General features: G+C 37.1%; 2 protein-coding genes across 5 annotated transcripts; one reads left to right on the forward strand and one right to left on the reverse strand.

The window, feature by feature from the left end:
* Positions 1–4,740: 4,740 nt before the first annotated feature.
* On the reverse strand, positions 4,741–33,512 carry LOC121418228 (DDB1- and CUL4-associated factor 4-like). Of its 4 annotated transcripts, none has more exons than XM_041611968.1 (14): positions 33,366–33,512; positions 20,524–21,180; positions 19,538–19,713; positions 17,786–17,871; positions 16,781–16,892; positions 15,154–15,209; positions 13,750–13,861; positions 12,766–12,818; positions 11,422–11,483; positions 10,597–10,698; positions 9,063–9,163; positions 6,610–6,783; positions 5,719–5,836; positions 4,741–5,428 (listed from the first exon to the last, which is right to left on the reverse strand). In XM_041611968.1, exons 2-14 carry the CDS (start codon positions 21,158–21,160, stop codon positions 5,208–5,210), a joined length of 2,010 nt encoding a protein of 669 aa, XP_041467902.1. In that variant the 5' UTR covers positions 21,161–21,180; positions 33,366–33,512; the 3' UTR covers positions 4,741–5,207. The 4 variants fall into 4 exon arrangements, with proteins under 4 accessions (XP_041467902.1, XP_041467903.1, XP_041467901.1 ...); XM_041611969.1 differs by lacking the exon at positions 33,366–33,512 and adding an exon at positions 26,520–26,878; XM_041611967.1 differs by lacking the exon at positions 33,366–33,512 and adding an exon at positions 23,403–23,672.
* Positions 33,513–50,485: 16,973 nt separating this feature from the next.
* Positions 50,486–51,613, forward strand: LOC121417944 (E3 ubiquitin-protein ligase TRIM9-like). Its single transcript, XM_041611656.1, has one exon. It carries the CDS (start codon positions 50,622–50,624, stop codon positions 51,459–51,461), a length of 840 nt encoding a protein of 279 aa, XP_041467590.1. The 5' UTR covers positions 50,486–50,621; the 3' UTR covers positions 51,462–51,613.
* The last annotated feature ends 10,403 nt before the right edge of the window (positions 51,614–62,016 follow it).

Below are 62,016 nucleotides of genomic sequence, written 5' to 3' on the forward strand. Positions count from 1 at the left end.
TTTCCTTGCTTGACCAATAGCTCCATTCTCCATGTTACAGACGGGCGTATTATGTGCTCACCTCAGCGACACGCTTGCTTTCAAAAAGTTTATGGTTGTATATATCTACTACTTTGTTGAGAAAAAAGCCCCCGTGGAGTTGATCTTATTACCTGACATTTCAAAATGCCTAAAAATTTACTTTGCAATAAACTTATGATTTTTATCATAAATCACCCTATCATTTATTCCGTGTTTCCTCCATAACAAAGTGGTGAAAGTTTGAACGATATCAGACAAGGAATATAGAAGTAATGGCTGTTTTAAATCGGATATCTGATTCTCTTCAACTGTGTAAATCGCCGTTTCGCATTATGCTGAGCAAGTTGTGACAAGTGTTAGGAAATTCTTTGCCATTTGTAATGTACTTGATTATGAGGAATTTGTGGTTTTCTCATCTATAAGCAACCCTTCCCCCATACCCTATATTGTAATGGCATCATCTAATGACCAATGAGATAGCCCCATAGGCAGTGGCGGACCTTGACCCGGAGGAGACAAAGCGGTAGAGGGGCACTTTGTTTGTGAACAATGCTGTGCTCCTCCAATGCTTTGTTTCCTCCGGGTCATGGTCTGCCACTGCCTATAGATGTGGTTACTTTATTATTTTTATATTTACAAATTTCATGACTTTCTGATTTGTCTGACTTAGCTCAAACTATCAACAACTTACAAACTATCATTTAAGTGTGGGTTCCTTCCGATGACAAGATATCAATATATTTCAGAATGGAATCTTATCATATATCCTAAATATATACATTACACTGCAAAAACTTTGGTGTTGATTCAACACCAGCCGGAATATATATATGTATATATATATGTCCACACATGAGAAGTGTTAAACAACACCAGTTTTGGTATGAGTCTAACACCAGATAGGTGTTTATACAACATCAATTAGTATTAAAGCAGCATCGGTTGGATTCCAAACTGGTGTTGTTTCAATACATCTTTGGTGTGGACATACATAAATTCAGAGCTCAATACTGCAGTTTTTACAGTGTACAAGTGTTTAATGTTTCTAGAATTTCATTGTCAATGACTATGCTGTGTGTTGTCATATTTACTATTTGCATTTTAATTTTCAACTTGAGCAGACCATGCCTTTTAAAAACTAAAATGGATATTACCTATATCCATGATATTGAAATTATCCTTATACAGAATGCAAGAGTTTTTGATAAAAAAAATATAAAGGTATCTGTATATCATATAGTAAGAGAGAATATGACATACTGCTTTATGTTACTCAAAAACAGTTAGTTCCTGAAAGTATCCTTTCTGAACCAGGGTAAAACGATACTATATTTTATTTATTAATCCTCTTGAATTTCCAATATCTATATCACAGATTATACAGGATATACCGTAGCAAATATTAAAGTCGTTCAAGAAAGTCCATTTCCAATAGGGTAATACATTGTTTGATATAAATATTGTAATGTGACATTTCCAGGGTAAAACACTCTTCCTTGATCCACTTTTTTAAACACAGGATAACCCCACTCGGGGGTGGGGGGGCACTTACATTGACGAGTGGATACCATGGGCAACCAAAGTGTCAAAAACACCAAAATAATGAAAAATAGGTTATCTATTTTGCTAGGAAAGATACTTGTTTAGGGTAAAATATGCAAGGTATAAAAAAGACTAAAATGTTTTATAATGGATGTACTTTTTGCCTGGTCAAAACTACCTGTTGACCAATTTGCGCGAGGGTTTGGAGGTTGAGCCGTACTATACCCAATGATGTAGGTAATGGTAAAATCGAAGACCGTAACATAAGTTAAATATCACTGTACTTGTTTAGGGGTTCAATACAGGGTATACTTGCCAAGGGTATTGTTTTGTTTCCAAATTCCAATACTTGTTAAGGGTAGGGTTTCACAAGCAAATAACACTACCTGTTGACCAATTTTTGCGAGGGTTTGGAGGTTGAGCCGTACTATACCCAATGATGTAGGTAATGGTAAAATCGTAACATAAGTTAAATATCACTGTACTTGTGTAGGGGTTCAATACAGGGTATACTTGCCAAGGGTATTGTTTTGTTTCCAATGCTTGTTAAGGGTAGGGTTTCACAAGCAAATACTTGTTAACGGGTGCATTTCAGAATATTGTTTAGGGTGCTTTTCGAGACCCCACGGTCGGGCGTGGCATCCACTCGTCAATGGAAGTCCCTCCCCGGGCCCCATTTACTACACAATTCATTGTTACCATACTCTCATAATGTAACGAATATCATTTTTCTTACAAGGGTCATCATATGCAGTATAAGGGTATAAGGGTGAAGACAATATGTTTAAATGATTATAAAAGCTCTGCACTTTCAGAGTTCATATTTGTAAACCAATTTTATTAAGCATTTTCATTGCATGTAAAGATTGATGCCACACAGCTTACAGTACCCACTCTATATTGATATGTTACTTGGTGCTTAAAATATATTTCGTTCTCATTTCCATACTAGCCATAGTATTTTTACATTGTTGAGTAAAGGCAAACAAAAAGAAACATTGTGTCATTCATGTTTTCATCTTCAACATGCTTCATAATAAAGGATGTTATAAATGTGTGCATCCAAAACGTGCATATATCACATTAAATTGAAATATACAAGGCCATTTATAATGAAATTTGTCATGGTGAACATAACATGTCCAAGCTTTTGAGGTAAAATTCATTTATTCATTTTTTTTGTGACTTTAGAGAGCAAATTTGAGCTTTTTAATGGCATTCATAAATGAATGCCGCAAAACTTTCACCCTTTTTATTGACTTCAGTTATTTTGGTGCTACATCATTACATGTATATGAGTTATGATTTCTTTCTTGTTATTTCTCTACTATCTGTGGTATTTTTACATCATTGTAAAAAGGCCAAAAAAATTACATTGTGGCATTCATGTTTACATCTTTAAAAATGTTTATGATAAAGATATTATGCAAATTGAATTACAATCTCACAAACTGCATTGATGCCAAATTATTTTTTTTATACTAAAAATCTATATTATAAGAAATCTATGTATATTTGAAGGTGCAATTGAAATAAATTGATGGGATGGATCACTTAAAATTTATTGAATTAGTTTTGTTGTCCATATTAATTGATTTGCAATATTATTATTGATGTGTTCGTTTTTTCTCTCTATATTCATATCCCCCCCTCTCTTTCTCTCCCTCTCTATCTATTTCTCTCTCCCTCACTTTCTATTTCTCTCTTCCTTTTTCTCTTTTGCTATTTCTACCTTTCAGCTATGTTTCCAAAATCTTTGTTTTGGGGTCTATTGCAGCCTAAAGTCTGTGTTATAAAGTGATAATGAATAACAATTCAATAGGATGTTGGTGTTCTTGTATTATGAAAAAAGTTTGCAAGTGGTGGTGCTGATATGTTTCATCAGTGGCAGTGCACTTTCTAAATTGATGAAGAAAATGTAATTCCAGTAGATATACTTGTAGTTTTTTAATTAGCTGTTCACTAAACTCTTGAACAATCATATTTTTACTTTTATCTTGAATAAGGATCATTCTTCTTACAATAACCATAGCAACAAAATAAAGACTTGGTCTGTTATGTCAACAAAAAATATCTTTATTCATCTTTGACAAAAAAAACAATGCTTAATTGCACAAGAACAATGAAGTACATGCTTCTTTTGATGTAGCACATAAAAAGAAATTGGAGATGAATTAAGGCAGAGTATGAATTATCTTTCTATAAAAGACTCTTCCTTTACACACGTATATATCTATAATATAATTGCATTCTTATCTTGAGTTACAAAGTACTAGTTCACTAAATGCAAGTCATCTTGTCAAACATTATGAAACTCAATAAATGAACGTATTATGTTTATCATCATTATCATTTAATCTTCCACCGTTTGGTATCTCTAGATCAACTATTATAGAAATGCATGCAAGTTTTCATAGTCATTTATATTGTTACCTGCCTGACAGCTGGATGGGATTATTAGAATGTTGCAGACTTTAATAGACCTCATTTGCACATACGAGTGAAGGTGGTGGAAGGCCGGCCTCATGACGTCTTGAACGTATATGTAAACACACTAGTGGACTGACACTGCCTTGAAGCTGCCCCGATTTCGGCCAACCTCTTGAGGTGGTTTGAGGTCGCCTTTGAGGCGACGTGAAGCCGCCTTTTCGTACGTGTAAACGCAAAGAAAACTGAGTTCGGCTTGTGGGAGTCACCTGGGGGGCATTTTATGAAAGGACTTGTCGGACGTTTTATCCGACAAGTCCCATTTTATCCGACAGTTACCATAGGAACATTGCCTCTCAGCTAATCAAAATCATGGAAAGATGTCAGATCTGACAACTTGTTGGATGAAAATATTGATGAAACACTCCCCTGTTCAGTGCCTTACACAATAGTTGTGTACAATGTTGATCCAGTGAACTATTCCAAATTAAAATCAAAAGTGATGCAAAGGTTCGAGCCCTGGTCACATCTTTTGGGTGGTGACGTTAAAGGTTGGTCCCAGACGTAAATAATCATATCTGATTGCTACATGTCTGGCAAAACTCAAATACACACACACACCAGTTTATAGTAAACTTTGATGCAGATGAGCCCAAACTATTCACAGACAGGGTCTCCTGTGGATTAGTGACTACCAACCTATTATTCTTTCTTTGAGCTCTTGCCAAAACAGCCTTCAATCAATCAGTATTCCATAGAATAGTCTGCATTTTCTTGATGGGTTTTTGGTTCATAGGACATTTACTGTCCATGTGCAGATTATACTGGCTTATTACCAAAGGAAAAAGGCTGTCAGGAAAACATAGGAAAATCAAAAAGAAGAACAGTCTTGCACTCTGAAATCATGATCATTATAATAATGCAAACTATAAAGTAATCATATCCACTCTTTAGAGTTCTCAAGGCACTTAATTGTCATTATTACCCTGCCCGTAGCTGGCTACCTTCAAGGTGCATAGGCATACAGGCAAGAATGACTACTTCCTGCAAGGTATCCACATTTACCTCACCTGGGTCGTGTGCGGCAGAGTGTGGTGGATAAATCCCTAATTGAAGGAACTTAACTCCATGGCTGGGATTGGAACCCACGACCCTCTGATTGAAAGGCAAGAGTCGGCAGAACCACTAGACCATTAAGCTCCTCCTCCATCGCTCCTTCATCCGATCTCGGTAATAAGGGATTCTGGAGTCCTCATTGGATACCAATGTATCTGCCTCTCCTGACCGAGGAAGAAGCCCGGTTGGGCATGGCAACTGAACTCTTGGGAGTAGATGGCCACGGGGGTGCTGTCCCTTTGGCAGGCCGATGGACAGGGTATGGTGTGGAGACGGTCACCGGATTTCAGGCTCCAGACCCGGGTGTATTTATCCTCACCAACTGTAAAAAGGTAAGGAAAAAAAGGGAGATTTCATAGTTAGCAATATGAGGGTCTGTATGGGTATCGCCCAGGAGTGGTACAGGGGGGGGAGATTTTTCAAGTCATGAAAAAAAAAGGAAAAAGGGGAGAAACTAAAGGAAAAGGAAGAGGGAAAGAAAATAGAAATGAGATGTATAGGTCATATAACTCTGATTTACCCCTGGAATTCAATTGAAAAAAAAAGGTCTTCTTGCCACCCCCAGCCCCCCCCCCCCACTTCAAAATACCCTGGTGCTGTCCCTGCTCTCACCTGCATACACGATGGTCTCTGTAGAGTCCAGCTTGACGGGAAGATGGTGGCTCCCATTGCCGTGACCATCGAACTCTTGCACGATTGAACTCTGCTTCCTGAGGTCCCAAAGTTTGATCTGCAGAAGATGATCAATTAATAAGCTTAAAGCCAGTACAAGCCGGCTGCCGTGTATAGCACCACATCAAGCCCTCAACTACTCAAATCTGGCCAAGTTCGTAACCCACAATGCAACATTCTCAGCAGTATAGTCTTGTAATATAGGCACATTTGAATGAAGACTCACCAATTCACTTCTTTAATACATTTGTATTGCGATATTAGTTTCCAAGTAGAAAACAAATAATTTTTCTCTCAAAATATTTAAGGTTTTTTTTGTAATTTCTTCTCTAAATCATGTAGCACTCAGCACATACCTTTCAGTTACAAGCACCTCAAGTTATTCTATTCCCCAAGCTTTTTATCATCATGGGTGATTTCAAGTTCAGTGATGGGCTTTTGGGGTTGGTGTTGGGCCAATTTTTACATGATTTTTTTTGCATTGCACCAAAACATAAAATTAAGTTGGTTCTGAAAAGTCACTCACTAGGTTTAGAGCCGTCAATATTCTAATCTGGATCATGTTGGGTAATCTCATACTAGTTTTTGGAGCTGGGAAATGCAATCCAAATTGTCCTTCTAAAACCAGCACCGGACTTGCAATCACACACTGAGGCTTGATATTTGGAATATCTAGTAGCATGAATTGAGTTCTGCTATGTCAGGTAATCCTCTATTCATGTCAGTTGACATTTTTCTTCAAGATTTGGGTACAAATGACCAATATCTGCACATGCCCAGAATGTAACTGAACTGGCATTTTGAACGACACAATCACCCACAACCTCTTACCTCTGCGCCAATACTACGGACCAGGACATAGTTTTCATCTTTGAGTAGTTTAAGGCTACATACAGAGACCCAATGCTTCAGCTGAGTTGTCATGTTACCATGGCGATCAGATGGTAGTCTCAGATCAGCCCCAAGAACCTCACCAGAACGGGTTCCATTATACAGAATAGGACTCTTTCGGGAGAAGAAATAGAAAGATAAATGCAGTTTTTAGTGAAAATTACAGATAAATTTGCCTCAGGCAAATCCTCTAAGACCACAGAAATCTGTTCAACTTAAACAAATAAAGTTATTGAATTTTAAAGATTTGCATTATTCCGGAAAAACAGTTCTAGTAATGTCTTTATGAGTATTCATTAGGTGTACTGATGATGTCATATCCCCAATATCCTTTTTCATATGTTATTATATGAAAAATATAATTGCTTCACTTTTTTCACAAATGTGTAAATGATGTATCTCCATTATTATGCAGTAAGTCACAGCGAGAAATAACCAATGCACTTAGTCAGTTGTCAATCCAATGTTTTAGTTATTGGTAATTTTTTTTTATAAACCTAATTCCATATAAAAAATTAAAGATCAAGTAAGAATATGACATCATTAGCTCACCTGATCTGATCAAATTTTTTTTCATTTTGCTCTGTGAATTTTACTTTTTATTGAGATAAATATCTTCAGCCTGGAGCATCCCTTTAAAAGAGGTACATATATGATCATACATAGGATTTATTAAATGCTCAAGGCATTTAGAAAACAGCAAAACAAAGTAAAAGTTCAAGCACATTACAAATAGAGGAAAAATGTCTTTCTTCTAACCCCTGCTGGTAGCAAATGCAATTTTGGGTTGCCCTTAACCCTTTGAACCCGAAAGGCCGGAATACCGGCCTACCAGTGAACGCGCATATACCCGATACCGGCCTACAGCCACACAACTTCAAAATGTCAGGTGATCTTTTACAATGACGTCATCTCTCTAGTACGTGTATGTAGCAAAACGTGTAGGAATATTTAGTCAATAATTTCAGTCAAGGGCGGCAATGGTTTCGGAAGGTTTCGCATCAAAAATGGCCAAAATATGCCACTTTTTTGTGGTTGCTCGTGTCGTATGTGCGGTAACACATGGTGTAATACGCGGCGAGTCACATGCTTACTATGGGGAAGCAACTGATATATCTGACTTTGGTAAAAACAGTGATTTTGAGCCCAAAACAGACACTAAAGTTGATATTTGTTTGTAGACTCCAGTCGGCTTGGTCCGGGTACTAGCAGGGGGAAGATGCCGTTGGGTCTCATATCATGGGAATTTGTGAATGTTGTCAATATGTGCAAATAATTCAGGGTAAAGGTCACCACCGCCCCTTATAATTTAGGGTTCAAAGGGTTAAAGGATGTTGCAGAGTTAGAGTTCTTCAGCTCCTGTGGTATTGAATTCAAAAGGGCTGAACCGCCATGAGCAATTTTAGGCTCGATCAACCGAGGATATTTTGAATAGTGGAATATATAAAAGATCTGATTGATTTGGATGATTGCAGTGTGTGAACCATATTAAGGCCACCGCACACCTTACCACCTGCCTGGTCGGTGACTGGCTTGCGACTGAGTGAGGGGATATGTGACGTCACAGCTCTTGTCAGCTTGTGCATCGCAGACGGGTCAGAGACAAGTCGCAAGGAAAATCGGAATGATTTGACATGTTGAATCCTTATGACTGGATTGCAAGCTCAATCCAACTTCCAGCCAGACAGCAGAGTTGCACGACGCGTATATGATGAACACTGCACATACGCAGTAGTAAGCGCACTTTGCTATATCAAAAAGCAAAAAGCGCATGCCTGAGTCGCAGACTGGATCGTAAGGTGTGCGTCGTCAGGGCGTATGACTACCTTGCGATTCATTTCCCCTCACTCAATCGAAGCCAGTCGCAGACCAGTCAGGTCGTAAGGTGTGCGGTGGCCTTTAGAGACTTGTTGTAATCGGGTTCAGATCCATCAAACCAGAAGTAGAATCCTTTATGGGCAACCAATCGAGTTCTTCGAGAACAGGAGTGATGTAATTGTGTTCATTGATACGTATTATGCATTATAGGGTAAAATATATAAAATATGAAATAAAATATGATCGTGTAGAATATGAACCTGTTCGAAATCTTAGATCACTCCATAAGAACTTATTTAATGTACCTGATGCTAAAACAAAGTGAACAGGGGTTTACGCATGCAGCACTGGACTCTGGAATACTATCCCACACAATTTAAGGCAAGTTGATACAATTGGGAAATTCAAATCTGCTTTGAAAATATTTATTTCACTGATAATACCATAATACCATCACCAGCAGCTTTTCATCATCTTACTTTTCTATTGCTATAAGGGAGTTCTTGCACCTACACAAAGAATTATTGATACCAGGCAGGAAGACCCCGCTGAACACAACACAGACATGGAAATACCTTTCTGGAAAATGCTTGAGCAAAGACATCACTTCGACCTGTATAAACAGACTGTTCCCTTGATGAAAGGGTGTCAATTACTAGTGCCTTCTTATCAGAACCTAGGAGAAAAATAAAATAAAAATAAATGATAATAATAATGATGATGATGATTATGATGATAAAAACTTCGATAATGATAATAATAATACGCCTAACCATCATCACCATCATAATCCTCTTTTCTTTTTTAAGCATACATAGACAACTTTGGGCGCGTCGTGGTCTAGTGGTTCTGACTCTCGCCTTTTTAACAGAGGGTCGTGGGTTCGAATCCTAGCCGTGGCGTGTTTTCCTTCAGCAAGAAATTTATCCACACTGTGCTGCACTCAACCCAGGTGAGGTAAATGGCTACCGGCAGGAATAATTCCTCAAACAGCTGTATGCACCTGAATCGGTAGCCTAGCTTAGCTGGGTAATAATAATGGCAGGGCCCGCTGGGAGAACAGTTTTTGGAATTGAAGTGGCTACCCTGGGTAAATATTCAGTTATTATTAATATTATTATTATCATTCATATACTTTAATCACTTTAATAAAAAGTTTTGATTTATCAATGATTTTGTTTATTGTATATTTTTTGTATTGTTATTACCAATTTGAAAGTGTAAGCTTGATTGATTTGTATTGATTTATGTATCTATGTTTCTTTGAATTGTATGTTTACAAAAGTGAATATAGAAATGGAATAGACCGAACAAATTAAACTTTAAAACATTCAATAATAATAATAAAAATATTGATGCTTCATGATAATAATGACAGCTCTCTTGGGCATGATAACCAAACTAATAAGAAAATCTATCTGGCATTAATAGCACAAAGTTCATAGTTGCTCTTGAAATTACCTTGTGCTTTTTGTAAGAGCAGGTAATTCAAAGAAAATGTGTGGACTTGATCCTGATCAGAGAAATAAGAATGATAATAATAAAAATAAAAATAATAATAGGCATTTACATAATACCATATGCGGCGAAAGTGGGGGGGGGCCTGTCCCCCCTAAATTTGAGGTGGGGGGATGGTCCCCCCTAAACTTTTTGGTCATAACCCTTTTTTTTTGCTTGTCAAAAAATTTGGGTGATCCCCCACCCAATAAAATTTAGGTTGACTTTTGCTTGTCAAATTTTGATTTTGTACCAAAGTCCATCCCAAAATTTCAGTTGGCCCCCCCCCCCTAAATTTTTTGCCTTCCACCAACAATGTATTATACCATAATGTATTTAAAGGCACACAAATATTACTATTATCACAGTTTTAGCTCAAGCTGCCATTTCCAGTGCTCATTGCATTAAAAAACTCCATCCTGTCGGGGTATCCATTAACAAAGTGAGGATTCTATCCCGCGACCTTATGATTGAAAGATGCAAGTCAGAGCCACTAGACCACGACTCCTCATGTAGTATGCAATATCTCTGATCATCCTACCTTGAAGACAACTACAAAATGGCATACATGAAGGTATGTCAACAGAAGCATAATTCTATCGAATTACTTACCTATAGCTAGATGAGCAGGAAGGGTAGTGCTATTACTCCAGGCACATGTCCATGCAGATTTGGAGATACATTTATAGCTGTAACTTATATGTGCAAGACCACCTAACAAAACAAAACAACAAGATAGCATTAATGAAAGACATCAGACCAGTACATCGTCAAGGTGATAACAAAAATAAAATGCAACGTTTATATTTTGCTTAATACAATGATTCTATGTACTGACTTTTCTTACCCCAGCTTAGGCACGATTACCCTGATCGCACACTCAAGCATTCAAGATATTTGTTTACACCAGATAACCTGGTGGATTTGCCAAAGTACATGACTGCTGCAGTGGGATTTGAATCCCAGACACTAGGGTTCAAAGTCCAGAGACTTATCCACTCAGCCACGATACCTCTATTGTGTGATTAACTTGAGCATGCCCTTGACCATATTATGACAATGTTAACTTTATTAGGACAAATGTACCGGTATATAAGAAACCCACGTAACAATTCTCTCAGATCTTAGCTCACCCAGAGGATACCTCCCCCCCCCATAAAAAACCCCTCCCACATTATCCTTTATTTTTTCTTCAAGTATTGATTTTTTTTTTTGATTTGGGGATATTTCTGTATGATCTACACAATGCCTGAAAAAGAAGGAATTACATAGCCACATTTTCAAAAGCAAGTATATCATATAAGACAATGACCTCATTAACTACCGTAATTAGATGTCAGCACAGTACTACTGTACATATCGAAAAAGGAAGGAAGGAAGGAAGGAAAGAAAGAAAGAAAGAAAGAAAATTTTGAAAATACATCACAGATTTCTGACCTTCATCTGTTGGACACTTGACAAGTTGAACTATGTTTGACGATCCACCAGATAAAGCATATCTGAATAAAACCTAAGTTAAGAAACTATAAATTTATATTTTACCATTCTAATATGAATACCTGTGGGGCAGGGATGCCACCAAGGCTTGATAAAAAAAAACGAAAATCATCTATATAGAATGAATACTTTCCAACATGAAAAGGTGTTTTCTATGACTGAAAAATATGTTGGAAAGTCTGAATTCAGACTCTAGTCTGACACTTGGCATCCCAGGTTATGACCAAAATAGTTGAATGGTAGGATAGGGGGCCTGGCAATGATTGAGACAGCATGCTTAGGGAAAGGATTCTCCGCAAAGTTTGTTTTGTCAATTATATAGTGTGAGAGAAGCATTTGAATTTTAAAATGAGTTCTGTACTTGTGTGATCAGCATCATCATCATCGACACCATCATTGTTACCATCATCATAGTCATTATCATCCCCACCATTACCATCATCATCAATTCTACCATCGTTACCAGATCATCATTATCATATCATACTCAAACTCCTTTTATCAAAAGTCGGTCTTCTAATTCCTTCAAGAAAAGGAGTTTAAAGGGGAAGTTCATCCATAAGAAGAATCTGTTGTAAAAATACCAGAAAAATATTGTGAAAAAAAATATTGGTAAAGGTTTAAAGAAAATCAAGAATAGATTAGGATGTCTTTTTTTAGAATTTTGATTTTTTTTATTTGTGATGCCATAAACGAGCAGCTGCCCCAATAGTGTCAATCTGCAGAAAGTTATATTCTATATTCATCGGGGGAGCGGGGTGGTGGTGAGATATTACATAATAATACAAATTGCCATCTCCCCCAAATGAATAGAAAGCGCAAGTGGATCGACACCCATGAGATGCCCCATATGTTATGTAATATAAAATACATAAATATCAATTTGATAATTGTTCATTATGACTTGATATTTGCTTTCAGCAGGTGTCAAATAATTTGTCTTTTGATACTCCAAAGGTAAAATAAAGACTGTTTTCAACTTTTTGAGAAATTGACAGTTCATTGACTCTTTTTACTACACAACATACGGGGAGATGCTCACATGTGACATCACAAATCAACAAATTAGAAATCTAGTAACTTTCTTAATCTTTGGTGGATTTTCCTCAAACGTTCAACAATATTCTAAATTGTTTTTTTTCTGAGTTTCCCTTAGTTGCTCCCTCTTTGAAATTCATCCTCAGTATTTCAATTTTTACATTTAACGATTCTCTCTCTCGCCGGCTTTCTTGTGGCAAATTGTAAGAAAATGAAGGAACTATGGATGGGTGGTCATAAGGATACAGTGCATACATGTTTTCTCCTTCCCTTACTTGAGCCCAGCTTGCATGAGAAATCTACATAAGAGATGAAAAGATATATATAGAAATAAGAATTATTTATCATCATTAATTTCATTGGAGTATACATTAAATCCATAAAAGAGCTTCAAATATGTAGCCAATAGCATATATTCACATGTTCATGGTTTTATTTTATGCAACCTTCCATCAACCCAGCAACTTGGCGCAACAGGTTCTACAACCTTCTAGAGGTAGTCCCATAGTCGGTCATGCACGCAATGATCCACATGAAAATGGTCCCGAAATATTCGGGGAGAATAAATTTCTCAAGACATATCAATAAATTAATGCCAAAATGATCGTAATTCAGACAAGACAACTCCAAATTGATAGGACATTTTTTTTGTCTGACTCGCTCTCAGTATAGGGGAGGTTTAATTAAATCCAATGTTATTGATAATAAGCATTGATTGCAATGTACAAGAGCAGGAAAGTTTGAAAGCTTCATTCACTAGACAGGAATACACATAAATGTTTTTTATTTGTATGCAAATGATACATGTATTTCTAGTTCAATTTTGAATAATTTAAATCACCAAAATCATAAGGCCTAGATATAGGCCCGTATTCTGAAGTCGGGCTTAAATCAAACCCTGGTTTAAAGTTGTGGTTTTACTATGGAGAGCCAATTGGGACACAAATTCCAAATAGTACACATCAAATACACTAACTCATATGACACTCAAATTATTCATAATTGTGTAGAACTGATAACTGAAGTATTTGAAGTATTTTTCTTGATTATGAAGGCAGCTCTAGAGAAAAAAATAGCTAACATAAGAAATATACAATACAAACAGTATTTTTGAATTTCTGGCTCCCCATAATTTTAGCACAGAGTTAGACTGTGGTCTAAGTTAAACCTGACTTCAGAATACGGGAAGTAGAGTCCAGTAGTAGTGTTTGATAATGAAAAAAAAGTTACCTTTGAGACGTTCTGTGTGTTCAAGATGTTGACCTTTGACCATTTGGCGATGGTCACTTCTTCTTGACCGGTCTCTGGACTTCTCCTGCGCACCACCTCACCCTGCCACAATCTATCAATAAATATTTAAAAACAATGTGCTTGACATAATATGAAATCTTGACAATAGGGATATATCCTTTAAGGCCACCGCACACCTTACGGCTGTTTGCGATTCGATTTTGGAACAAATCGCATTTTGCTAATTTTCTGAAAATGTAAATGGAAAATATTTTATTTGAGGTTAAAATTAATTGCAAAATACTTATGACCATTTTGAAAGATTGCAAGCTTTTATTTTGGAGTAAAGGCCAAAATAGTTTCAAATCGTAGCCAATCGTACGACTGCTATGACGTCATTATGACTAGATATTTAATTCGCTTTTATTCTAAGGATGATAGCATAGTCACAGATTTGAACATAGGTATTCGTACAATGATTTGGAACATTACACAGTGAGATATAAGTCTCAATACTCGCATCAAATTCTACATTTTATTCTGAAATTTGGCCGCAGACCTATCGAAAGGTGTGCGGTCACCTTTACTGCTTCATCAATATAACTGCAAACATGCTTGTATATGAATTAGGAAGTGTAATAACAATAATGAAAATGGAGGTGCCGAAAGCAAAAAGTACCATAGCACGTACAAAGTATGAATAATAATAATCACATTTACAATAACATTGATAATCCATCATTCAAGATGAATAGAAATGTTAATTATTAAGTGTATCAGCACTATCTCATTTGTGGTTTTAATAAAGGGAATACAATTATGGACATTTATTGAATGGAAAGATTGTTATTTAACATTTATGTATCTTTTAGTTCTGTCCAACTGCATACAAAGTTACCTGCTTTGTTATCAATTAGATAATGCTGAAGTGATATAAACACCATTCTCTGAACAATTAAGATATTAAGATTAAACATGAATTTCTTAAATTCCACACAAATATTCAACTCATAATGGTCCTTATATTCTTATGAGCAAGTGTGCACAAAATATCTTGTAAAACATTGAGAGAAGTAATGATTTTCTTGGAAAAAAAAACTTTACCAGACATTTCTAGATTGAAAAAAGAAAGGAGCCCGGGCACGGTCGCATTTACACACATAAGAAAGGCGAGTCTGCCCGGCTTGCGGGGCAGACACGCAAGGGCAGTGTGTAAACATGATAATTAAAGAATGAAATTGACGAGCACCGCAGAATTTTTGTGTTGCACATTAATTACAGGAATTGGCATTCCCTTTTAGTAGATTACACATGAAACACACAACAGGAAATTTGACCTGTCCTAATGTAGACCTATATAGTAGTCTTTGTAAAGATATCTAAAAGAATAAGAATTAATTTTACCTGCTTAAATAGTCGTCAGAAAACACCATGAGAACATGCTTCTGCCTGCTATCCAACTGTAGAAGAAAGGTTTGATGATAATATCAATACCCAAATACTAGTCATGAATCAACACATTCAAAATACTTACCCTCAGAAATTACTAAAATGTTCATAGGGTTTAAAGACAAGGCAAAAGCGATTTTGTGTCTCGCCCACGTATAAAAATAACCAGAAATATCGTGATTCGCGAGGGCATGCCACAGAATTGTATCAAAACTTCATTGTAATATGACTGGGATGGAATAACACTTGCCTTAAGAGCCTTGCCATAAACTTTAATGGTGACCTGAAAATGACCTTTGACCTTATCATGTGACATCCGAATGCAGCATAACATGCAGGTCCCCCAAGTCCATCTACCATTCAAGTTTGGTTGAAAAGCACCTTACGGTTGTGGAGTTAGGTAAGGTTGACCTGAAAATGACCTTTGACCTTATCGTGTGACCTCCGACTGCAGCATAACATGCAGGTCCCCCAAGTCTATCCACCATCCAAGTTTGGTTGAAAAGTGACTTACGGTTGCAGAGTTAGGTGTCATAAGAGAGTCTTGCATGTAAACTTTAACATTGACCTGAAAATGACCTTTGACCTTACCATGTGACCTCCAACTGCAGCATAACATGCAGGTCCCCCAAGTCCATCTACCATCCAAGTTTGGTTGAAAAGTGACCTACGGTTGCGGAGTTAGGTGTCATATGAGAGTCTTGCATGTAAACTTTAACGTTGACCTGAAAATGACCTTTGACCTTACAATGTGACCTCCAACTGCAGCATATCATGCAGGTCCCCCAAGTCCATCTACCATCCAAGTTTGGTTGAAAAGCGACTTAAGGTTGCAGAGTTAGGTGTCATAAGAGAGTCTTGCAGTAACTTTAACGTTGACCTGAAAATGACCTTTGACATTACCATATGACCTCCGACTGCAGCATATCATGCAGGTCCCCCAAGTCCATCTACCATCCAAGTTTGGTTGAAAAGCGACTTACGGTTGCGGAGTTAGGTGTCATAAGAGAGTCTTGCATGTAAACTTTAACGTTGACCTGAAAATGACCTTTGACATTACAATATGACCTCCGACTACAGCATATCATGCAGGTCCCCTAAGTCCATCTACCATCCAAGTTTGGTTGAAAAACGACTTAAGGTTGCAGAGTTAGGTGTCATAAGAGAGTCTTGCAGTAACTTTAACATGGACCTGAAAATGACCTTTGACCTTACAGTGTGACCTCCGACTGCAGCATATCATGCAGGTCCCCGAAGTCCAGCTACCATCTAAGTTTGGTTTAAAAGCGACTCACGGTTGTGGAGTTATGTGTCATTAGATTTGTGACGGACGGACGACATTTGGATCCCTAAGTCTCGCCTTCACCTCTGGTGGGCGAGACAAAAAGTGGATGTGAAAGTCTGACTAAGATCTTATCTGAATCAATGTCACCGCAAAAATTTCAATATCCTGTATGAAGAATTGTTTTCATATCGAGTCTCAACATGGACCAAGGTAATTGTGCAAACTTTGGTGAAAACAACACAGATATCATTATTACTGTGGGAAGCTATTCAGGTCTAAAGATTCTTGAATAAATACCTCAAATTTACTGATGTATCCCGATGAACCACTGAAATACTGGTCAGGAAAAGGAGACACCTGACTGCTTGGTTTTATCTCCATCTGCCTTACAGCAGTCTCGTGAGCCACTCTGAGAGACACAAATATAAATATATATTTGAATTTCAGTAATCCTCACAACCCAAAGCAAGATAAAGTGGAGCATTGTGGCCCAGTGGATAAGTCTTCTGACTTTGAAACAGAGGGCCGTGGGTTCAAATCCCAGCCGTGGTGTAATTTCCTTCAGCAAGAAATTTATCCACATTGTGCTGCACTAAACCCAGGTGAAGTGAATGGGTACCCGGCAAGAGTAATTACTTGAATGCATGAGCGCTGAAATTCAGCTCGAGCTAAAGCCAGGGTAATTATAATAACATTCTTGGAATAGAATATTTCTAGATAGATGGCGCTATATAAATGTCTATTATTATTATTATTATTATTATAATTATTATTATAATAAAAATAACACCATGCCACTTTTAACAAGGTAATGCTTAATTCATTGGCATCTTCGGATGCTTTAAAGTTTGTATTATTACCGTGGTCATCAGTTCCTGGCATACCAACACAATATATGCACTATCTTCACTCCATGGGGAGCATTTCAGCAGGAGTTCCTAGACTCGATTGCTAGGCATAATACATGGGCTTTTGCTTCCTACGTGGTACCCATTTAACACCTGGGTGGAAAGAGGCAAATTGTGAATTGATGCCTTGCCAAAGGAATCTAGGCGGTGGTGGGGTTTGAACAGATGACCCTTCGATTAACAGTCGAGTGTCTGAACTGCTACACCACGACGCCTGCACATCAGAACCCCTGTCTGAATTTACACTGACATGCATTTCCGGGTATCAGTAACAAATTTAAGCACCCATCATTTTGGCAAAATTGCTTGTTTTTCAGGGTTTCTTATTCTTGCATTAATCAGTTTGTACATGTACCAATACAAATCATCTAAAAACTTTGATTATCTTACATACCTCTTGAAGTAAGAAGATCTACAATTCCCTCTCCTTCTGTTCTCCTGCAGTTGAACTAGAGATTTCACCACTTTAGTAGTTGGCAACTATGATCAAGTTTGTGATGAGGTAAAAGAGAAACACGAACAGATTAAATTTACTTCCCATAATTAAAATAAAGTGAAACATTAACCATAGATTAAATGTTCATCCCATAATTTTCTGAAAAAAAGGAAAAATAAACAACAGATTAAATATACTTCCTATAATTTCTGAACAACCAAGACCAGAGCTTGCAATCCAAAACAAAACAATATGAATACCTTTAGCCCCAAAACATGGAATTACTTTCCCACAGATGAAGAAGCCAGTGAAATAATATAAGAATTGCGTCTGCAGCTACGTCAATTACAATGATGTATTTCGCAAACAATAAGGTAACAAGTGGAATGCCTCTGGCCGTCTCACCTGCATCACGCGGTTCAATATAGCAGCAGTGCTCACTTTGAATACTACTCTAACTCACACAAGATGTTCAGTGATACATGGTTACTCTTATGTCCACTTTTTATGAACTAGACCAATAAACTTACAGAGATATGATGGTTATTCAACAAAAAAAACCCAACATGGCCAAAGTTCATTGACCTTACATGACCTTTGACCTTGATCATGTGACCTGAAACTCGAACAGGATGTTCAGTGATACTTGATTACTCTTATGTACAAGTTTCATGAATCAGATCCATAAACTTTCAAAGTTATGATGGTAATTCAACAGATACACCCAATTCGGCCAAAGTTCATTGACCTTTGACCTTGGTCATGTGACCTGAAACGCGCACAGGATGTTCAGTGATACTTGATTACTCTAATGTCCAAGTTTAGTGAACTAGACCAATAAACTTTCAAAGTTATGATGGTAATTCAACAGATACCCCTGATTCGGCCAAAGTTCATTGACCCTAAATGACCTTTGACCTTAATCATGAGACCTGAAACTTGCACAAAATGTTCAGTGATGCTTGATTACTATTATGTCCAAGTTTCATGAATCAGATCCATAAACTTTCAAAGTTATGATGGGAATTCAATAGATATCCCCAATTCGGCCAAAGTTCATTGACCTAAATGACCTTTGACCTTGGTCATGTGACGTGAAACTCATGCAGGATGTTCAGTGATACTTGATTAACCTTATGTCCAAGTTTCATGAACTAGGTCCATATATTTTCTAAGTTATGATGACATTTCAAAAACTTAATCTCAGGTTAAGATTTCGATGTTGATTCCTCCAACATGGTCTAAGTTCATTGACCCTAAATGACCTTTGACCTTGGTCATGTGACATGAAACTCTAATAGGATGTTCAGTAATACTTGATTAACCTTATGGCCAAGTTTTATTAACTAGGTCCAAATACTTTCTAAGTTATGACGTCATTTCAAAAACTTAACCTCAGGTTAAGATTTGATGTTGACGCCGCCGCCGCCGTCGGAAAAGCGGCGCCTATAGTCTCACTTTGCTTCGCAGGTGAGACAAAAATTGCGTTAAATTTGTCCATTGATAACAATGATAATGTTAATAATAAAGAAAAATTTAAATGTCATATGACACAATTGGGTAAAAAACAATTAAATGTCTTATTTCAAGAGATTTTTTTCCATTTTTAGAAAATTTGCTCTTTGCCGATCGGCTGCAAGGTGTCCGTGAAATAGTAAAATCACAGACAATTCTTCATGAAATATTCACCTAGAAGTTCTGTATCATTACCTTTTGTACATGTAAGGCTCGCTCAAATAAACATCTTTTATCAAAGTAACATTGACGTTTCTTCTCGGCTGCTTTCTGACGAATGGTCTCTGTAGTCACGACGTTACCACCGCTGTGGCCAGGAAGAATGCGGAAGTATCTCTTCTTCTCTTCATCGTAGTAGAACCCTGGTATCTGTGTTATTTATGTCAAGGAAGGAGGAACTACCTACCGCCTAAAAAGCAGCCTAAATGATATTTCATTGAAGTGAATTGGAATTTCCTGGGGCCCTTTTTTAATTTCCAGGTCTTTTTTTACGATTCGGAGCCATAATTGATTCCCAGCTGAGCCCCCGAGTAATTTTTTCCCATTCTACAATTGTTTGGTGACCAGTAACTTTTCCATCAAATGGCAAATACCATGGTAACAATGCAAAACAGCCAATCAAAATCAAAGATTTTCAGGGAAGTTACCATCAAATGGCAGAGTATAGTAACTTTTTTTCAACGGGACCCTGATTGATTCCATTATTCTCAAAATAAGAAAAAGTCAGATGACGATATTTGTTTTCCAAGCCAATGTGTATTTCACGATATGGAATCATTGTTTTCTGTCTTAAAATTTACACTTCATTGAACTGAAGTAGAATGACACTTCCAAGAATTTATATGAACTATTCAATTTAGATCTGTTTAAATATCAACCATTCATATTCATGTGTGAAAACAGATGCAGAACCAACAATTTCTGGGAGGGGGCAAAAGAATACAAAAGCCACTATCAAGTATTTTTATATATGTACCAAATATAGCTTGATTTAAAAGCACTATTGTAAAACACTTTTATGAAAATGTTGTCTTTCTATAGGGACTATATTATGAGTGTGGGGTTTCAATACAAGCAACACATAATGCATATGAAGGGAGAAACTAAAGAAAAACAAATCTAGATCAGAAAGTAATTTCAACAATATTTACTGAAATAAATAATTTGAAAACAAAGGATATTTGCCACTTTCTTTTTAATATTTGGGTTATCTGCCCGAACGCTTCCATTGTCTGGACTACGACTCGTCCCAGAAGTTGAGGTTGTGGCAACATGGCACAGATGCAACATCTCCAAAGTCATTTGTGAATTATTGATAATGATTCTTGAATCAGGTTGAGAGTTGGCAGGTTGTGAGGCTTTTCTTGACCTGCCTTTCTTTCTCTTCTTGGAAAACGAAGGCCAGTTTGAAGAGGGTAAGTCTCTTGATGGCTGCTGATCGGTGCCGAGGTTGGGAGTTGATGACACTGTGGCAGAAGTTGTTAGAGAATCTTCATGTTGCCGAGATTTGGGTTGGCTGACATTGTCATCTGCATCCCTGCAACTGCTTTTGCCTTTTAATCTGATTTTGCCTTTTCTCTTGGAATAAGATGGAAATTTGGAGGAAGATGATAAGTCTCTTGATGATTGATCTCTGCTGGGCTTGTCAGTCAATGACCCTGGATTGCCTTCAAGTGAGGTTCCTGGAGAGTCCTCTTGCTCTTGACATCCAAGTTGAATTAGATCTTCATCTGCATTTTCACAAGTGTCTTTGCATGCTGTTGGTTTATTTCTTCTTCGTCTCCTTTTGCGCTTTCTTCCTCCTCCTTCTGAAGACATCTCTGAAGATCGGAGCAGCCCTAAAATGAAGATAAGATAGAAATTAATTTTCAAATGATGTTATTTACAAAATGGGTAAATAGTTTGAATATGTATTTATGGGGAGGTTCGAGTGGTCTCTATTAACACAATTACAATTATTAGATTTAAATCCTCTATAGTTCTGAGTCAAGTAAAATTGAACTGGACCCTCAAAAACAGGAAAATTCTGTCTTGTTCGTTCTCCTTCTGTCAAAATTGAAAACAAAATGGCCGATCGATACCAAAACAAACGCAACATAGACGCCTAACTTTTCCTTTTTTTGAGAGTCCAGTTTGTGCCCCAATGTCAGGATTATGTCATATGTGACATGATAGACCTTCATCCATATTAATAGAGGTAAGTGCATAATTTATTTTGTCCCCTTTTATTTGGAGTGTTATTGCAACCCCTTTCTACCCCATTGCAAGGAAAAGTCCTGGGGCCCGTTTCTCAACACCGTCATAAGTCTAACTTCTTGACTAAATCGGAGATAGTGAGCTACTTGTCCGCTAACCGTTTCACGAAGCCCTCTTTGCCAAGTTCGGGTACAACAACCTCACTAAATATTTATGACAACTCCGAACCTGTCACAACTTCTTTCTTAGTGACGTAGTGGCATCACATGGGTAGACTATGACGTGCAAAAGTGCCTAGAAATTCGAAAAAAGTTTAATCTTACGTAATCAATAATAGCGGTTGAAATTATATCACAAAACAAGTGGGATAATGCATTCAATTATAATTTTGATGCAAAGAAACTATAAAAACTGTTGGTAAAACACCACAAAACCATTCATTTTGAAATAGTAAAATAATTTAATCGATAAAGATTCTACCACGTCAGGCCATCCATAACTGCGCTCGTATTCGTCGTTTTCAGACCCCTATTACCATTTGGATAAATTATATCTCTAATTTATGGATAGAATTCGTCAAATCGTATGTTTCGGTATCAAATATTTAAAAAATTTACGTTAAACTATATTTTGATGATGTTTGGAATAATGAAATACCGTATAATTATCATAATTTTACAAAGAAAACCGCTATGGTTTACTTTCGTAAACTATTAAAATTGAATATCCCGGGGGTACCTACCTCAACGTCCATATGTGATTTTTAGTCATGAAATGAATTATTCATAATTTCATTTTCTCAGCAATTGATTGCTAAAGTCTTCATGGCATAAATATGTATCATGCATAATTTACCCGTGCTATTATTTTGAAAAGATGAATTTCCCAATTCATCACAATATTTGCAATTTTTGTCATAATTTATATTTCTGAAAATTATGCTATTTTGTGACTAAGGCTACGTCTCGTCTGCTCTTTTTACCAATAGTATCGATATCAAGGTATTCTAGTTAGGAAGCCTTTCAAGAAACATGTTTAGTAAGATTGGAACTAACTCCGTGGTTGGTCATGTTGGTGGATAAAGATATGACTAACTTGTCCATGTGTTGAGAAACGGGCCCCTGGGCTCCGGCACTTGTTCACTGCTACCATCTGGCCTGTGGAGAATCTACAGGTAGGACTATGGTATGCCAATGCTGTATAGAGCACACTTTATAAAATCATTAAAATATCACTTTTGTGACCAAAATTACTAATTTCCATATAGTTGCTATCTATTTATCATTAGTAATGTGGGAATAATTCTTGTATTCACCAGAGTGCTCAAAAACTTGAATTTTGGGCATATTTTTGTGTACGCCCTCTATTGGTGGAAAGTAATATGGCAAGAAAATTTTCATTTTTTTATCTCTATTTTTAATTAAGAAAAAATGATATAAAGAATCAAATTTAAATAAGAGCCAAGCAGTATGAATTAACAGGTCTAATGGAAGCTGTCAGTGTAAAAAAATCAAGCATTTGCCCCAAAGAAAGAGAAAATAAGCCAAACATTGCCACCCTTATTTTGTCACACATGGAGATATAACTGAGAACAAGGTTATATTATAACCTTGTTCATTGAATGAGTGGGCTCCGGCCTGCTTTGCGGGCGCGGGCCGGAGCTCTCTGGGTTAGATGGTAATGAACCTTTGACTTGAGTGGTTCATTATTATGACTTTATGTTAAACACAATTCACAAATTTGCAAAATATAAGGAATTTCTATATTTTTTATCAAAATATTGGAATATCCATTGCCATTTGCACATTGCCTTGGCTTGGTGAATATTGTCACCATTATTTTCAGTGGAATGATACCAACTCACCGTCCCTTGACCAGTTTCAAATCAACACAAAATTGTGAGTGTGACGCATTGATGAAACCCCTGCCCACTCGAAGTCTAACCCGCGGCTACACAGGCGAGGGTTCGGGTCTTGTGGCCGGGAGTTGGGGCACCGACGTTACTAAAATTTCGCTGACGCGGTTTTCTGCAGGTGGGACACCAAGTTGCACCGTACTTATAAGAAAGACTCAAGGCTGACAAAACTCAATTCATTTTATAGACAGGTTTGATAAAGCATGTGTGTTGGCTCCATTCACCGGCAAAATCGTGATATAGGCCCCGCTCGAGAAACACTTGTAATCGATTATACTACCTCAATATCTAGGTTGCTAACTTCAGCGCACTATATATACTCGTGATATAGGCCCCGCTGCTGTGTTGAATGGCTCAGAATGTCCGTTCGCGGGGCCTGTTTCACGAGTATAGTACTATAACCGTTATATAGACCCCGCACTACGGCACTTCAGTCACTCCAACAGAAGAGCGGGGCCTGTATCACGAGTATATATTAAGCTTGCATTCTAAGATAGTCGCGAAACAGGCCCCGTCCAATGCGCTTGTCCCAGCATTCGCACGTGTGTGGGGCTCGGATGACGGCTATATTAGTATACTCGTTATCGAGGCCCCTTACACTGTTATATCATGGAAAATAACGTGGTCGTGGGGCTTGTTTCCCCGCGGCCGGTGAGCATTATGATGCATAGGCGGATCCAGGGGGGGGCCGAGGGGCCCGGGCCCCCCTATTGGCGGAGCAAAAAAAAGGAAAAAAGGGAAAAAGAAAGGAAAAAGAAAAAGAAGGGAAAAGAGAGGAGAAAAGAAGAAAGGCAAACATAAGAGGAGGAACATGATTGAATAAAATAACATGAGGGGAAGTCTTTGAAAATAATTTTTTGAAAATTCTATTTGTTAGGATATAAAATTTTCGCTCGCGCTTTGCGCTCTTATTGTCTTTCAGGGGATTTGCATATCTTGCTCAATATGGAGCTTGAAATATCAAACTTTGAAGTCAATATACAAAACATATTTCAGCTGGGAAATTAACTTTAATTATTTTGTTTGATTTACAAATTGATTTTTAAAAAGTGCTCTGTAAAAATGTGTGTGTTGTGGTCTGAATATTATCATTTTCTGCTTGCGCTGGGCGCTCGCAAAATTTGATTTGTCAGGTACCCATTATTTTCCTGTATTCCATAAAGTTCTCAAAAAGTTCCCTATTCAGGTCAGATTGTCAAAACGTATCAGCTAGCGCTGCACGCTATCATTTTGATTAGTGAGTTATGTATCCCAATATTATTTCTAAATCAAACTACTTTGATGACAGTTTATCAAAAATTTCGGCTCGCGATTTCCGCTCGCATTGATAGATATCATGCATTTTATGCATAATTACAAAAGTGCTTTAAATTTCCAGTTTTCTGGCCATAATATTAACAGATTTCGCGCTCTCATACTTAGGAAGAGAAATAGGATGATAGTCATCACTTTCTTATGATGACATAATATTCCGGTCCTATGTAAAAACTTAAAGTAATAATAATAAAATACATCAGCTCTTTTTTAACTGTCATCCATCACGATTCACAATTTTCCCACAATTTGATTGCAATACAGAGCTTAAATTGACCCTTTGTTAGATGGGAATATCATATATTTTTAGCTCGCGCTTTGCGCTCGCTTTATTGATTTTCATGATAAGAAAGGTACTTAGAATGCAAAATTCTAGGTCGAAATCTAAAACACGCGTTAATTCAGATATGCAGATTGTTCTCTATTTAAATCATTATCCAGTTTCAGATCACAATATCAAAACGTGTCTGCTCGCGGATAAATAACTTATCCTTTTCATGATTTACAAAACATGAATAGAGTGTCCAGAATTTTTCCGCTCGCGCTTCGTGCTCGCATCAATAAAGTTTAGTTTAAATACTTAGAGTCCTTCCAAGATTACAAAAAGTGCTTAGCATTTCCATTATTCAGGTAAAAAAGGTCAAAAATTTTCAGCTCGCGCTTCGCGCTCGCAATATTTCAATGTTGAAATATGTAACGTCTTCATGGCTAAATGCAAGCAGTCCATAACAGGTACAATTTCGAGCAGTTCAAAACGTATACAAAAATTTTCTGCTCGCGCTCTGCGCTCGCATTATTAATGTAAGGAAGATCCCCACTTACTCATCCTTTTCATGATTTACAAAACTAATTGAATAGAGTATCTTGTTCAGTAGGTCTAAATCTCAAAATTTCTTGCTCACGCTTTGTGCTCGCATGTTTAATTATATACCTATTCTGTTAAACAAAAGTGCTAAGAATTTCCATTCCCTAGGTAAAAAATGTCAAAAAATTTCGGCTCGCGCTTCGCGCTCGCATTATTTCATTTTTTAAAATGTGTAACGTCTTCATGGCTAATTCCAAGCAAGTATTTAACAGTACCCTTTCCATCACTTCATTTCTGCTCACTCTTTACGTTCGTAGTAATTATTAACTTGCATGCACATCTTTTTTTTTTCAGGAAGACAAAAATTCCCAGAATGTTCAAAATTTTTAGGAAAAAGTATATAAGATTTCCAAAAAATTTAGCTCGCGCTTCGCGCTCGCATTATATAAATAATGGTTATGGTATTATACATTTAGGTTTCATAAGAATAAAGCTAAGAAGTGACCTACCCTTCAAAGAAACAAAAAATCCCGGCAAAAATCATATTCGAGCGGCCGATCGGGGAAAATATGGCTGAAAAAATTCCGGGCCCCCCCTATTGGCAAAGGCTGGATCCGCCCCTGTGATGGGCGGCACTGTAGATTGCCGGGGAGGGGGGGGGGGCAACAATTTATTTTCCAAATAAACAAGGATCGAGAGAATATCATGGACGGCGCTGTAAGAGGGGGCGGGGGGGGGGCAACAATTTATTTTCCAAATAAACAAGGAGAGAGGACATTAGTTTACTTCTTCAGAAATTTATTTGTCGATTTATTCATGTATTAATATAGTTATTAACTTGTTCATTTATTTATCAATCGATTGTTTTTATTAATTAATGTATTAATTAATCATTAAAATCGTGATATAGGCCCCGCTCGAGAAACACTTGTAATCGATTATACTACCTCAATATCTAGGTTGCTAACTTCAGCTCACTATATATACTCGTGATATAGGCCCCGCTGCTGTGTTGAATGGCTCAGAATGTCCGTTCGCGGGGCCTGTTTCACGAGTATAGTACTATAACCGTTATATAGGCCCCGCACTACGGCACTTCAGTCACTCCAACACAAGAGCGGGGCCTATATCACGAGTATATATTAAGCTTGCATTCTAAGATAGTCGCGACACAGGCCCCGTCCAATGCGCTTGTCCCAGCATTCGCACGTGTGTGGGGCTCGGATGACGGCTATATTAGTATACTCGTTATCGAGGCCCCTTACACTGTTATATCATGGAAAATAACGTGGCCGTGGGGCTTGTTTCCCCGCGGCCCGTGAGAATTATGATGGGCGGCACTGTACAGTGCCGGGGAGGGGGGGGGGCAACAATTTATTTTCCAAATAAGCAAGGAGAGAGGACATTAGTTTACTTCTTCAGAAATTTATTTGTCGATTTATTCATGTATTAATATAGTTATTAACTTGTTCATTTATTTATCAATCGATTGTTTTTATTAATTAATGTATTAATTAATCATTTAATTCATTTGTTTTCAGTGTTATGTTTTTTTTTTCTTTTGTGATATAGAGAGTCAGAAGTATCATTCGTTCTAAATTATTTTTATGTGCGGAAGTTCATTTATTTCAATCTATTGTACTAGTAATTGATAAGTTAATGTATTTCTATTGATTAATAAATGTATATACACTGTATATTTATTCATTAATCATCTAATTTATTTGTTTTCAGTATTTTTTCTTTTGTGATGTAGAGAGTCAGAGGTATCATTCGTTTTTAATTATTTTTGTGTGTGAAATTTCATTTATTTATTGGTCAATCTATTCTAATTGATTAATGTATTTTATATTTATTAATTAATCCAGGTTAATCATTTAATTTATTTCTTTTCAGTTTTTTTCTTTAGTGAAGTAAAGAGTCAGAGTCATCATTTGTTTTTAATTATTTTTATGTGTAAAATTTCATTCATTTATCTATCTATTATAATTGATTATTGTGTTTATTCATTAATCATTTAATTTATTTTTTTTCTTTTGTGATATAGAGAGTAAGAGTTATCATTCGTTTTTAATTCTTTTGATGTGTGGAAGTTCATTTAATTTAATTGATTAATTAATGTATTTATATCATTTTATTTATTAATCATTTAATATATTTCTTTTCATTTTTTTCTTCTTTTGTGATATAGAGTGTCAGAGGTATTATTCGTTTTTTAATTCTTTGTATTTTTGGAAAATAATTAATTAATTGATTAATCCATTCATTTATTTATTTATTATCTATCTATATATTTATTTATTTATTTATTCATTTATTATTTTTCATCTTTTTCATCTGAGTTCTTTTGGTGATACAGGGTCATACATTTCATTTATTTTTCATTTATTTTTATTCATTCGGTAAGTTATAATGGCTATACAAAATGATGACGGCAATCATTGTAAAGCTTAGCCTATCTTCTCTTTCACCTGGGGCCGATTGCACGAAAGGGTCTTTGCAAGGACCGTCTTTCGTGTCGCCCATATTTTATGATGCGCCATGTTAAACGCATTTTAAATAAATCATCTGCAAACATATTTCATTCGTCCGTTAAAATAAACATATTTGTTTATAAAATGTGATTTATCATAAAATTGTATAGAATTTCATTTAAAAGCAAGCTAACGAATCTTATTCTTTATCATAAATTTCAGAAACACCCCGCTTATAGCGTATCATAAAAGATGGGCGACACGAAAGACGGTCCTTGGAAAGACCCTTTCGTGCAATCAGCCCCTGGTATCCTCAGAGGATTCCTCGATCATTCAAGCATGAATGACTTTGACAGTTTGAAGAAAGCATAAATATATAATCTGAATTAAAAATAATCGTTTACCTTTTTTGAATTAGTCGTAGTTGAAGGTGTTATAGTAACCTTATTTTTCGTTACATAACAGGAATTTATATTTTGTTTAAAGGTCAAGTTCACCCCAGAAAAATGTTGATTTGAATAAATAGAGAAATATCAAGCTAGCATAACGCTGGATATTTCATCAAAATAGGATATAAAATAAGAAAGTTGTGATATTTTAAAGTTTCGCTTATTAGTGATATATATTATGCACAACTCATTTGCATGCAAATGATACAGTTGATGTCCCTCGCTATTTCTTTTCTTTTCTTTTTTTTGAATTATGCAATATTTCATTTTCACAGATTTTACAATAAGGGCCAACGTGAATGAACCATATGTTCAGGGAGGAATTGTTTCACTTGACAATGAGAAGAAAATTGGAAAATATAATATTTCATACAATACAATACTAAAGAAATAGTGAGTGGGTTGCGTCATCAGTTTCCTCATTTGCATACCGACCTGGATGTGCATATATTTCTATTATTTTAAATTAAACTAAACTTCAAAATGTTATAACTTTCTTAATTTACATCCGATTTTGGTGAAATTTTCAGCGTTATGATCGTTCGATTTTCCTCTTTTTATTCAAAACAATTTTTCTGTTGGGGTGGACTTGTCCTTTAAATATTGATGTATTTGTTTGTATTAAACTTTTTGTTTTATTTGATGTTAGACCAACCATTATCGTTAATTTCTCTTTTTTGCTTATGGATTTGATCTCTCTGTATTCCGTATAGTATTATAGGCTATATATAACAAAATATATTTTGTTACCTTACTAAAGCCAATACGTGAAACTGTAGAGAGAGAGGGGGGGGGGGCTAATGCATTACTTATTTCACGTTCTCCTTCGTATTGTTTCACTTACTTATTCATTTCCTGGTTTATTCATATACATGTATTCATTTATTCGTTCATGTTTGCACTGTTTTGGGGAAAAAAATGTTGTCTATTAAGTGACACGATAAGGGGGCAGTTTACCCTGACGCAAAGTTGATGATAAAACAGAAACATAGAAAAAATATTCTTAAACTAAATGTTTGAAGAAAATATTTGTTTTATTGTCTCGCATTTTGGTTAAGAACTTCGATATTCTCTAATCAAATTATCATACTTTAATTAGTGTTTATTATATGAAATTGTATTCTACCCATTTATGTAATGGATGTCTTGCTAAGATCAATTGTAATTGGCACTTTCACTTGCCCAGTAACCTGCACAATGGATTGATTTGTTTTCTGTTCCAATCATGAAGAAGCGAAAACGGAAATCAGCCACTTAGTTTGGTTTTTGAAAACACAAAAACGAAATCACAACGTTAAAACAACAGTCATATCATTTCGTCTTCAAGAAATAAAATTATACAAACGAAAAATGAAGCATGATCTGATTATCAAACCAAGAATTATGTAAATCTCAAATATAGAGAAATGAACAAAAAATATCCCCGCCAAATGTTCGATAAACGATTAAGCAGGGCACTGGGAACGATTTTTAAGTAGGGGGTGCTGTGGGTTTTTTTTTATTAAGTGGCAAAAAAAGAAAAAAAATATTATACTCCAAGATGATGGGGATTTTGGTTTAAAAAAATATTGCTCCCAAATAAAAAAATAATTATAGACCTATAATTTTATGCTCCCATCTATTCAAAGAACACAACGGTTCAAGGAAAACGCCAATACGAAAATCATTCAAAATACACTATTTTATTTTGTAATGGATCAAATTCTACAAGGAAAGTTAAGTGTTGAACAAGATGCCCCCCCCCCCTCTCACTCCTACTTGTCAGCAGTGCTTAAAAACATACTCTTTTCGTGTCGATATATATCAACAAAATTCAACTCGAACTTCGATAGCATTCGCATCCTATTTTCAAGTGTGAAAAAAAATCAGCTCGCGCCCCTTTCATATCCTGTTAATCATGTTAATGCGTCACTGTAAAGTCCTTTTCCCATTTTTAGTTTAGTAATTAAATATTAAATAAATGTTTGTTGTTTAGGGTTAAAGAGAGCTTAGTGTGCTCTAGTCATAGCTCTTAATACATGGATTATAATTATACACAAAATGTTCGCAGTTAGCGTTCTCGTTTATTTCGGCCGTATGGTAGGCCTACCTTGTAGGTAAAAATTAAAGTAAAATGTACATAAACTACCATATCACCCCCCCCCAAAAAAAAAAAAAAATTGTACCTCTTCCTCTTTGAGTGGCCGACCATGGATTTCATGAATGGCAATGTGTCCAACCAGCCTGTATCCCCGCCCCTTTAAAAATACTGGACCCGTACCTGTGTACGACGCATTCAATCATGCAGACAGACCTATGCATCACCAACTTTTTTCTCAAATTTGCGGCCCCCCCCCGCCCCGCCACGAAATCTCGGATCTTGGAGACACATTAAACTCCTAAAAATGAAAAATCACAGAAATTATTAAAAACGGGAAATCGGGTGGCGAGGGTATATATGAATTAGTAAATAAATGAATACATGTACCGTGTAGGCGAAGAAAAAAATGCAATATTTGGTTAGTGAATTATTAATGAAATGACGATCGATCAATTTTTTTTATTTGTTGATGCGGAATGCCGTTATTTCCAGCAAACAATCAGAATCCATTATCATTAAAACCATACAATCAAATACAGTTACAAACAATCTTCAAGTGGCTTAATCAGTATTAAAGGGATGGTCCGGGCTGAAAATATTTATATCTCAATACATAGAGTAGAATTCACTGAGCAAAATGCCGAAAATTTCATCAAAATCGGATAACAAATAATAAAGTTATTGAATTTTAAAGTTTAGCAATATTTTACGAAAACAGTCGTCATGAATATTCACTAGGTGGGTTGATGATGTCACATCCCCACTTTCCGTTTTCTTATGTTACTACATAAAATCATATTTTTAAAAATTATTTCATACTTGTGTGAATAATATGTCTCCCTTATAATGAAATAAGTTGCAGCTATGAATATCTAATGCACTAAATCAATTGTCATTCCAATTTTCTAGTTCTTGGAGGGAAAAAATTGAATGAACCTAATTTCACATCATAAAATACAAAAGAACAAGTGGCGATGTGACATCATCAGCCCACCTAATGAATATTCATGGCTGCTGTTTTCACAAAATATTGCTAAACTTTGAAATTCAATAACTTTATTTGTTATCTGATTTTGATGAAATTTTCGGCATTATTATGCTCAGTTAATTCTACTCTATTTATAAAGCTATAAATACTTTCATATCATACTGGCATACTGGCATATCAACGAACGATATTGTAAGCTTTTTAAAAGACAAAAGATAAATAACAGAAATTGTACTTTGAAAGTAGGACCTACTTTATACGTAAGGCCTATCCCCAATTGTTGGGGCGGGGGGGGGATTAGTCTCAGATTAAGTTGATTATATAGTGTAGATAAAGCTGTATCCTCAAGCAATAATGAAATTGACCAAAAGAAAATTATTAAATCTTTCCCGAATGAATATGCCTATTCGTTTTCTTTTCTGAATGGATGAAGAAGCGGGGGGGGGGGCATTTATGAAAGGAATGGAAAAAATATAATAAATTGATAATACACACGGGAAGCCAGATGAATGCTACGATATTGAATTTTGAATATATATATTTATGTATATATTTGTATATATATATATATATATATATATATTGTCTACTTACATCCAGGTGATTAGATATATGATACATGAATGAATAAATGGATTCTTTCGCAGCATTACGTCAAGTGAAAGATTCGGAGGAAATACAAGAACTATATAATTTGATTATTGATGACACCTCCCTCCCCACAAAAAATAATTATAATGAAATGCTGGGGGGGGGGCTCCAATTTATTTTCCAAAAACAAGGGGAATGATAATGAACTTCCACATATAAAAAGAATTAAAGACGAATGATGCCTCTGACTCTCCATATCACAAAAGAAAAAAAAATGAAAACAAATAAATCAAATGAGTAATAGATAAATATAAATACAATAATTAATCAGTTAAAAATGAATTAAATGAAATTTCACACATAAAAATAATCAAAAACGAATACCTCTAACTCTCTACATCATAAAAGAAAAAAAATGAAAACAAATAAATCAAATGATTAATGAATAAATATATATATACATTTATCAATCAACATATTTAGCTAATCAATTACAATAGATTGAAATAAATGAACTTCCGCACATAAAACTAATTTAAAACAAATGATACTTCTGACTCTATATATCACAAAAGAAAAAAACATAAATACATTAATTAATAAATACAATCGATTGGAAAATAAATGCACAAGTTGATAACTATATTAATACATGACTAAATCGACAAATTTTCTGAAGAAGTAAACTAATGTCCGCTCTCCTTGTTTATTTGGAAAATAAATTGTTGCCCCCCCCCCCAGCTCCCCGGCACCCTACAGTGCCGCCCATCATAATTCTCACCGGCCGCGGGGAAACAAGCCCCACGACCACGTTATTTTCCATGATATAACAGTGTAAGGGGCCTCGATAACGAGTATACTAATATAGCCGTCATCCGAGCCCCACACACGTGCGAATGCTGGGACAAGCGCATTGGACGGGGCCTGTTTCGCGACTATCTTAGAATGCAAGCTTAATATATACTCGTGATATAGGCCCCGCTCTTGTGTTGGAGTGACTGGAGTGCCGTAGTGCGGGGCCTATATAACGGTTATAGTACTATACTCGTGAAACAGGCCCCGCGAACGGACATTCTGAGCCATTCAACACAGCAGCGGGGCCTATATCACGAGTATATATAGTGAGCTGAAGTTAGCAACCTAGATATTGAGGTATGATCGATTACAATTTTTTCTCGAGCGGGGCCTATATCACGAGTATGCCCATTCACCTTTATTATGGTATACTTCATCAAAACCTCCTGGTGATTCTCCTAAACTAACATATTATCGCATTTTGCACGGTCTTCCAACGTGACAGCAGCCCTTTTCCAATGGTCATATGCACACAGCTAGCATGCAGTCGATGTCGATGTCACAGAAATCTGGCACGAATGTGTGAAAGGGTCCTTGCAAGAACCGTCTTTCGTGTCGCCCATTTATTTACGATGCGCCATGTGAAACGCATTTTGAATAAATTACCTGCAAACATATATTATTCATCCGTTAAATTAAACAAAATCTTTGTTCACTGAATGATGTTTTATATCATGAAATTGTATACAAATTGATTTACATGTTAGTGGCGTAACAGGCGGGGGAGCAGGGGGGGGGCAATTAAGCTGCCCCCTGGCGGATTTGGGGGGAAAAAACGGGAAAAAGAGAAAAGGGAGGGAGAAAGAAAGGGAAAGGGGATCAAAGGAAAGGAAAAGGACACTGAAATGGACAAGTGAAAAGAGAACGAAGAATTTTTCTTTTTTTTTAATGAAAAGGGAAGGAATTATATATAAGCGGATTCGAAAAGGAATGAATTAAAGAATACCATTTGAGAAAGAACAAATCATTCCGAAATAGGCCTATGTAATACAAATGATGGGAAATAAATCAAAAGATGAAAAAGTGGCATACAATAGCGGGAAATGAATGTAGAATGTAATTAATCAAAAGCTAAATAGAATGCAATTAGTCAAAAGCTAAATTGGAAAACAAAGAAATGCAAGAAAAAATAACACGACCAGGCTGCCGAAGATTGAAATTAAAGAGCGGGAAGAAAGATGGACAGTATAAAACATTGTGCAATAAGCTTGCTAAATTTGATGGTAAGCTACCGAGGATTTGCCCCAAACCCATGCACGCAGTAGGGGATCTTCTTCTAGAACATTCCGAATGGCTCTATAACGCCCCCCCCCCCTGTAGGGACCTTTCCTAGATTAAGCTTTACTATCGATGGCAAATAGGCACAGGAGGTCTTGGTTCCACACCCAAGAGAAATTAATAATTATAGGAGACAAATTAACGTATAATGAAATTAATGGAAACAATGAAATTTGTTATTTGCTCAGTGAATATAATGGAAAAATCTATCACATATAATAGACACCTTTTTTGCAGCTCGCTTTGCTCGCTGGTGACTTGTTACAAATTTTCCCACATTGCTTTGTTTTGCCACCTCAAAATATTTGGTTCATTACGCATGTGTTGTGTAAAAGGGTGCAAAAGCTATATTCTGTATATACCTGCGATTTGATTAACAATAGCGGCAATCCGAGAGGTTTAAATGGCTTTGATACCAAGGCCCCAACCGCATTGGACTGCCGTATATGAGAATTGAAGGGTTGGGCCATGGCCTAAAAAATTCTACAACCAAGAGTAGAAAAAAAAAGGAGGAAAGAAAAAAAGCAAAGGAAAAATGAAGGGTATGATTTAATTTACTGAATATAATGTCAAAAGATATCTCATATCTCATGAAAAGATGATTTTTTTCTCGCTCGCTGCGCTCGCTCGGGACTTATATTAAGCAGCTTTTTAGCACATGTGCCATACTGTGCCCCTCTTTTTTTCTTTTTTTGGTTCTCTCCACGCTACTGCCGCAAAGACAAGCAAAAAAAAAGGTTATCACCCCAAATTAAAGGTAATTTCGATGAAATTACATTTAACAAGCAAAAAAAAAGGTTATCATAAACAAATTAAGGTCATCTCGTCCTAACATACATCTTTTATTTCGATTGTGGATGATGTATTTTTTACTATCATAAAAGACCACAAATAGTAGGGGTGACATTTGATATTGTGTCCCCCCTACTATTTTGAGTAGGGGGGACACGTCCCCCCTGTCCCCCTGGGCTGTCCGCCCATGCTAAGGGGGGGGGGCAGACGTAGTGACGTAACAGGGTCGGCAGCCGGGGGGGGGGGGGCAAGAGCCAAAAATTTCCCAGTCATATAGAATACTGGGTCATGGTATAAATAGGCGTAATAGTGTAATGAGGCGACAATTTTGAGAGGGCCAGATAATTGCGTATCAGGCAGGATTTATCTTTTTTTTAAATGTAGCGAGCGAGCAAAAATTTGGACATCTTTTATACAAAAATTCACTTTGTGATAGATTTTGACATGACATCCAGAGAATATATTTCAATCTTCTCTCTTTCCATTCCTATTTTTATGTGGTCTGTACGCACCACTGTGAACAGGATTTTTTGCGGCAGTAGCGTGAAGAGTAAAAAAAAAAAATGAGGCGCGCAATATGGTGCATATGATAAAAAAAACCTGCTTAATATAAATCACGAGTGAGCGAAGCGAGCGAGAAAAAAAATCACCTTATCATCTATGATGAGAATCTAACTTTGAGATATTTTTTGACATTATTTCGGTAGATAATATCATATAGGCCCACACTTTTCCTTTACTTTTCTTTCCTCCTTTTTTTCCTTGGTTGCAGAACTTTTGGGGGCCATGGCCCAACCCTTCCATACTCATATACGACAGTGCTATGCGGTTGGGGTCCTTGGCGGAGCCCCCGAATTTTTTTTATATCAAAGCCATTTAATCCTCGCAAATTGCCGCTATTTTAATCAAATCGCAGGTATATGCAGGATAAAGCTTTTACACAACACATTTATTTAACCCAGTGAACAAAATATTTTGAGAGGAAAATACATAGCGATATGGAAAATTTGCAAAAAGTTGCTAGCGAGCAAAGCGAGTTGGAAAAAGCGTAATTGCCTATTGAAATTAAATTCTAATTATGTGATAGATTTTTTTCATTATATTCAGCAAATAACACATTTCATTGTTTCCATTTGTTTCATTACTTTGTCTCCTATAATTTATTTTATTTCCCCCTTTGGTGTGGCACCAAGCCCCCCCCCCCCTACGCCTTTACGCCAGTGATTGAACAAAAAGCTTAATGTATGAGGGTCCCTACAGGAGGGCATTATAGAGCCATTTGAATGTTAGGCCTATGTAGATGAAGAGCCCCTACTGCATAAAATTTGGCAAGCTTAATTATAGCGCAATGTTGCATGCATGCAGCCCATCTTTCTAAACACTCTTTATTTTCAATCCTCGGCAGCCTGGTCCGGCGTGTTATTAAAGGGGTGGTCCAGGCTAAAAGTATTTATAGCTTAATAAATAGAGTAGAACTCACTGAGCCAAGTGCCGAAAATTTCGTCAAAATCGGACAACAAATAGCAAAGTTATTGAATTTTAAAGTTTAGTAATATTTTGTAAAAACAGTCCTCATGTATATTCATGAGGTGGGCTGATGATGTCACGTCTCCACTTGTTCTTTTGTATTTTATTATATGAAATTAGTTCTATTCAAATTTTTTTCCTCCAAGAACTAGAAAAATTGGATTGACAACTGATTAGGTGCATTAGATATTTATTGCTGCAACTTATTTCATTATAAGGGAGACATATTATTCACACAAGTATGAAATAATGAAAAATTATGATTTTATGTAATAACATAAGAAAACGGAAAGTGGAGATGTGACATCATCAGCTCGCCTAATGAATATTCATGACGACTGTTTTCACAAAATATTGCTAAACTTTAAACTTCAATAACTTTGTTATCCGATTTTGATGAAATTTTCGGCGTTTTGCTCAGTAAAGTCTACTTTGTGTATTAAGATATAAATATTTTCAGCCTGGACCACCCCTTTAAGTGGGTTTTTTCTTGTTCTTCTTTTTGTTTTCCAATTTAGCTTTTAACTAATTCCATTCTACCTTCATTTCCCGCTATTGTTTGCCATTTTGTCATCTTTAAAATTATTTCCCATCATGCTATGGCTTTAAATATGCCTATTTTGTAATGAATTGTTCTTTCTCAAAATGTTCTTCATTCGTTCCCTTTTCCGCTTTCCTTCCCTTTCCATTTAAAAAATAAAAATTTCTTCGTTTTCTTTTGATTTTTCCCTTTCCTTTTCCCATTTTCTTCCCTCTTCCCTTTCTTCCCCCTCCCTTTTCCCCGTATTTTATTTTCCCGGTGAAATTTGCCAGGGGGGGGGGCAGCTTGCCCCATCCGCCTGCCCCCCCCTCGCTATTATACGCCACTGAATTTGTTTCATAACAGTTAATTGTCTGAAAATTGTAGACTTAAGCGGTCTCAATCATTCCCCATTATAATCATTTCATTTTATTTATTCTTTAACTCTGGGTCGTGTGGTCTTGTGGTTAGAGCAATGGAGTCATGATTGTAAGGTCGTGAGTTCAAATCGCATCTCTGTCATTATCTCCACTTAAACCAAACAAATTTAGACCCGAGAGTAATTTATGTCGTCTCTAACGGTCAGCCACTATGATTCTGAATAATCTGAATGTAAAAGGTTTCATATGCAATTGGTTATATGCCAGCTTGGCGTTGATACGACGGAAAGCTGCTATATGCTGAGTTCCTATAGAGAGTTACCCCCACAGAAACTCCAGAGAAAATATGAACTCTTTACAAAAGAGTGTGACACCTACGCAGATGATTTTTTTGTGTGGACATAAAATCAGATTTTCCTGGAATATTAGTTTGGATGTGCATGACTTTTTAGAGGGGGGGGGGGGGGTTAAAGGATACAGTGAAATGGAATGGCGTAGAATAAATTCTATTTTCTTGCCGATCATGCCGATGAAATTGAATAATGAACAAATCAAATGATTATAAATGTAAGATAATACCTGTCAGAAGTTGGTCCAAAAGCTACAGTAGGCTTTGAGTATACAGTAGGCCGAAGTGTGCACGGAACATTCAGTATATTAATGCAAGCATCAAGTAGAAGGAATTTAACAAACCAGTCTAGTATAGTAGGCCCTATAAAAGAATGCACTTTAGCAGAATAAGTTCAAACTACATTACAATCACGACGATGGAAGGTATTTTCTCTTTGGTTGAATAAAAATTGGAAGGGGCTTTCTCACATCAGGGTAACGTTTCAGTCCATCCTGACAATTTTTTAGGGGGGGATAGCAGAAAAAAATCATTAAAAATACTGCCGAAGGTTTGATAAAAATCCATCGAAGAATTAAAAAGTTATCAGAAATTTGATCATGTGATTTGTGACGTTTTATGCGAGCAGCTTTCCTACATATCGCATAGTAAAAAAATCAACGAAAATTGAAAACGGATTTTACTGTACATTCGGAATGTCAATCATGTCAAATTGTCAATAGAGAAACCATTTTACACCCGCTCCTAAAAAGAATACAAAAATAAGTCATCATGAACCATTTAAGATGCATTTTATGTTTTTAGATATGGGGCAGCTGCTTGTTTATGACGTCACAAATCCAAAACTTGAAATTATAATAATTCCTTAATCTTTGATATATTTTCCTCAATTTTTTTTAATCCTTTTCATAATTATGTAAATCACACTTTAAGATTCTGCCATATCATTTTCATGTAGCCAGACCAGCCAGACAGTCCCCATGTTTAAAACAGGGGCGGATCCAGCTTTCGCCAATAGGGGGGGCCGAAAAATATTTTGATCAACATTTTTTGCTTGGCCGCTACAATCTGGCTTTTTTTTTTGTTGGTTTTTCAGGGGTAGTCTTAACTAAAGACTGAAGTTTTAAGTATATTTGTAGTATTTATTGCTATAAACAATATAATGTATCTCATGTGGTCTTAATATATAATGCGAGCGCGAAGCGCGAGCTAAAAATCTTTGACATTTTATGTCCTTAGAACTGAAGATTCAGAGCAGTTTTTATAATCATGAACAAAGATAAGTATCCGACTTAACAATGCGAGCGCGAAGCCCGAGCCGAAATTTTATCATATAGCAACGTGAAAAGTGACTCAATTAGGACTGTTTTTAGTGATTAATGAAGAGGATACAAGTATCACCAATTAAATAATGAGAGTGCGAAGCGTGAGTTCAAAATTTCTGATATTCCGACCTGAAAAAAATGAACAGTCTAAGCGCGTTTTTATTTAAATAAACAAGCTGTGTGTCTCAAACAATTAAATGCGAGCACGAAGCATGAGCTTAATTTTTTGATATACTGACATGATAAAGGAGCATTTTGACAAACTTTGGTTTGTCCAAAGAGCATAGGTTTCTCACAAATCAAAAAATGCGAGCGCGCAGCCCGAGCTGAACATTTTGATACACATTAACAATTTGTGTAAATCAAACAAAATAATGAAAGCTTGATGTGCGAGTTCAAAAATTGTGTGCAAATTGATATCAAAACTGGATATATTGTGTATATATATATTGGTTATATATTAGTGTCATTTAACCCTCTTGAATGGGATTCATTACACGGGCAAAGCGAGCGCGAGCGAAAATTTTTATACAAAGTCTATTTTCCAATTCTTCCCCTCACCTTTTTTTGGGTATCCTTTCGGGGTCGGGCCGGTCGTTACGAGGCTGTAAATTACGCATCATGGGTAAAATACCTTTCTTACCTTTCTTTCTGTTTTTCGTAGTTTCTATCAAGGTAAAGAGTACACTTTTTTCTGTAGGTTGTCAAAAAATAGGGGGGGTGGGGCCGGCTCGGCCCCCTCCTGGATCCGCGCCTGTGTTATGAAGTTTGAGTTGAATCGTAAAGTAACATGCTTAAGGTCATTTATATTATTACGCCATCCTTGAAAAATGACGTAATAATATATATCTTGAAAAGTACAAAGCCAGCCGACTGCGTAAAGAACGCTTATGGAAATGCGCCAATAGCATGCCAGTGTTGAATAACGGCGCAGCGCAAATGTGACCACGCCCTGGTAACAGCTGCACCCCTCACGCGCCCTGCCTGGTAACAAGTGTTTGTAAACAAACCCCATTCTCTTTGCAAATTTGCTCTCTCGAGAACCCACTGCCAAATTTTTGACAGTTTTCACTACTTTTGCTTGCACTTTTCAAGTCATTTTTGCTAATTGTCAGGTCAGTATCATATCGTTAGATATTTCTTGATAACTTGAGCAAGTTTGGAGAAAAAATGATGAATATTCAAAACTTAGTGAACAAAAATGTGACATGTCAAATTTCATGTTTTCGATGATCGTCGTGCATAATCGATCAGTTTGTAAAGTCTGTAGACCACGGTAGGGCCTAGGAATATAGAATGAAGAGCGATATATGTTCATATAAAATTCAAATTGAGATTGATCTAAAATCTAGATCAATATTAATTTTACTTTCATTTGATTTTGAATATAACTCCTGGGCAGATAGAATTAGATCTATACCGCATATCTTTGCTATATCTTTACCGCATATCTTTGCTATATCTTTACCGCATATCTTTGCTAGATCTTTAGATCGGCATGCGGAATTCAAGAATACGAAAACGATAAATTTCATAATATTGTTAAGTATTGTCACACAAATTGAATTCACACAACTTTGTAGATTAGATTTATTTTGAAAAATCAATAAAAAGAATTATCTTTCTAAAGTTTGGGACATCTAGATCTACGCACGCCATGCATTCTACCGGTCACGTGACTGAAACACACGTTTGAATTTCTATTTCTCTTTTTCCTTTTCAATTCTACTCTCTTTCCAATTTCTTTCATATTAGAACAAAGTTTCTTTTAGTTTGATCACGGAAACATATTTTGGCGATGTATTGCAATCGACTTGTCCGTCCCCCTACCCCCTGGGTCCTGAGACCAGTTCCCCGTACTGGGTCAGCTTCTCCGGCCATCAGATCACCGATGGTTAATTCCATGGATGTAAGCGAATTATATGAAATAAAAATATGTAAATGAAATAAAATAAGAATGAAACTAACATAAAATGAAGAAATAAGTACCAGACCTATCTATATGTTGTCTTATCTCAGATATGGCATTACATTATGATTGAGCAATAATGATATACAATCTTATCAACGACATCATAATTATTGATTCGCAAAATTAGTAATAGAACATTTGCAATTAGCAAAGTGATAGATAAATGAATGAATAGATAAGTAAATAACAGTTAATGAATAAATGAATTGATCAATAAAAGTAAATGAATTAATAAAAATAGATAAATGATTAAATAATAAAGAATAAATAAATGAATAGTTAAATGAATGAAAAATAAACAAGCAATTGAACAAATAAGATTATGAATGAAAAAAAAAGATAGATAGACAAATAAAATAATTTAACTACTTCTCAGGCGTGCAATGCGGTGCAGATTCAGGACACAGCTTCTTATGCATTTTTGGCATACAGCCACTTAATTAGATTAAACCCATGCATGCACGATCAATGTTTTCAGATAGGCTATTAAATGTCATCAATGTAGTATCTTTAAAAAAAAAACAATGATCAATTTTAAATAGGAGCTGTGTCGGTCTCACCAGGATCCAACTTTCTCCCCATCCGCCATCTCTCCCAACACATCAGCTGGCAACATGTCGGGCAAGCTGCTTCTGCAGTGCTTGCAACAATCCCTGGAGAAACAGCAACTTCAGGAAAAGATTGTTGTACGTCTATTTACAATCTACCATGTAGTTTTCACTTGTGCTTTTCAATTTTAGGGGGAAATCCTTCAAAAGAAATAATGATAACATATTTTGAACATGAAAGGTCTAGTGGTATATATTTTACAAATAAAAGTGGAGAATTCAGTATTGATTGATTTTTTCCAATATAGACCTCTATGAAATGAAATAAAAAGGTGAAAGAAATATATTGGAAGTGATAGAGTTCTTGCTTTATTTTAGCCACGTGAAAAATAACAAAATTTTATTCATTTGTTCAAATCACAGAGCCTGGCTTCCCAGCTTGGTGTTGGGCCTGATGGAGACAGCGCAGACCTCCTCGCTAAGATCAACTCTCTGGTGACAGAATCAGAGGGAAGGAGGCTACAGGCAGAGAAGAAGGCCAAGGCTTTCCAAGATCGGTTCCTGGACTCAGAGAGCGAAGTCCAGATCTTGAAGATGGAACTGGCAGAGGCCAGAAAGCAGAGAGATGCTGCTTTAAAGAATCTTCAAGTAAATACTTTCTTTTTTTTTCCCGATGATTTAACCAGAAGGGATGCAAAGTTCTTGTGGACTCGTGCTTTTTGGAAATAATTTCATTTATGATTTGATGTACACGAACCATACTGTTTAATGGTATAATGTTTAAGGAAGAACAATATCCCAAATTTTCTATTTTATCAAACAATGTAAAAGTTAGAATCTATCCAATGTGAAGTTTTGATTGATTTTTTTTCTTCTGTTTCCAAGGATATGACTTGGGAGCCAGTTGAGAGCTCTTCTCCTGCCGATGGAGCAGCTACCAGAGGCTCTTGGTAAATGTCAAATAAATTGAAAGAAATACAAATTATTGAAAAAAAGATTATTCATTTATTTACTTTCTGGCGGTTGTAAGGCATAAAAATATTCTTTCACCCTTTTTACCCCAGCAAACTGATGTGGATAAGGCAAATGAAATAGGAAGGAATAAAATATTTTTATTGTATTCAAAATTTATAATCAAACAAAGGAAAACATGTGTATACATAAAAAAAGGAAATAAGCCCACAGCAAAATAAAAAGATCATTAATAATAGTTGTATTATTTTGATAGCTGGCAGACGGATACAACATATTTTCGATTAATAGAGGTTACTTAAACAATTAAAGTAAAATTTGTTGTAACCTAGGTATTCTGGAGACAACCCCCAGTCACTGTCTTCAGCACCATTAGACCATGGAGTAGCACCCACCTCTACCCCAGACACAGCACCATACAACCCATCTACACCAGACACAGCACCATACAACCCATCTACACCAGACACAGCACCTTTCAACCCACCTACACCAGATACAGCACCTTACAACCTACCTACACCAGACACAGCACCATACAACCCACCTACACCAGATACAGCCCCCATTGACACCATGCCACTACCCCTTGCGTAAGCATTATGCTATAAATCGATTTTTTTTTGTAAAAATCGAACCAAAAAACAACATAAATCATGTATCAGTGAATAAATAATAGATCTGCAATTAAAACAAAACGTTAAAAGGGTGAAAAACAAAAACATCATAAAACACTCGCGGAACATGCCACGTTCCACTTGTGACGCGGCAACTTGAAAACCTTTATTATTCATTTAATTTGTTTTCTTATTTATTGCGAAATTAAATAGATAAAAAAAGACTTTCATTAAAGAAGTAAAACTAATATGATTATCATTATTATACCATTTTTTGCAGAACTACATCAGTGAGCTCAGCTGTTGGTGTTGCCACATCTCCTTCCAGCGGTTCAACTGCTCCTCCCATTGTCCCGGCATCTTCCTTCGTCCAGGCAATGGGCGATCTGAAGTCCTTCCTACCAGGAGGTGGGGACGTCTTCCTGGGCAGCGGAGTAAACGGAACAGTCCATCTCTTCCGTCATCGTGTGACCGATCATCCCATCGCATTGAAGACCTTCGAGCTCCCCAACGATTTTGAGGAGATGACTACGAAGGTTGGTTCTCTCTTATTAAAAAAAAACGTTAAAACGGTTAGAGCTTTGTATTAGACAGTAAAAGGCCAGACAATGAAATCGTAGAATACTGAAAGAACTTTTTTTTGCATTGATTCGCATTTCGATAGGTCAAGGTCATCCAGTCCGAAGCTTTCATCCTCGACGTTCTTGGTAGAGAGGAGTGCTTCCCGACTTTCCTTGGATGCTTGGAGATCAGCACAGGAACGATTGGCCTTGCGATGGATTTCATCGGGGACACGACTACGGGAGAGACCTGGACACTCAGCCGTGGCATGAGAGAGTTAGTACTGAGTCAACAAGAATGGTAAGTTGATGATTTATTATAACTCTTCAGCATAAGGCTTTTAATGTATAAATGTTTATTTGGATTTTTTCACGTTCCATCACCTGTCTTTTCTTTTTCCTCCGGTCTTTTCTTTTAGGTTCAGTCTGGCTCTCGACATTGCCAAGTCACTTGGGATGATTCACGAGAAAGGCTTCTTGATGAACGACCTCAAGGAAGACAACTGCTTGCTTCGAAAGACTACATCTGGACGATGGCAAGCGGTTATCGTTGACTTTGGGCTGGCTTGTTCCCGAACCGAACCTTACTCCTTCTGCTTTTCCACCGAGGATAAAGAGAAGTACCGAAGGAAGGTAGTTTAACATGTTGCATTCAAAACTTGTCGATAAAAATATTTATGGTGTTTTATTGATAATCTTTTCATTGATCTAATTCAATGTTTTCTCCCTAATTTGGATGTTAGTAAGTCAAACGATAATCAAATGGTTTTAATAAAAAATATCATAATATAATTTACACTTGTTTAAATTTCATATTTACAGGAGATCTATACCCACATTGCCCCAGAATGCGCCCTCGATGACCATCCGATCTCTGTCTCGAGCGACGTATTCCAGCTCGGCCGTCTGTTGACCTTGATGGGAGATCGCACGAACACCGCCGATCTCACCGCCATCGGGAACATCTGTCGGCTTAATACCCATCTCTGCCGACCCACCATCGATGAGGTCGTCGACGAGATCGAGAGGGTAATGTAGGCACTCATTGCATTTTAAGAGATATCAAATCATTTCCCCAGTTCACATATTTCAAAATACATTTTTTTTTTAAATCAGAAGTAATATGACATTTGGATCAAAAGCTATATAAGTATGCTTATTTCAATTTTACATTTTATTCAAGACACAGATGCATATTCACAGAATTATGTTGCATGATAACTCTAATAAATATTATTTTCAGATAAGTCATGTTTTCAAACTTCCTTGAAATCATGAAAATTATATGTTTTTTCATCTTGCATCAGGCATGCAGTAGTAACACTAAATGGCAAAATTAACAAACAAACAATATGTAAAATTATAATCAATTCTTTAAAGTGTAAAAAGAGGGTATCACTTTTCACTTTAATTCAACATTTTATTCTCATCAAGTTATAAAACGAATATTCGAAAAATAATTAAAAGTCTGAAAACATTGAACATGATTACCAAAAAAAAGACCAACGGTCTGTTCTGTATTTGGTTTTCCCGTATATTACAAAACACATGAATTTATTTTTATTTTTTCTGCTGTGAATCAACTCTACGTGCATTATCTTTAAAAAAAATTGAATTTGAAAAAGTATGAAATTTGAACAATGATGTACGTTTCTGATAATTATGAACTTTTTCTTTAAAAGCCCACCTGTACTACAAATTACAAATCTGAATTTTAACTAAACATTAGAATTCCGCAGGGAAATTGATTTGATATCTTTTAAAGTGCAGTGGAAGGTAAGTATTGTAAATATTTCTATTGAATACTATTTTACTGCAGAATTCTCATATAGCTGCTCGATATTACAATTATGATTGATCATAGCAGATTGGACAATACAAGAGTTTTCTTACAAGGTCCCTAGTTGCATACATGTAAAACTTACTATTCGGGTAACATAATTATTCATACAATAGTAACTACCATACTAGTATTGCTCAATATTTGATTAAAAGCTAGGTTATTCATGGAACATGTGGAGATAACCAATAGATAGCAAATTACTTTTGAAGCAACCAGGTACTACCCATAAACCATTGCAGTGAGATCAAACTTGCTCGTTCAAACGGAAGACGTTTTGCAGTAGTTCTTAAAAAAAATCACGGCTGTCGAAAAAAATATATTGATTTGTGATCATTTCATTTCCAGTTCGAGTCGGTCAGGGTAATTAGTCTTCAGCTAAAATATCCTGATCGAAACTTTTACCAGCACATTTACTCATCAACTTGCTGAAAGTTAAAAAAAGGGGCTTTTACATTGGTATGAAAATTCAGGCCACTTTCTTCAAAAGAAATGGTTTACCCAGCAAACTAAAGTAAGTATTATGTTTCATTGATAAGAATCCAATCAGTTGATCGAGAACGATGAATATCATCTGAATTTCCGTTTCAAATCAAACTAAATTTCATGCGCAAACATAATAAAAGACACAATAGTTCGTTGCAACTTTTAATATATATATATAATATATATATATATATATATACAAACAAATAATAATAAAAAAACATGAATCGCTTGATGTCTTAGAAAAATGAAACAAGAGTTGATATTGAAATGAAACTAACTGAATAACAGTCTGGTCAATATTCAAGAAGATTTCCATTCACTGTTCATATTTACGGAGATGGAGCAATCGGTATCGACACCGAAGGTAGTCCATCACGGTACAGAGCGGGGTGGGGCTCTGTACACAGGGGTGGGGCCTGGATGTTTTTGATAGGAGGATGGGGTGTTAGACGGCTTATAAAGATGACTTTTTTTGTCAATTGAATCAAAAGAAACATAGCAATTCTTTTACACTTTTCATTCTCTCCCTTTCCCTTCCATTTTTAGTTTTACTCTCCCCAATTTTTCACTACTTAAAAAAAAATAGGGGAACGCCCCCTGCCCCGCCCCTTCTATGGTGCTGTCCGCCTGTTTGTAAAAAATGTGGAAGACATGTATTTCTAACAATTATATTCGCAGGGTAGGTGTTGTAATGGGTCAGTCATTATGAAGTGGACTAAAAGTTAACTCCTTCTTGTTTAAAGGTTGTGGCTATAATATGAGGAGGAGGAGGAAGAGGAGGAGGAGAAGGGTTATTAGAAACAAATTACGTAACGGTCTTCACCCTACAAGCTCTGCTTTTTAGTTTATCTCTTTCCCTTTCGATTTCATGGTATTATTTTGTTATAAAAATGATTTAAATATTATATTTTGTAAATATGTATATTGAATTATCATTGTAAATTTAAAATGTTTGAAAGAGTAAATAAATGAATAGAATATAATTGAAATGGATATTTTTTGTCCGGAAATCGGCTACAATGTGTGTGTGCACGTGAAAGGGGGGGGGGGTGGTGCGTTTCATTAACGGACAAGTCAGACGTTTTATCCAACTAAGTTAGCTTAATTCGACAGTTACATTAGTAACAAGGCTTCCCAACCAGTGAAAACCAAAGAAAATGTCACATGCAATCACAGGATAAGAGTCAGATACTTCGTATACGCATGTATTATATGGATTGAATGAAGTGCTTAGAATGTAAAGTTATCAGGTCGAAATATCACAAATTTTCGCGCTCACACCGATGAATTATTCAGTTAGAAAGCAATTTGTTCATGGTATAAAAGTGCTAAGAATATCCAGTTCTTAAGTCGGAATGTGAAAAAGTTTTAGCTCGCGCTTTCCGCCCGCACGACTGTTTAGATACCCATCCTGTAAAACTGCTTAGAATACAGTGTCTGGTTAGGAATATCAATTTTTTAGCTCGCGCTCGCATTATATACTCATCCTATTCTTAATTTAGTGCAAAAAATGTATCGTTTTAGGTATAGCGCTTCGTACTCGCATTTATCATTTTTATACTATTTTAGTGTAAATTGTCAGGCACGTGCAAGTGAAAGTGAAGACTTTTTTTTTTGGGGGGGGGGGGTCTTCTTGTCATTAAAATCCGGGATCTGGCCCTGGGTTGGAGATGAGTATTGGTCGTTGGACGTCGAATCGGTACTGATATATGTCGGTAATCAAGGGCTTCCACCACCCACTCCGCACCCGGACTCCGCACTGGGAAGGTTCATTTAGAGTACACGAATGCATGGCTGAAGCACATCTCTAAAGAAAATTATCCGACCGGGGTACGGATCCCAAGAACTGGCATTGATATAGACTGTCGTGCTTGATAAATAGATCTAGCTGCAAACCCGAGATGGCATAGGCTATATATAGTCAACCCATGCACTAGTAGCAAAGTATCCGAAATCATCATTCCTGATCACCACTGGCGGATCCAGGGGGAGGGGGGGGGGGGCAAAGCTGGCCTGTGCCCCCCCCCCCCTTTGAGAGGCACAACTAAAATTTGTAATGTAAAATACCGTTAAAACAGCAGTGCCCCCCCCCCCCCCCCTTTGAAAGTGAAGATCTTTTTTTTTGCTTGTCAAATTTTTTCGAGGACGAAATGTTTTGATTTTTTGTTGAAAACCTTTTTTTTTTGCTTGTCAAATTTTTCCTCGGGAAAATGTGCCCCCCCCCCTTCGAGAAAATCATGGATCCGCCCCTGCTGATAACATAATCATGATAACTACTGTACAATAAGAGTGAAACATCCAGTTTTGATGCAGCCAATACGGTCAGGGAGAAAAATTTATAGGACGCCATCTCCGATCGAGCACAACATAGGATTGCTATTTCTCTCTCTCTCTCTCTCTCTCCGTCTCTCTTTCTTGTTTTCCGCTCTTGTCTTGCTCCTTACCTCTCCTTGCTCTTTTACAAATTGCTTTTACAAATTTCTTGTGAACACCTGAAAGAAGACCTATACGGGCCTACATTTTTATTTATTTATTTGTTCATTCATGTTTTATTTCATCAAGGTAGCCCTTTCAGTTAAGAACCTAATTTACAATGGGGCCCTACACAATAAAAGCAACGCAGTTTAACATTAGACCACATGAAATACAATGAAAAATAATACATACTTTGCAATAATAAACGATATGGAAAATAAAATGGTTTTTTACAATTCAAGCAGGCATTTCTGCATTTATTCATAAATCAAAATTACAAATTTGAAACAATGATATAAAATCAAACATACATAATGATCAAGTTACAAAGGTGACAATTGTATAATAGTTAAGTAGATACAGACATAATTCATGTAAACAATAATAAGTCAGTTTAAATGCAGAGGCAAGCTATCGTAAGCTGAAAGCTTGAAATAATAGCAACCAGGGGAAAGAGAAGGCCATATGAAAGCCATAATACAAATACCGGGTCTTTATTATTTAAAAGTGATGTCACTTATATTGCTTAAAATATTGCTTTTTGAAAACAAAAAAAAGAGCCTCCAAACAAATTACAAAATGTACGAATAAAAAGAAAAAAGAATGAATGGTTAATGCGATTGGCATCAGAAGCAAGGTTTTTGCACTTGGATTTGAACAATATTGTGATAATAATTAATAAATTGAATTCAGAGACCTATAATGGGATGATAACCACAATGAAGCCGTTTTTTTTTAAAACGGTTACCGAGTCCCAAAACTGCACTATATAGTCCCGGGATTAGGCCCAAGGTGTTAGTATTTGACATCAATATATCACATTAAATTTCGTCACCAGGAAAAAAACCCAAAAGGTGTAATATTTGTGTAACTCACAAACATTTTAGAAAAGTGATACAAATAGTGATTGACACAGGCACATAAAAGGCCCCGCCGCACCGTAAGATTCGACGGATTAACAAATCTACACTCTAAACTGCATTGCAGTTCTAAAGGTTTAGAACAAAATTATTATGATTCAAATCCAATAAAGTATGATGTATTTTTCGTCATTTTGTCTCCATTACATAGTTCCAAAAGATCGATTTAGAGATTAACAGAACAATACTTTTTAGTGGAAGGGATATTGTTCAGACTGATAATCTATACTATATCTGTCTTCTTTTTCTTCTCCTCCTCCTCCTTCTTCTTGTTCTTCTCCTCCCTCTTCCTCCTCCTCTTCTTCTCCTCCTCCTCCTTTTTCTTCTTCTTTATCCTACTCTCCCCCTTCCCTTCATCTTTTCCCTTTTCTGCATACTGATGCTGCACTGTATTTTTTAAGGGAAGAATCGAGGATTAAACATAAGGGGCACTTACCCCCCCCTCCCCCCCAAAAAAATAGCACCGGGAGAACATGAGTCCGCATCGTCCTTATATGGGGGGGGGGGGGGGTTCGCCGGGTAGGCCTATATATGGGCCTAAAATCCTAAAGAGATGTATCAAGACCAAATGATGATGAATGCGGAAACTACGATAATTCACCCTTCACTTTTTGCAGGTCAATGCATTTGTTGGTATGGTAAAAAAAAACTTTTGAATTAACATTTAAATTCCCATTTTTCATTTGTTGGCCTTTTCATAATATTTTATTAATGGATTATTGGAACATCGCTCCCCCAGTTTATTCTACTATTTTTAAACTGTTTACACGCGATACCTTAAGTTACCAGCGCCAATCTTGAAATGATTCTCTGTCCGCAGTAATGTTTACAGACACGAAACACTCCAATCCATATCTCATCGATTTTACCGTTACCCTTGTTTATGCCCCTTTGAAAGCGAGTGACTGAAACCCCACGGCCAGCCTACCACCGTACAGGTGTAACGCGCTGTTTCAAAATTGAGAATAGATGCAGATTCGCCGTGGAGACGGGTTACGGAGTCATCGACAGAGTGAAGCAGAGGAGATACCTGTGAAGGATTTTGATCATGGAGGAGGAATTACGATGTTTCGCTTGTAGAGGATTTTATACGAATCCAGTTATTTTACCATGTACCCATAATATATGTTTTCCATGCGTTTTATCGCTTCAACAAGTTAACGGAACGGCAGTTTTACCGGCACCAAGCGAGCAGCCCCAGCAGTCGACGAACTCAACCGGCACACAGTACGATTTCTCGTTTGACTTCCCCGAAGCCGACCGCCTGAGCGCTTTCAGTGATGGTGACAGCGGGGTTAGTTTTGCTGGTGGATATGCACCCAGCCAGGCCAGCGGTTCGAGCTCCAGTTCACGTGCTTCCAGCGGAGTCGGTAAGAATGGCTTTACACCAGCTAATCCAGATACCATGAGGATCAGCTGCCCACAATGTCATCGGATCATATTCCTGGATGAAAAGGGGGTCAACAGCTTCCCCAGAAACAGAGTTCTGGAGTCCATTGTTTCACGATATGGCAAGGCACAGAATTTGATAATAAAATGTCAGCTATGTGAACAAAATGCCGCTGTTGCTGCAGTTTATTGCGAACAGTGCGAGGTATTTTACTGCAGTGCTTGCCGTGTAAGTTGCCACCCTGCCCGTGGACCTCTGGCCAAGCACAGCTTAGTAACCCCTGCCAAAGGAAGCCTGAAAGTAAAAAGTGGGAAGACTCCACCGAAGATAGCGAAATGCCAGGAGCATACGGAAGAGAACTTAAGCATGTACTGTGTAATGTGTAAGGTACCGGTCTGTTACGTCTGCCAGAATGAAGGAAAGCACCTCAAGCACGACATGAAAGCTCTTGGAGCAATGGCAAAAAGTCAGAAGGTAATAATTCCCCCTTACTATTAATCTTTGAATAAATTTTCTGTGTAATGATCAGTATTATTAATTATCATGTCATAGAATGCACATTACCACTTTTCCATGAATGATTGTATCGTTATGTTGTCTTTAACCTCTTACTGATGAATACCCACACTGCCTCAGCTCATTTCCGTCCCTATTCCCTAATGAATAACAGGGAGAGCGAGAAAGAAATAAAGAGATACAGAGAAAGAGACAGAGAAACAGAGGTGTCAGTAGAATAAGAAGAAAACAATTGTAAAAAGATAATCATTTGTCTGCTCACTTTTCTGTAGATTGACTTTGGTGGAGTAAGTTTTTTTTTCAAGTATATTAATCGTGTGATGAAGTTCATACCACTCCTCTGATACAGTTCAGTGCATTTCAATATTTATTAAAGGGGAATCCAGCCTTGGCCATAAAATGTTGTGTTGGGAAGGAGAAAAATAAATTTAACAGAATGGTGAAAGTTTGAAAGAAATTTGACAAGCAATAAGAAAGTTATAGCTGCTTTAAAATTGAGATCACTAATACTATGTAGATTTCAAATTGGCAACTGGGTAAGTAAATTATGACAAGGGGCAAGGACAACTTTCCCATAGGCCATGTACTTTTAGGAAATTAGGATTATCAATTTCCTAATTAAATAGAAAAAGGAAAGATTGTGTCCTACCTTATATACGCCTACGATTTAACTGATGGGAAGGATGGCAGAGCAGATAGATATCACCTCACTGGCAGTTGCCGCTCAAGTATTGCACAAGTCCCAAATATATTTACAATTTACAAAAGTATATGAAATGCAAAGTATAGAGGGTAGAAATCACAGTTGCAGAAGTATATAATTCGCGAAGTAGCAAGGCCTCACTAAATGCAGAGAACAGACTTCAAGAGATGTGATTTAAGTAGAGGAAAGCAAAATAAATCTGTAGAAGAGTAAATTGTAGGATCTCTGGTGGGCATGTGCTCCACAAAAGCAAGCTGACGTTGAGATGTTGTCAGAGCGAAGACAGAGAGTAGAGTGGTGATGTGGCAAAGTAGCAAGTTGGTTTTTGCCAGCATCACAAAAAGAGGGGGTATGAAAGACCACACCCAAAAGAGAGACTAAAACCAAGTTGAAAGGAGAAAGTGAGGGAGAGAGAGAGAGAGAGAGAAGAAAGAGCATCTGTGTAGTGATGCAGTATGAGTGCAGTGGGGAGCAAGGCCAGAACAATAAATCAGGTACATTAATGCCAGGTTGCCTTGCTCCAAGTCCATTATGTAAAAGTGAAAGGAAGATGTTTGTTTGTAAGATTTAGGCAGAAAATATGCATGCAGTAGAAATGCACTGCATTTGACACAAACTGTAGAAGAGAAATTTACATGGAAATAAGACAGAGAATATAGGCTTATAAAATTATGTTGACATATGAATGAAAATATATACAGGAAAATAGTATGATATATACATGAAAATAGTATGAAGATATAGTCAAGTCACTACAGTAGCTCCCCCCTAGATTTGTACAGAATAAAAATGTAACAAATCGACAAGGGAAAGTAAAAGTGCACTTGGCTATATAAAAAGTAAAGTATGAAAACTGGAAACACCAGCAGTGTGTTGAGAAAATGTTCAACCATCTCCGAAATATTGAACGTATTTTGCAGGGAATCTGACATGGCGACCAGAACGAGTCCTACGAATGTCAGGAGGAATATGCTTATCTTTAGGATCCACTGTCAAGTCAGTGGAGTGGGCTTGTTCATGAACTTGAACATGCGGATCTTTATGGTGGAATGAAGGAGTGGTAGCATCCTGCTCGATGAAAGCCGGTTTCAGTCTGTCGACACTGACATTTTCGTGTTTACCATTGTAATCAATGGTAAAATACTTGTCAGTACGTCGGATGACTCGGAAAGGCCCTCGATATGGGGGCTGCAGTGGCTTTGTAACTGTATCATCTCTTAGAAAGATGTGAGATGAGGAATGCAGTTCAGGATGTACCTGTATGGGTTTAGTTTGTTTGCGAGCAGGAGTGGGATGTAATTCCCGCATCATTCTCTTTAGTCTGTGGGCATAGTTAGATGGGTCATCGGCAGAATCAATTTGTGAAGGAGCTACAAATTGTGCAGGTAGAGTGACTGTAGTCCCAAACACAAGTTCTGCTGCAGAGCATCCAATGTCCGCCTTGATTGCTGTGCGTATACCCAGCAAGACTAGAGGGAGTGACTCAGTCCAACGGATCTTGTTATGAGCCTTGAGAGAGGCTTTAAGTTGGCGGTGAAAACGCTCCACTAAACCATTTGCGGCAGGATGGTATGCTGTTGTGCGGATGCGTTTAGTGCCAAGGAGGTTGGTGAGTGCAAGAAAAAGTGCCGACTCAAATTGCCTACCTCTGTCCGTTGTGATGGTAGTAGGTGCACCAAAAACCGCTACCCATCTGGCCACAAATGCGCGTGCTACCGTCTCCGCAGTGATGTCCGGGATAGGGATAGCTTCTGGCCACCTGGTGTAGCGATCAACGCAAGTAAGAAGGTAAGAGTTGCCTTCTGATGAAGGAAGCGGGCCAACGAGGTCAATATGCACATGGGAGAAGCGTGCATCTGGTGAAGTGAAAGTACCAAGTGGTGCTTTGGTGTGCCGATGTACTTTACACTTTTGACACTCGAGGCATGTTTTGGCCCATTTCCTGACATCAGCGTTGATGCTAGGCCAAACAAAGCGCTCTGTAATGAGCTTTTGAGTAGCTCTGATTCCTGGATGAGAAAGTCCATGAAGGGAATCAAAGATAGCTCTTCTATGTTTGGCTGGAACTACAGGCCTGGCAGTACCAGTTGAGACATCACATAGAATAGTAGTGAGGGAACCAGGAAGTGTTACCTGTTTGAGTTGGAGAGACGAGTCATGTACTTCAATTTCATCATCTTGGTCTTTTGCGATGGCCGCAAAGTCAATAATGGATGATGAATCCACTCGATCTATATACAGGCGAGAGAGAGCGTCAGCTGCAGTGTTATCCTTGCCTGAAATATGAAGAATGTTGGAAGTATATTGAGAAATAAAATCAAGTTGCCGGATTTCACGTGGCGAGTGCCGATCCGGTTTAGATTTTAGAGCGTGAGTGAGGGGCTTGTGGTCAGTGAAGATTGTGAATGTGCGACCTTCAAGAAGATGGCGGAAGTGCTTAACACCAAGATATGCTGCAAGCAACTCCCGACCAAAAGTGCTGTACTTCGTTTCGGCAGGCTGCAACCTCTTCGAGAAAAAGGCTAGCGGTTGCCAAACCCCATCAACCTGTTGTTGGATAGCTCCCCCGATGCCTACATCAGAGGCATCCACTAATAGGCACAGTGGAACATCAGTGCGAGGGTGAACAAGAACAGTAGCGTCAGCCAATAACTCTTTAACGTGATTGAAAGCGAGAAGTTCTTTCTCTCCAAGATCAATTGGCATGTTCTTTTTTGTTCTGTTTTTCAACAGATCAGTGAGAGGTTGTAGCACCTCAGCACAATGTGGAACGAATCGCCTATAGAAATTGATCAACCCCAGGAATTCTCTAAGCTTGGTGAGCGATGTAGGAGGAGGAAAATCACGAATGATCTTCACTTTGTCGCCAAGTGGGCGAATTCCTGTGTCGTCAACCATATGCCCAAGAAAAGACAGTGAAGATGCGCCAAACTGACATTTCGAAGGGTTGACAATGATGCCATACTCCTGTAGGCGATCGAAGAGCTGGCGGAGGTGTGTCTCATGTTCATCTATAGAAGAACTGGCTACCAGTATGTCATCTAGATAAACATAGACAAAAGGGAGACCACGAGTGACGGTGTCCATCAATCGCTGGAATGTCTGCGCTGCATTCCGAAGTCCAAATGGCATCCGAACGAATTCAAAGAGGCCAAATGGAGTGGTCACGGCAGTCTTGTGGATATCGCTAGGCTCGACTGGAATCTGATGATATGCCCTGACAAGATCAATTTTTGAAAAAATTGTCTTACCTGCAAGTGATGAGGAGAAATCTTGCAAGTGTGGGATAGGGTATCGATCAGGAATAGTGCGAGCATTTAGCATGCGATAATCACCACAAGGTCGCCAATCCCCGGGCGTTTTCTTGGGGACCATGTGCAATGGACTTGACCAGTTGCTATCAGATTGTCGGATAATGCCAAGTTCAAGCATGTGCTCAAACTCTGCCTGGGCAATTCTCTGACGATCTGGAGCAAGTCGACGAGGGCGCGCTGCCGCGGGCGGGCCTTGCGTCGGGATGTGGTGTGTGGTGGTATGTTTCACTTCCGAGTGCTTGTAAACCGGTCGTGTGATATCCGGATACTTACGGAGAATGGAGTGAAACCGCTCCGATGAGTCATGTTGAACATACATCGGGCTAATAGTACCAGTATATGAACCACATCCCTGGACTGTAAGAGTGGTTGTGGTGTCTATCAATCGGCGGTGTTTGATATCCACCAACAGTCCAAACTGGTCAAGAAAATCGGCACCCAAAATCGGCGTGGGTATGTCTGTCACAACAAATATCCAGCGGAAAACACGCCGTAAACCGAGATCAAGTGTGAAAGACTTTTGTCCGAAAGTCTTGATTGGCGATCGATTTACAGCCTGTAGTTGAATATTTGTTGCGTCAACCCTAGCCGGTTTTCCCAACTTTGAATGAGGGAAAATGCTCACCTCAGCACCTGTGTCGACGAGAAAACGTGTACCTGTGTACTTGTCGTTGACAAAGAAAAGGCGACTGGGTTGGGTGCTGCCAAGGGGATTTGTCGCCGCTATTCCTTGGCGGGACCGTTTCCCTGGGCGTGTCCTGCTGAGAAAGAGCAAGGACTTATGCACTTATGAGCACTGCTCCCATGCTTCCAGTGATACCAACAATGGTCACCCGCATGCTGCTCACTGCCATTCGGGCTGCGCGAAACTGGCTTGCGCTGACGATTACGACCTCTCTGGTTTTCCAGCATGTAGCAGGTTAACGCTTGAATCTGCATTGTGAGCTGGTCAACCAGCGCAGAGAGTTGGTCGACTGGAGAAAGGAAAGTTTCAGGTGTAGAGGAAACATTAGGGATAGTCATGTTGTAAAGAAAAAAAATAGAAAGGAAATAAAAATTGTGAAATGAGAAGCAAAAATAGCGAAGTGAGAGAAATGAATAGAAGGCGATAAAAGAAAATTAAGGATTCAGGATCACGTCGGGGTCACCAGTTTAGGAAATTAGAATTGTCAATTTCCTAATTATGTAAATGGAAAAAAGGAAAGATTGTGTCCTACCTTATATACGCCTACGATTTGACTGATGGAAAGGATGGCAGAGCAGATAGATATCACCTCACTGACAGTTGCCGCTCAAGTATTGCACAAGTCCCAAATATATTTACAATTTACAAAAGTATATGAAATGCAAAGTATAGAGGGTAGAAATCACAGTTGCAGAAGTATATAATTCGCGAAGTAGCAAGGCCTCACTAAATGCAGAGAACAGACTTCAAGAGATGTGATTTAAGTAGAGGAAAGCAAAATAAATCTGTAGAAGAGTAAATTGTAGGATCTCTGGTGGGCATGTGCTCCACAAAAGCAAGCTGACGTTGAGATGTTGTCAGAGCGAAGACAGAGAGTAGAGTGGTGATGTGGCAAAGTAGCAAGTTGGTTTTTGCCAGCATCACAAAAAGAGGGGGTATGAAAGACCACACCCAAAAGAGAGACTAAAACCAAGTTGAAAGGAGAAAGTGAGGGAGAGAGAGAGAGAGAGAGAAGAAAGAGCATCTGTGTAGTGATGCAGTATGAGTGCAGTGGGGAGCAAGGCCAGAACAATAAATCAGGTACATTAATGCCAGGTTGCCTTGCTCCAAGTCCATTATGTAAAAGTGAAAGGAAGATGTTTGTTTGTAAGATTTAGGCAGAAAATATGCATGCAGTAGAAATGCACTGCATTTGACACAAACTGTAGAAGAGAAATTTACATGGAAATAAGACAGAGAATATAGGCTTATAAAATTATGTTGACATATGAATGAAAATATATACAGGAAAATAGTATGATATATACATGAAATAGTATGAAGATATAGTCAAGTCACTACATACTTTATTATCAGGGATTTGTGGTTTTCTCCTATGTACCCATTCCCCTGGGGCAGTAATCTAAATATAACCCATGTAGTATATTGTTTTATGTCCTCATGAAAGAAAAATATAATTTGAAATAAAACTTTTGGGAAAAATGACATTTTAGCCATAATATGTATTGGAGTACATGGAAGAGTAGTCCTTGCCTTACATCACTATGACATCCCATATACGGCCAATTTGAAATCTCCATGGGTATAGTGATTACCAATATTTACAACTTCTAAAAATTCATATCTTTCTTTTTGTTTGTCCAATATTGTTCAAACTTTCACCTATCAACTTGTCTGATTTTTCTTTTCCTTATAAAAACAAGTTTTTATTTGGGTTGGATTCCCCTTTAAGTTCCAGTGAAATATAATACTATTCAGTTATGTCACAACTTGGGTAAACCTGAGCAATTTACAATGTGATTTCTTAAATACTTATAACAGTTAAAGATTATAACAGTTTTCTTGCTCATTCTTCAGATCATTTTGTGTTATACCCTTTTTAGACAGGCTAAAATTTCCTTAACCCCGTACTATTGGTGGGGCTAAATGGCAATTTAGCCCCACCTATAGTACGGGGTTAAGCTTAGCCCACTTTCGTTTTACACAGCGTTTTTGCAAAGTGGGCTAACCCCACCTATAGTACGGGATTATTTGGCCCTGCAAAAAAGCAGGGTTATCCCACCAATTGCGGTGCTAAGAGCAATAGTACGGGGTTAAGATCGCATGTGTAAAACGAAAGTGGGCTAAGCTTAACCCCGTACTATAGGTGGGGCTAAATGGCAATTTGGCCCTACCTATAGTACGGGGTTAAGGAAATTGTAGCGTGTGTAAAAAGTGTACGAGTGAAGCACTTGTACTACGAATGATCGACAAAAACCACTAGTCCGGGGTTAGCGAGTTTCGTATGTAAAAAGCAAGCATTCCTTATCCGGGGTTAGCAATAACAATTTGGCATGTGTGAAAAGGAAAAAAATAGTACGGGGTTAAGGATAGTACGGGGTTAGCGATAGTCCGGGGTTAAGAAAATCCTGTGTAAAAAGGGCATTAGTGAGTTGCAGAAATGCGTGCTCAAGTCTACCCAAATTAGTGTTGGGGCCTCTAATCAATAAGAATGAAAATTGATTGAAATATCAGATATGAGAATTTGCCCTTCAATCCTATACAGGTGTATGTTCTTCCTGGAAAAGAAATACACTATATAATTCATGGTTGACTAAATTTCAAGACAATAATCTCAAGTAACAAGTATGTAAAGATTTTAATAAAAAGAAAACAAGTGCACACCTAGTTACCAATAGCATTTCCATTTATTCGAAAGCAGGATAAAAGAGCAATGTAGATTAAGTGCCTTGCTCACGGGCATAGGTGCCGTGGCCTGGGATCGAATCCCGGGCTTTCCATGTATAGCCTGGCGCCTTAGACCACTCGGCCATGGATATATAATAATAGGCATTTATATAGCGCCATCTATCTAGAAATATCTATTCCGAGGCGCAACGTTTATTATTATTACCCCGCTTCAGCTCGAGCTGCCTTCCAGTACTCATGCATTCAAGGAATTAATCCTGCCGGGTACCCATTCACCTCACCTGGGTTGAGTGCAGCACAATGTGGATAAATTTCTTGCTGGAGGAACTTATGCCATGGCTATAAATCTGAACAGTTTTCAAAGTTTGCAGACGGGAAAAAGGTAATTTTCTTGACTTGGGTGGGTCAGCAGTCCACAGGACAGTTGCAGAATGAAAAGGGTGATATCATCTGACTCTCTCTTTCTGCCATTGGCATTCCACAGTGGATCAAATCAATCGATGAATTCATATGAAGTCACAAATAGCAATATCTAGGTTGTACCACCGTCTCATTGATTTGGTCTAGTTAAACGCTGGAGTGATGATATACTGGTACACTGGCCTCCCCTATTTTTTTTGTTTTTAGAAGTAGGCCCAATTTTTATTCAGACAAGATCATCAACCATCAATTACATGTACGCTAAATAGAAGAATTGATTTGATACTAATTCAAAAATGTATGACTTGGGACGTAATAACACCATAATCCTTGACATGAACAGACTGTCTGGAGAGCCTGTATGTAATAATGATCGTATGGGAAAGAAATCAATATCATACTCATGAAAAGTGCAATGCGTGTAGCCTGGTATCACTATTATTGGATTAGAGTGACAGTACATATTGGCCTACATTACTTTATATCATATAGGCCCAGCGTATCGACTGCCATGTAAGGAATGGACCTGCAGGTTGCACACTGTTGATTTATTCAAAGATATGTATTGAATATGGATGGATCAATTGTGAAAAGGAGAAGTGATATTATGAAGATAAACAAATATGGCAAAGTCTTTCAATAGGTCCTACCTCGTGTCATACTGTAAGCTCTTGATACTGAATACCTCAAACACTTCTTACGGTACTAGGAACAAGACTGTTTTGAATAATGTTATAATGTTTACTTTGAGCATTTTGAATGGCTATGAAATCTCTTGACTTATGCAAATTTTGCCACATATTATGTCATTTTACTTTGGAGACATGATACAACACCAAATGTAAAACTATTTGACTGGACAAATAGACAGTGAAGTTAATTATACATCATCATCCAGTCAATATTTATTGACATTGATTTCACGGTCTGCAATGTAATGACTCATTTATGTATGGAGGCCAGAGGCCTGCACTATAATTGCCAACAACTTTTTAAAAGAGAACATTGCTAATTATCCGAAAAATCTATTTACAATCATGTGTTTGAAACATTTTTTTCTGTTTACTATCCAGTGTATTTGATTTTTACACACTGTTTTTCTGTAAAAAAAAAGATCATCAGTAGAAATAGGTGCTTTATAAAAAATGAAACATTTAGAGACAGATGAATGTACATGTAGCTTTATGAGCAGTTCATTGGTTCTTCTGTAAAACATTGAGGTACAGAAAATGACTTTACTTCGTCTTCCTCCATGTTCAAAATTAGTAACCCCTTCCCCTTCAAAAACAGTATTATAATTAGTCTATCTGTCTTAATGAATGAATATAGACGTAAACAGTTTGTTTAAAAAGGGAGACTGGTAATATGACAAAATCAATTTAAATCAAGGAGTCTCCTTGTTAAAGTACAAGTCCACCTCAACAAAAATTTTATTTGATTTCAAAGAGAAAATTCCAACAAGCATAATGCTGAAAATTTCATCGAAATCGGATGTAAAATAAGAAAGTTATGACATTTTAAGTTTTGCTTAATTTCTTAAAACATTTTTTGCACATCCTTGTCGGTATGCAAATGAGGGGACTGATGACATCACCCACTCACTACTCACTATTTTTTTGTATTTCATTATACATGTATGAAATGAAATATTCTAATTTCTCCCCATTGGCAAGAGAAACAAAGTTTTATTCCTTCCTGAACATGTGAAATAACCTTTGTTTAAACATTTTATGGTCCAGTCAAGTTGGTCATTATTGTCAAGTCTATAAAAATTGAAATATTGTATAATTCATTTTCATATCAGTTAATCGTGCATGGAACTCAGTGTTTTGTGAAAAATAAGCGAAAATTTAAAATGTCATAACTTTCTTATTTTACATCCGATTTTGATGAATTTTCAGCATTATGCTAGTTTGATTTTTCTCTATTGGTTCATATCAACATCTTTCTGTGGTGGACTTGACCTTTAATTATTCAACAAAATAATTTACTTGTATGTAAAGCACTCATAAGGGACGTTAATCTGATAAGATATGCACTATCCAGTAGATATGAAAGCAGAATATTATCATTGCTGATGATTAATGATGAAAGATAATGTGTATTCTATTAGTGGGAGTTGTATAGCACTTTGGAGGTCAGCTGGAATGAAAATTAATTATGATGTTCTAACAGTCCTAAATCATAAATGATCTCCATTTAAAAAAAAACGTTATTTTTTCAGACTAAATGGCATTTTTGGTAACTTTTCTTGTTTGATTTCCCTTGTTGTTTCATCCCAACTCTGGATGGACTTGGCCTTTAAAGTTAAAAAAAAATCCTTTGCCACAATTTTAATGGGCAGCAGAAGAAGGCTGGCTGAGTCACCTTGTGGAGACCAATCCCATTGGTACCCCACCTAGATCTAAGAATTTGCCTTCAAGGTACAGTTTGTTTTCATGAAAGCAAAATATGATCAAGGATGGCTGGGGTGACAAGAAATAATCAAATTGTTTTCGGTCTCCAGGTTCAATCACCTATAGTTTCATTTTTTAGGTAGGGGTTAGATATGAATTTTCATCATTTTTTTGAAAGTTCAATCACCTTTAGATTCAATTTTTAGGGAAGGGCAGGGGAGGGGTTAGTGGACTATTTACACCAAATATTGCTGTATGCATTTTAAAATTTTGTATCATTTTGTTTGCAGTTTGTTGAGATGATACTGATCTTGTGCTAATTTCAAAATGA

This window comes from Lytechinus variegatus, chromosome 7 (genome assembly GCF_018143015.1).
Source record: "Lytechinus variegatus isolate NC3 chromosome 7, Lvar_3.0, whole genome shotgun sequence".
Taxonomy (NCBI): Eukaryota; Metazoa; Echinodermata; class Echinoidea; order Temnopleuroida; family Toxopneustidae; genus Lytechinus; species Lytechinus variegatus.

Bases quoted from the DNA above. Each gene is read 5' to 3' on its own strand.
- LOC121418228 (XM_041611968.1), bottom strand. From the start codon at position 21,160: ATGTCTTCAGAAGGAGGAGGAAGAAAGCGCAAAAGGAGACGAAGAAGA. The intron at 15,210-16,780 runs GTATTTATTCAA...TTTCTTCTACAG, and splicing joins GATACATCAGTAAATTTGAG to TTGGATAGCAGGCAGAAGCA. The intron at 10,699-11,421 runs GTCAGAAATCTG...TTGTTTTGTTAG, and splicing joins CAAGTGTCCAACAGATGAAG to GTGGTCTTGCACATATAAGT.
- LOC121417944 (XM_041611656.1), top strand. From the start codon at position 50,622: ATGGAGGAGGAATTACGATGTTTCGCTTGTAGAGGATTTTATACGAAT.